General features: G+C 42.9%; 4 protein-coding genes and 1 pseudogene across 6 annotated transcripts; 1 reads left to right on the top strand and 4 right to left on the bottom strand.

Annotated features, from left to right (window-relative positions):
* Positions 1-7762: 7762 nt before the first annotated feature.
* Positions 7763-10567, bottom strand: LOC310925147 (P2Y purinoceptor 14-like; the record flags this gene model as incomplete). Its single annotated transcript, XM_083887018.1, has 3 exons — positions 10444-10567; positions 10109-10368; positions 7763-8447 (listed from the first exon to the last, which is right to left on the bottom strand). The coding sequence occupies exons 1-3, from the start codon at positions 10528-10530 to the stop codon at positions 7763-7765; spliced, it is 1032 nt and encodes a 343-aa protein (XP_083743144.1). The 5' UTR covers positions 10531-10567.
* A 5899-nt stretch (positions 10568-16466) lies between these two features.
* Positions 16467-17498, bottom strand: LOC310924485 (P2Y purinoceptor 14; the record flags this gene model as incomplete). Its single annotated transcript, XM_083886229.1, has 1 exon — positions 16467-17498. The coding sequence occupies one exon, from the start codon at positions 17496-17498 to the stop codon at positions 16467-16469; it is 1032 nt and encodes a 343-aa protein (XP_083742355.1).
* Positions 17499-26784: 9286 nt separating this feature from the next.
* shkbp1 (SH3KBP1 binding protein 1) lies at positions 26785-33393 on the top strand. The gene is made up of 17 exons (XM_083886515.1): positions 26785-26923; positions 27793-27846; positions 27966-28011; positions 28140-28272; positions 28446-28526; positions 28621-28791; positions 28993-29083; positions 29443-29633; positions 29723-29838; positions 30045-30132; positions 30254-30370; positions 30566-30736; positions 30827-30982; positions 31101-31197; positions 31456-31640; positions 31731-31833; positions 31946-33393. The coding sequence occupies exons 1-17, from the start codon at positions 26868-26870 to the stop codon at positions 32694-32696; spliced, it is 2607 nt and encodes an 868-aa protein (XP_083742641.1). The 5' UTR covers positions 26785-26867; the 3' UTR covers positions 32697-33393.
* Positions 33394-34714: 1321 nt separating this feature from the next.
* LOC310925146 (steroid hormone receptor ERR1-like) lies at positions 34715-41236 on the bottom strand (annotated as a pseudogene). The gene is made up of 7 exons: positions 41181-41236; positions 40421-40568; positions 39649-39805; positions 38855-38971; positions 37033-37395; positions 36675-36947; positions 34715-34953 (listed from the first exon to the last, which is right to left on the bottom strand). The product of its transcript is annotated as a steroid hormone receptor ERR1-like (transcript).
* Positions 41237-45881: 4645 nt separating this feature from the next.
* On the bottom strand, positions 45882-67616 carry ltbp4 (latent transforming growth factor beta binding protein 4). Of its 2 annotated transcripts, none has more exons than XM_083886088.1 (35): positions 67487-67616; positions 67133-67209; positions 66774-66941; positions 66075-66177; positions 64026-64085; positions 63732-63854; positions 62158-62334; positions 61897-62034; positions 61309-61683; positions 61005-61181; positions 60750-60881; positions 60528-60653; positions 60311-60424; positions 60079-60198; positions 59642-59755; positions 59302-59421; positions 59069-59188; positions 58378-58497; positions 57350-57469; positions 57129-57254; positions 56883-57008; positions 56099-56221; positions 54770-54901; positions 54539-54664; positions 53086-53223; positions 51551-51817; positions 51389-51460; positions 50577-50705; positions 50062-50202; positions 49819-49971; positions 49605-49727; positions 49332-49515; positions 48735-49051; positions 48499-48651; positions 45882-48323 (listed from the first exon to the last, which is right to left on the bottom strand). In XM_083886088.1, the coding sequence occupies exons 2-35, from the start codon at positions 67193-67195 to the stop codon at positions 48181-48183; spliced, it is 4923 nt and encodes a 1640-aa protein (XP_083742214.1). In that variant the 5' UTR covers positions 67196-67209; positions 67487-67616; the 3' UTR covers positions 45882-48180. The 2 variants fall into 2 exon arrangements, with proteins under 2 accessions (XP_083742214.1, XP_083742215.1); XM_083886089.1 differs by having other exon boundaries at positions 49338-49515.
* Positions 67617-71598: the final 3982 nt, after the last annotated feature.

The following is a 71598-nucleotide window of genomic DNA, read 5'->3' as shown; positions in this document are numbered from 1 at the left end:
TTCATTAAAATTATTAGTCCAACTAAAATCAAGCAAGTCTTAGTTGGACAAACATGCATAACGAGATTCATAGTCTGATTACTCCTGCACCTATACACTTAGTCAGACTGGAATTGGACTTGGACTCTGCACATGCACAAAAATTTGATGATACTCAGACTTGGCAAGTTGTCCGATTGCCTGTTTTAGTCAGACTATGACCGTAGCTCGATTAGACTGTGCATGTAAACGTACTGACTGTCTCCTGTCTCTTGTTCCCTTTCAGGTCGCGGCTTCACCTATTCATCATCTACATTTTATGCCCCGAAATCAACACTTTTGTGACAACTCACTTCTCATCTTTACTTCCCCCTACTGTTCATGTGAGTATTGCATCTGACGACGTCCACTGAAGGCTCTGGAGGAAGTGTGCTTTGTTCACAGCTCTGCGACAAGGACCTACACACACACGCACACACACATGCTGTCGTCACACTGAACACAGTGTGATGTCGTGATGTTTGTGCAGCTTCAGGTAAATGAACCTGTCCGTCACCATAGTAACCACCAAGTTAATATAGTCACATAACAGACTGATAAGAGAACAATTGATGTGGATGTGGAATTTATAATATATATTATTGTGTGTGTGTGCGCGTGTGTGTGAGAGGGAGAGTTGAAATTCCTTACAGACATGTCAGCACAACTTCTGCTTCCTGGCAATGTTCTTACAACATAGGCATGTTGACTGCTCTGTGTGTGTGTGTGTGTGTGTGTGTGTGTGTGTGTGTGTGTGTGTGTGTGTGTGTGTGTGTGTGTGTGTGTGTGTGTGTGTGTGTGTGTGTGTGTGTCAAGATCTTATTTCAAGGTCTCATTACTTGTGATCTTTGTGTGTGTTTTTCACGTCTTTATTCATGTCTAATGTTTCAGTCTGCAGATCACACACACACCCCCCCCCCCCCACACACACACACACACATAGATTTGTGCAGCTATCCTTTTAAGGCGCTGACTTCCATTCCTTTGAACAGCCAAAAGAAAGCGTTATCCAATTTTAACTTGTACCATAAGTAGTTTGAATTATTTCTAAAGCACAATAAATTAAATCATCTTATCAGAATCAGAATCAGAATCAGAATCAGAATACTTTATTAATCCCCGGGGGGAAATTGTTATTGTATTTATTGTAGTTATTGTATTGTAATTGTAATTGTAATTGTAATTATAATTGTATTGTATTGTAATTATTGATAACTTGTAAGATAAATTCTATGCCTGTAAAAAGTCAGATTTTTGTCGGACTAAGACAGTAATTCTGTTTTCTTAATGTCATGTAAACACGTTAATCCCACTAAAACTGTCTCAGTCGGACTAACATACCTAGACAATGTGATTCATGGTCGCATGGTACGCTTGGTCGGACTGGAATCGGACTTTGCGTTCCGCATGTGCTCTGAAATTTGGGAAGTACAAAGAGATGACGTGGTTTAAAAAGAACAAACAACATGATGGCGTCAGTGAAATCGAAAGCTATGGCAACGAGCCGCGTTTGGACTTTTCACGACGCACAGAACCTGCAGAACACCGTTTGTTTTGTCTGTGACGTAAAGGACGAGGTACAATACAATTTGCGTATAGTGCAAAAAGGTTACAGTTATACAGTACCACCAACATTTGGATAAGACTCTTACAAAATTAGAGGTAACAATATAAACAACATTAAGGTGCAATGGCCACAAAAGGCTATTTTTGCAGAACAGGTACAACTGCTACAGTTGGCAAAATTTTCTGGTACATACATAGGCTGCGTACAATTACAGCTGTACTAATATTTGACAAAAAGGGACGCAAAGTGTCGCAAAGTGCCAGAAATAGGCGAAGCTATGGTTTTATTGGCTTTTTAATAATACATTCATTATTTATGGGTTAATGTGGCCGTGGGCCGGTCCAAATTGCCTGAAGGGCCTGATCTGGCCTCCGGGGCCTTAAGTCGAATAGCCTTGGACTACAGCCTTAGTTTGATTAAACTGTGCAGTAAACATACCGACTGACTTGGTTACCCTGGTTACCACAGAGACTGTAATGACAGGGCCGGAGCGTCACCCTAACACACAGGTGAGCTCCAAAGTGATTGACTCAGAAGGTTAGACTGGTTAAAAAAAAAAAAAAAAAAATCCCCTCGTGGCTTATAATCACGTCAGAGCAGATTACAGTGTGTGTGCGTGTGTGTGTGTGTGTGTAATGGTGTGAAGATCACAGAGCTGTGTCATAATTCCACACTAACAAGGCGCTGACGCGCGATGGTTCGACTTAGGTGGGCATCAGAAACAGCGTCAGCGAGTCATTCTGTCCATGAGGCGTGTATGTGACGTCAAAAACTCTACAGAAAAAGCTGTACGGTCATTTTTACCATCGACGTGGACATGAGCATAGAAGACAATCACATTTCACATAAGTCACATATAGTCACGCTTACTCTTCTCTGTATTGGTATGTTCTATTTCTGTGGGTCTGTCAAATTACCCTTGATTGATTGGCCCCTCCCAACAGGTGGGGGGGGGATTGTTGTGATTGCCAGCACCTGTGTTAAGTGGGAGTGGCCTACATTATAAATGTGTGCCAGTGTCACAATGTTTCTGGTCCTGAATAATAATAATAATAATAATCCATCTTCTACTGCTTTATCCTTTACATGAGGAGTTCAGGGGTCACTGGTTCCCAACTAGAGTTAAAAGCCATCGTCTGAGCAGCTCTGACATGTGACCTGAACGCCGAAGCGTCATCACTGTGTGTCAGACGTTCTACATTCTTCGTTTTGTTTTGTTATTTAGACATCAGAAACCTCAAAAGCATATTTTTACGATAGTACTCGGCAGTGTTTACAACGATAATATTCAGTCCATCCATCTTCCACCACTTTATCTTGCCCATGAGGGTCGCGGGGGGGGGGGGGGGGGGGGGGGCACTGTGCCAAACTCAGTCTACATTGCTGCAAAGGCAAGAGTGCAAACCACCACATCCCTATCACCTTAAAGGGACAATGTGTAGTATTTATGGGTTTATATAACCCAAAATCCACTTTTTTAAACATATTATGTGCTCCTGCATTGTCTCGTCGCTGTATAATATTCTTTGTTTCATTTTCGTAGTGTTTCAAAAAGTCATGTAAAATAACATGGTCGCGGGCCGCGGTTGCATAGCCACTGTTAGCAGCGAGACGCCATGTTTCTACCGGAGCCTGTAAGGACAAACGCGAGAGAACAAATCAAGCGTCTCTTTACTTGTAGCTTTAAGTCCCGCCTCCACTCTCTCCGCTTCGTCTGCTACGGCCGCGGTAGCTCCGCCCTCTCCCTCGCCTCACGAACCTCATCTGCTGACACGGAGAAAGACGACGAGGACGACATTTGACCAGCTGAGGACACCGTAGCGCTCAGGGAAGGGAGGGGGTGAGCAGAGGAGCAGTTCTTTGTTGTAAATTTCAGCCTCTCCTCTCGATGGCACTATAAACTACTTACTTCACCTTTAAGTAAAAGTTACTTAGTTACTTTGCGTGGGGTGTGAGGGTAGTAGAAACAAGGGGTCAGAAATCCAAAACTATTTTGGAGCTCACGCACCGGGCGCGACACAGGATATTACGTCACTTTTGTTGCGTGTGCCCTCTATGTTCACGCGTCAGTGCTGATGCTAATCACATCGTCATTCGTCTGGTTCTGGTGTATATTTTCCCCCTGTAGATCTTCATTGTGCTGAGTTTTTATTTTTACTCAGTTACGGATAGGATTTATAAAGTAACTAAGAACAATACTTGAGTCAATACGTACTACAATAAAATACAAAATCCTGATTTTAAATTGTACTTAAAAAATACAAAATACACACAAAAAAGTATTCAATACAGTAACTTACAGTAAGTGTATTTCATTATTTTCCACCTCTGAGCACATGTGTGTGTGTGTGTGTTTCTCTCTGTGGTCACAAAGGTCACAAAGGTCAGACGACTGCAGACAAACACACTCAACAGTTTTCTCCGTCTGAGCCGTTTAATATTTTCTCAGGCTTCACAGTCGAAACCTCTCTCTGTCTCCACTACGCCGCCGTGAAGGAAGAGAGAACTTCCTGTCGTTATGGACTCAAACTGTTAAAGGACTAGTTCACACGTTTATTCAGCGGCTGGTTAGCTTAGCATGGCATACAGCCTGTGTGTGTGTGTGTGTGTGAGAGAGAGATGTGTTTGGAGGGTTGTAGTTTTGTTCCCACGACACCAAATGACCTCCACCTCTCTCTCTCTCTCTCTCTCTCTCTCTTCCTCTCTCTCTCACTCTATAAATGGCTCGTCTGGTGGCATTTAGTGACCAGTCTGACTTAATATGGACAGAAAAAAAGAGAGAGGATGGGAAAAGAAGGGGAGAGAGGGAACAATTTGGGTATTTCTGGAAACACAGTTTGTTTGTTTTCCTGACCGTGCAGACGCGGGAGTTGCGCGCCAACGCAGCAGGAGGTGCCGTCTAACCGTCGACTTGACGACCACTCGAAACCGCTTTAGCCGAGCTGCAGATTAAAGAAACCTCACCTTCTTTATTATAGAACATGACTAAAGCACAGCAGGAGTCTGTGGGTTACATGACATGGAAGTTATTGAAATTATTTGGCTATAGAAATGTTTACTTTACTGAAAAATGTGTCAGGCTCCTACAGTACAACCACTAGAGGGCAGTGTCACATCTTTGTAGGGATAGGACCAGTGTTGGTGTCCACATACTTTTGTTCCTCATCTATGGTGATATTTAAAGGGACAATATGTAGTATTTATGGGTTTATATGACCCAAAATCCACTTTTTTATACATATTATGTGCTCCTGCATTGTCTAGTCGCTGTATAATATTCTTTGTTTCATTTTCGTAGTGTTTCAAAAAGTCATTTAAAATAACACGGTCGCGGGCCGCGGTTGCATAGCCACTGTTAGCAGAGAGACGCCATGTTTCTACCGGAGCCTGTAAGGACAAACGCGAGAGAACAAATCAAGCGTCTCTTTACTTGTAGCGGAAGTCCCGCCTCCACTCTCTCCGCTTCGTCTGCTACGGCCGTGGTAGCTCCGCCCTCTCCCTCGCCTCACGAACCTCATCTGCTGACACGGAGAAAGACGACGAGGACGACATTTGACCGGCTGAGTGACACCGTAGCGCTCAGGGAAGGGAGGGGGTGAGCAGAGGAGCAGTTCTTTGTTGTAAATTTCAGCCTCTCCTCTAGATGTCACTATAAACTACTTACTTCACCTTTAAAGGGATAGTTCCATTTTCTTTATAGCGTGGTCGTATGACAATGGGAGCTTTGTGTCACTGAGGATCTTAAACGCCGACGTCAAACAAAAATGACACGTTTGAACAAACTGGCGGATGCAGCAGTGGATCAACAACTGTGAGGACTGAGGACGAGATAAAGTGGAAAGACATTTTCCTAAGACGGCGACCTATACACTTCAAAAAACATGGGCATACAGATAAAAATCATATCACCAAATTAAATGTCAGGAAGGAACATTCGTACATTATTAGCCTGTGATGTCAGAGATGGGAGGGAGGAATGATATCTGACTCAGGCAAACGTAAGAAACGCAAGTGACTCACAACATAACCTTTCATTTGTGTGTAATGTGCGTGTGCGTGTGCATGTGCATGTGCGTGTGCGTGTGCGTGTGCATGTGCGTGTTTGAGTCCATACGTGGGAAATGAGCTAATATCAGTCTACAGGGTCTAATTTTAGAGTTGCGTCTTTTATTGCAACACCAAGAGCACGGTGAGTGGACACGCGCACACACACACACACACACACACACACACACACACACACACACACCCACACACCCCACACACACGCACACAGAGTGCAGATGTTTCCTATTAAATAGGTCTAGGGAGAGTTGATCTGGGTCTCACTCAGACCGCTGGGCCAAAACAGTGCCACGAGAAAACACACAAGGAGCCACGAGATCCAACAGATTAACAATTTATATAAAATATATATATATATGCTATTGACTGTGTCACTAGTTCCAGGTCTTCTTAAATACAGCACAAGATAAATATAGTTAATTAATGGTCCAGTGAAATAAAGATCATAAAGCAGGGCATGCTTTAGGGTGTGTGTGTGTGTGTGTGTGTGTGTGTGTGTGTGTGTGTGTGTGTGTGTGTGTGTGTGTGTGTGTGTGTGTGTGTGTGTGTGTCCACCCTGTCATCCAAATATCCTTCGTTGTGGTCCAGGTTGCCACATTATCAGAAAAATAAATACAATACAATATATAATAAAAGTAAAGTAGAGTAACAACGTATTTGTACTCCATCACTTCCTTCCTCTGGTGAATATTTTACAAATTGTGGCTCCATGAACTGTTTTGATTATGTTTAGATTTTATTTAATTCCAGTTCACCATCTTTATTTATTAACATCATTTAAATATAATGTAAAACACTTGCTTTAGAGGACATTTATATTTCACCCCCCAGTTACCCTTTCTAAACAGTAGATGTCAGTAGTGACTCACTACTAGTGACTCACTGGTGTCTGGTGCTATACTCAGGGTCTGACAGCGGCAAAAAAAAGTCTTTATGTTTTGTTACAGGTGCCATATAAGTTAATATTAGGTTCATCCACACTGTTGGTACCAGGTTCTTCGTGCTTCACGATGTTAAATGAGAGAGAAAAATGTTCATTTTAAATGTTAAAACATACAGAGATACAAGAATTTGCAATATAGAGTGTCTTATATCCTTTTTTTTCCCCAGCACAACCTACAGGCAATCTGATGAAATTATTTCCATTTTCACCTATGATATAAACACACCTGAGCAAAAAGTAGCAAACAAATATAGAACATATAGATATAGAATTAATCTTAACTTTGACAAAATAACACATAAGACAACAGAAAGGACATTGTGTGAAGCCTGAAGATGTGACCTATTAAACACACATACCCCAGGATGTCCATATAAGGAGTTGTGTATTATTCACACAAGCAATTTACCAAGGGTGCACCTGTGGCACAGAGCTGTGCCGCCCCCGCGTGAGCACTAAGGGTCAATAAATAAACTAATACATCCATAATATATATTTTAAACAGTGCAAATTGTCGTTGTTCTGTTAATGAATTGTCCTCAGCTGTGTTGTTAGTGAAACGGGAAGCTCACAGACATAATGAGAAAAAGTGACAAATGACAATGACAAAGGGAACCTGGTGTCCAGCTCTTTTTGATGCAGAGGCGTTAAATGCTGACTGTGTCAACCACAATTCAAAAAAACAAAAAGAAAACAGAACTTTTCCCTTAATTAATACAATAATAAATAATCAGACTTTCCTTTTGATAGGTTTAATGTTTAAAGGTGCATTATGTAAAAAATCTAAAGCAACTGGCCATAAAATCCTCCTAATATGTCACAGAGACTCAGGAATAATGTTCATATAACAAACTGAACTCACCAACAACAACAGTACAGACAAAATATTTGCATAAAAAAAATATTTTGCAGACTGCAAATCATGTTTATGTTTTGAAATCATGTTTTGGCACGTGGCGCCACCTACCGCCTTCTACCGATCATTGCAGTCAGTAGAGCATCAGCTGCCGAGCCGCTGCCGTTTTTTGGCCACATTCTTACATATGGCACCTTTGAACCTCTAAATTGGTTAACTGTAGAGCACAAGTATATGACTGCAGCATGGGCGCAGGGGCCCGAGACAAATTTCCCACTGGTGGGACACTTAAAGTTCACCTTGAATCTTGAAATCACCGGTCAAAAATGTTGGTCTCCGTTCTGACGGCCATACACCCTCCACTGCTCCTCCTCTCCACTCGTCCCAGCTGCGTCGCGTCCTGCGTGGTCCTGAACGAAGCCGCGCTCGCCCTCAGCTGCTTCCTGAAGGCCTTGCAGAACATGAAGTAGATGAGCGGGTCAAAGCAGATGTTGAGAACAGACACCATGATGGTCAGCTCCTTCAGGTAGAAGAACAACTGGCTGCACATGAACTGCCCGCTCAGGAAGGCGTACGGGAGACGGACCAGGTGGTAAGGGATGAAGCAGACGCAGAACACGCTGACCAGTACCAGCATGTTCCTGCGTGACTTGGTGAGTTTCTTGGAGCTGGAGGACGCCGGCTGTCGCTGCTGTGCCAGTGACAGCATGCGGGAGGTGCTGTAGTAGAAGAAGACGAGGGAGAGGAGGACCACCAGGAAGATGGTGGCGGAGACGCTGTGGATGATTTTGTAGAAAAGGCTGAGCTGTATGCTCTGCAGGACATCGCAGCTCAACACGACGGGCACGGACGGGACAGGTTCCTGGGTGAGCAACGACAACAGGCTGTAGGCACTCATCGTGGCAAGGAGGACAACCCAGGTCACTGTGGAGGTTATGCGAGCAGCTCGTACGGTCCGCAGGACAAGGGTCCCCCGAGGATTGACGATCTTTAGATATCTGGGGGACGAGAGGAAAATGTCAACAAAGTGCAGGAGATGCCAGATACTGTACACGGCCAACATCTAAGCGAATGTGCCCGCCCTCAGTGGTCTAACTCAGTGGTTCTCAACCTTTTTGAGTCGCGACCCCCAATTTAACATGCGTGTCAAATTTTTTTGATATATTTTTTTGCAGGGGTGGAAACCATTCTACACTGTACTAATTCATTTTAAGCTCAAAAACATGGCTGTACTGTCGAATATTGACCATCAAAGCAGCGCTAATAAAAATGAGGGGCAAGGAAAAACTCTCCGCTGGCACGGATGTGTCTCCAGACGGCTCAGGTTTTTGAACCTGCGCTCGTTAGGTGTCCACCAGAGTGAAGGATTTTGAGATGCCGTCTTCATTTGTGTAGCGCTTGTGTTGTGCCCCTCACCCCCGTCCTTAACATAAGGGGGGTAGGGTAGGGTTAAGTGCGCATGCCGGGAAAGCAGTCTGTAAAGTGGGGTCAGGTGGTGAAAAGCCGGTGTATCCAGTGTACTTTTTCGGCCAAACCGCTCGTCGTCATTCTTACGTCTGATCGGAAGCTACATTAATTTTGATTTAAAAAAATTAGGGCTGTCAAAAGTAACGCGTTAACGCAGGATGATTAATTTGTGGAATTAACGCATTAATTTTTTTTAACGCATTAACGCACTTTCTCACTTTCATCGCGCTACGGGTAGACGTGCAGTTTATGAACAGGCAAGATGGCGGGCAACTGCTTGGGGCCCCGAGCCGATAGGGGGGGCTCCCGACACTCGGAGCCTGAATGCATCAGTGAGCAGCTGCATCCCCGTCTCCCTTAAACAACAATGGTTGATTTGAAATGACATCACAGTAGGAAACCTCCCTAAAGAGGCCCCACGTCTCCTCATGTTAACCTGTGTGAAGCTGAAGGAAAATGAAGAGGAGTTATCAGGAAGTTAGAAGAGGAAGAAAAAAGAGAGGATAAAGAAAAAAGAAAGAAAGACACACAGTTGTAAGTGGCGCTGCCGGCGCAGATAATGATATAATCATAACATTAACAGTCACTGTCTAACTAACGATGACACAGACAGCAGCTAACGTTAGCGTCAGAATGCTAGCTGATGCTAACGCTAACTAGTAGAAGCAGTGCTTCAAAGTGCTGATGAGGAATTTCCTGCTGTGGGTTTAGTAAGAAAACTATTTAACTTCTATACTTTATATTTTGTTTATAATGTGAGTTATTTACAGTGCAATGTATAGTTTTTTTAAAAGTTATTTACAGCATTTTATTTTTTCTATTTATTTATTTATATTGATTTATAATGTGGGTTTTTTACAATGTAATGTTTATTTTTTACTAAGTTTGTATAAGTTTTTACAAGTTATTTACCGTATTTTATTGTTCTTTACATTTATATTTTCACATACTTTATTTGTCTCTCCGTTCCTACAACAATATAAAGAGAAAATTTGATAAATCATTTTAATCGTGATTAATCCACAGCTACCCTGTGATTAATCTGATTAAAAAATGTTTATCTTTTGACAGCCCTAAAAAAAATATATATATATGTATATATTTCCAAAATGATTTGGAGACCCCCAGAAATCATCTCACGACCCCAATTGGGGTCGGGACCCCAAGGTTGAGAATGGCTGGTCTAACTGACCTGTTAGCTGCGATGTAGCCCATGAACAGGATGCTCGCATACATGTTGAGGTAAAACACGGGAGAACCAAAGTTGCAGTAGATCCGGTAGACGCGGACAGAGTTGCCGGCGTGGTTCAAGATACGTAGGGGAAGACAGAGGCCGATCAGGAAGTCGGCAGCTGCCAGGTTCTTCAGGTACACGGTCACACTGCTGCTTTTCTGCTGCCGGGCTCCGCAGAAGTAAAAGTTCAGTGTGATGCCGTTCAGGAGCAAACCCACCTGCACAGAAAAACAAGGAAAGTAGAGTCAACTGTGCTGAGACGGAGAGGACAGTTGAGGGTCTGCGAGACTCACCAGAAACAGCAGACTGTAGAAGACGATGGAGAGGATGTGGGCCACGTTATGGACCTCGTTGCAGTGTGTGGAGTTGCTGACGTTCATCTTGAACCTGAGGACTTGGCCGAGGGGACTAGATAAGTCCAACCCCTCCGTCGTCCCTTATTTCTCTGGTAGCAGATGTTTGAAGGCGCAGGGGTATTGGTTAGTGCTCAAAATGGAAGTGACACAAAACTCTCAGCCACAGCGTTTCAACTAAAATAAACACGGGTCAGCCACAGACGTGAGGCCAGCTGGACAGAGTCATGATCAACCACACGCTCAGAAACTTTAGATAGACATCAATCTGACAACAGATATGCAGTTAAAAGTCAAAGGCAGATGCTGTTTCCTTCAGAGATAAATGGACAGAGCATACACCCTTGTTAGATGTAAAAAAAAAAAAAAAAAAACACAAAACAATAACCCATTACTAATTAATAACTCCTGCAGCAGACCCCGTGTCACTAATCATACATCAAAATGTGCTGTTCAACTTTTCTCACGTTTTTGAGTATGCGTGGTGAATAAACTGTTTAAAAATAAACTTATAATAAAGCCCCAGTGTACATCATACTTTAATATAGAAGATGTGCTTGAAGGACAGAGGACTTTCATGAATCACACGTGAATTTCCTGGTTTAATGGCAAGAATTATGATTATATATACACCTACACACCTTTTATTGCCTGTCCACACTCCAGTCCAGTAGGTGGCAGTAATGATAGATTGATTGCCACCTGCTAATTTCACCCCCAACAGAAAAATAATAAGAAAACCTACACCAAGAAGCAAGTGAACAAACATTTCTACAATCAATACTTCAGGACTTTGTAGTTCATTTTTTTGTTCCATTTTCTTTAAACTGTTTCTAGAACTGGATCATGCAGCAAAACGTCTTATTTATAGTTCACTGTCCTCTGTAAGGGGAGATTCCCTTTCAAAAACAAGGTCACAAATCAGCCACAGTTGTGCCAGATAAAGCATTTTTTTTTTTCAGTGCTGACGTTGTTGTGGAACCATGTATCAACACACCCCATCTCTGTGGTGAAGATGCAGACTGCAGATGGCTGACTGTGCAAGTTCCAACAAGACACATTTATCAGATGTTTACAATCTTCATCGATAGTCTGAGTTACAAACAGGAAAATGAAGGTCTTCTCCTCTTCTGGAGCAAAAATAATGAACGTCAGCCTGTGGTTCCTGTAGACAAGTGTGCAGCTTTTTTGATATCTGAATCACAGATTGTTGTGTTTTGTCAGTTTGCCTCCTTTGTTTTATTTATAGGACGGTGCTTCCTGTTTGCGTCAGCCTCTGATCCTCTGCAAACCCACTTGCAGTTTATGAATTGTAGTTTGCAGAAAGTCCATGAAGTGTGTGTGTCAGCGCGCAGAGCTTCATGGAGCTACTTTATTTTGTCAGTCCTCAGGAGGACCAGCCTCTGAAGGCCTCACTGAGACAGATGAAGCCCATGATTCCTGCAGCTTCTTCTCATCTTTAGGTTGCAGATATAGACACTGACATCTTCGGCCTCGAGTCTCTTTGAGCGTCTGATTTCGGTTCTTCGGCTGGTTTTTCCTCAGATGGTCAGTATATGATTTCCGTAAAGAGCCTTGTTGAGCTTCTTCTTTTCATGTTTTATTTTCATTACTTTCAATCATCACATCGTATTACTTCGCAGGGCTGACAAAGACAGACAGAGATCTGAGATACGCAGAGCTCCTTCATTTCATTTATTTCTTCTTTTTTTTTTAAATGTCATTCATTTGTCTTAATGCATCAGACCTCTTTACTGTGTAGACATTTAAATACATAGTTATTCTCTCACACATGTTTTAGTTTTGCTTTTGGTTCTGTTCTGTGTAATTATTTGAGACGATTGAGTATCCTCTTGAGTAATGTCATTCTAACTTGGTGTTTTACAACCTCTGTAATGTTGCATTACTGTCTCCTCTTCTTCTTTCTCTTTCTTTTAAAGGGGACTGTAGCTATGTTCCCCTTTATCCAACCTTTATCCTATGTTCATAGGACCTTTAAAAAAACAAAACAAGGTCCTTTGTTTCCCGGGTCCTTTTGGGGGAAAGCGGGGAACATAAAACATAAAAAGGGTCCTATTTTCCCCACTTTCCCCCAAAAGGACCCAGGGAACATAGGACCTTTTTTTTTTTTTTTTTTTTTTTTAAAAGGTCCTATGTTCCCCTGTCACATACAAAGTGGGGAACATAGGACTTTTTTTTGGAGAAAAACAGGGAACATAGGACCCATTTTAAAAAAAAATAAAAAAAGTTAGATATCAGTGTTCCCCGTTTAAAGCTAGAGGAGGTGACTGTGTCGGGCTCTGGGTTTCTCAACACAAAGCCTGAGGTGTCCTCTAGTTTCCAACTTTGGATCAACAATCAAATAATGTACAAAAGAAAGTTAGTTAGCTCTTCTTATAAATATTAATTCAATTAACAACTTGTGACCGTAAATTATTTTTCCTGTACATGATTTTAAAACTAAAATATTTAAAGGCACTTTTAATGGAGACTGGAAAATCTACCGCTACTGCTGATGCTTTAACAGTATTGTTTTAACAAACAATACTACTATGTCAGTTTTAAAACATGTAATAATATGATAGAAACATATTTTCATCATCCATCAATTAAATAAGACTAGTTAATACAACTCAATCGGTTTTAAATGACTTATAAATGAAAATATATACCACAAATCAGTATCTTTCAGAAATGAATTAGAATCAGATCTTTTCCCTGAATAATTTAGCCTCGTATTTGCAAATATCGACCGTGACACTCACCTTTCTGCATGTCTGTCAGTCTGAATCTATGACGGGAAAAACATTTTGTTTGACTTCCTCCTGCTGAGCGATGACAACCCAGGGGGTGACGTGGTTATGAGAGCTGTGAAGTGGTTACGCAAGTCAAAACCACATCAAGGTTTTCACATGAAAAACATCCCCGGTACTGTGTGTGTGAGCCTTTTGTCCTCTCTATAGCCAAAGTGAGACATATCTTTCTCTTTAATGCGAAAACCACAGCAGTGCATATACCCAGAAGGTCACTGAAGGTCCGTCTTTCTTCTTAGAATGCTTCCAAAAATGAATTTGCATGAGCCATGTTAAAAACTGTAACACAGCCTCGACACTGAATGAATGAACTTCACATCTACCATTCAGACATCAGAAAGTCAGAGTCAAGTGCATTTAATCAATAACAGTAGTTGTGTTAGTTTAAAACAGTTTTAAACTCCATTTAAAAATATAATATAAAACTTAAAACAAGAAACAACTTAAAACAATAGTATTATTACTTGAAAAATGGGGGAGTTCTATGTGGATGTCAGGGTCTGAAAAGGGAAGCCAGCGGGCTCAGTTTTAGGAACAGTATTCCTGTTAAAACCTGGTGGAGGAAGTTTGATTGACAGGAACTGAACAGTGATGGTTGTCATAATACATGTTTTTACTCTGTTCTTATGAGCACATGAGTGCTTTGTCCCCCCAGTGGTCAGGGCACTGCAACTGCAACATAGTTCAATGATAGGTTTGGAAAAACAGATGGATGGTTTTTCTGGGCCATAGAAAACCTTGTATCTTATACCTGACAGAAGTAGCTGGCAGTAAGTGCTGGCCTGGTTTGTAATGCGGTACCGTTTGGTTTTATATTTGCTGGTGGTGTTGTACCAGGATGAGATGTTGAGTGTGAAATTCATTTAGGAGGTCAATAAACCAGGGTTACCACATCCATGCTAATATTGAAAGTCCTGAGTTTCCTTCCTTCATTCTTTTTTTGCCGTGACATCATCTACACCAGAGTTTCCTTCTGCAAGATCAAAGAACATTCTAGAGTCCCTCTATATATGAATCAATGGATCTGGAAGCTTTTCGTGGATCCCCTGTCGTGTCCATATCCTCACGAGAATAACTCATATATATATATATATATATACATGACCCATATTTAAAGTTCATCTTATAACTTGTCAGTAGATTTGTGTGTCCACTGCCATCCAGTGGCAACAATGTGCAAGTGCAGATGAACAGGGGTGTACTTGCACACTGTGGCCACCACTGGGCAGTGTAGGATATCCAATAAATGAGCACATTCTGTATCTATCTGACTTACGTTTGTCCATCCATCCATAAAAACACTTATCTGCTATTGGGTCGCTTTAGCTTTAGCATGGTCCAACTCCGGGGGTAACCTCAGGTCCTCTCCACCTAGACCTTGGTCTGCCCCTAGGTCTCCTCCCGGTTTGACATGCTAGGAACATCTCCTTATGGAGGGAGGAGCCTCGGTGGCATCTTTACCAGGCACTTGAACCACCTCAACTGGCTCCTTTTCCACACAAAGGAACAACAGCTCTACTCTGAGTCCCGGATGAGTGAGTTTCTCACCCTATCTCTAAGGGAGAGTCCAGTCAGCCATCTGAGAAAACCCATTTCAGCTGCTTCTACTCGCAATCTTGTTCTTACGGTCATGACCCATCGCCCACGACCATAGGTCAGGGTAGGAATGAAGATCAACCGGTAGATGCCTTTTGGCTGAGCCCCATTTTAGTCACAATGGTGCGGCAGAGCGAACACAATTTCGCTCCCCCTGCTCACTCTGATTTAGAGGTGCTGGATTCTGAACACATCATCTGCAAAAAAGCAACAATGCAACCCTCTGACCACAGAATTACAACCCCTTCTCACCAAGGCTGTGCCTCCAGATCCATGAATGTCACAAATAGGATTGGTGACAAGGCACCGACGTGATGGAGCCCAACAGCTACCGGAAACAAGTCCGATTTACTGATGACTATCCTGACACAGTTCTTGCTCTGGGTGTACAGGGACTGGATGATCCTAAGAGGTGACCCCCTCACCCCATTCTCCCACAACAACCTCCCACAGAACATCCCTGGCGATCTGGCCATAGGCCTTCCCCAAATCCACTTAACATATGTGAACCCAAAAATTGTACTCCCAGGCCCTGTCAGGAGGCCTGCCAGAGTAAAGCGCTGATCCGGCCAGGACGGAATCCACATTAATCCTCTTCAATCTGAGGTGGAATCTGAGGTTGAATTAGGTTTATTTAAAATAAAAAACAAACTTTTTTTTTTTCTTTACGTGAACTCTACTACTGTCCTACATCTTAATGTCATGATGTCATAATGTGTGGCTCTGTTAAGGTTAGGGTTAGGGTGGATTGTTTGAAAGAAAAAACGTGTTCATATTCACGTGAGGTCTCTAGTCCAGATGGATATCAAGGTCGATTGTTCTGCAAAATCTTGCCCGAGATTAAAAAAAAAAATAAATAAAAATGAACCACAATCAAATTGTTGAGTGCGTCATTTCAGCCTGAAAAGCAGTGGAGACAAAAGCCAATCATGTGACCTCTCAGAGCCACAAAACCAAACCAGCTGGCTGCAGAAAATGGCCACCACAGCAGCATGAGGCAGGAGAAGAAGTGGACACCACAGGTTTGATGCCCAGTCATCACAGTCCACTTTCACTTCCATATTAGCAAAGGACAAACTGTGGCACCAGCCTCCTTTTTGACAAATAAAACATTTCAATAAATAAATCTGAAATTTTGTGTAATTTGTGCCGCACCCCCTTGCACATTAACCTTATTTACGACATTATTGTTGTATAAATGTCCACACTTTTTGTGAAAGATACAGATATGACACTTCATGGTGTTCTTTTGTGTTTTTGGTGACTATGAGTCAGATAAACGATGAAATTAACTTCCTGGTGAAACGTTCAGTGCTGACTTCTCCTCTCCACAGTCAGAAAACATTGTCAGCCCAAAGTCTGGACATCTGCACGTCATAAACGGATGAAGACACAAGCAATGACTGCGGTTAAAAACAACCTTGAATTTCCTTGTCTCTTCTCTCCTCAATATTGCTGATAACCTCGGTGGTGGTCAAGGACTTCCTCCTCTCTTGTTTCTTGTTTCCTTTTCCTCTCTCTTCCTTCTCCACACTTCTGCTTGTCTCCTCTCTCCTAAATGTTGCTCAGACTATGGCCAGTGGTCAGAGATGGCCTCCCCTCTCCCCCCGGCAGTTTCTTCAGCAGCGATTCCCTGAACGTACGACACATCAGGACGTAGATTAAGGGGTCGAGGCAGACGTTGAGTGCGGACAGGAAGAGCGTCCCCTCCTTCAGCTGAAACAGCAGGAAGCGGGCGTACCATGTGAAGCCCGATTCCGGCATTTGGCTCAGGGTGTACGGCACCCGGCAAACATGGTACGGCACAAAGCAGACAAAGAACACCGCCAGGATGCTGAAGATGCTGTGGTTGGATTTGCGGCACACGTCGCTGTTGTTGCGCCTCACGCGGCGGTACGACCGGTAAACCCTGTGGGCGATGGAGGTGTAGCAGAAGGCTAGGACCGCCAGCGTCACCCAGAACAGGGACACATTGAAGAGCGTGGACATCCGGTGCCACTGCACACCCAGTGGCGTCTTGAGCTTCATGCAGTGGCGGGAGTTCTCCTCATTGGCCGTTTGGCTGGTCAGCACAACGTTGGGCAGGACGCAGAGGACGAGGAGGCTCCAGGTGAGGAGCGCCAGCACCCGAGCAAACACAACGCTCTGCAGGAGTTGCATCGCGGGCACGCCGCCCAACCTGCAGGAGGACGAGGAGCGCGACGAGGTGTGGCGGAAAATCTTGAGATATCGCTCAAGGCTGATGAGGCCGATGAAGACGATGCCCACATACATGGAGGAGTAGAAGAGCACGGCAGTGTAGCGACAGATGACCACGTGGAGGTGCCAGCCGCCCAGACCCAGCTGAGTGGCCAGCTTGAAGGGGAAGGTGGTGAGCATGAGGAGGTCGGCCACCACCATGTTCTTCAGGTAGACCACCAGACCAGAGTCACTGGGCACCCGGAAGAAGATCCAGGCGGAAACGCCGTTCAGGCACAGGCCCACGACGCAGATCACAAAGTAGAGCGGAGGCAGCACCTGATGGGTGAAGACGCTGCCGAAGTCTGATCGGTTGCTGGTCAGACGGGTGGAGTTGACGAAATCCATCCCTGGAAATACAGAACAGAAGTTCAAAAGTTTGGGGTCACTTTCGAAATGTCCTTATTTTTTAAGGAAACACACTTTTTTTTTTCAATGAATATAACATTGAATGAATCATAAATACACTTTATACATTGTTAATGTGGTAAACGACTATTCTAGCTGCAAACGTCTGGGTTTTAATGAAATATGTACATAGGTATATAGAGGCCCATTTCCAGCAACCATCGCTCCAGTGTTCAAATGGTGCTATTGAATGATTAGAAAACCCTTGAAAGCCCTTGTGCAGTTATGTTAGCACAGCTCAAAACAGTTTTGCTGGTTCTTTGACGCAAGCAAAGTTTGAAGGGCAAAATTATTATTTTGAATAAAAATAATTATTTCTAATATTGTCAACGTCTAGACTAACATTCTTGTTTTTTGTTTTGTTATAAATGCCTTTTGTTGATGTTAGTCCACCACCTCTCCCTGCAGGAGCCTAGCGGGTAAATCACACTGCTGACAATCTGCTTTTAGTTCAGCTAAACAGTTAAAGGGACACTGCGTAGTATTAATGGGTTTATATTGCCCAAAATCCACTTTTGTATACATATTATGTGCTCCTGTATTGTCTAGTCGCTGTATAATATTCTTTGTTTCATTTTCGCGGGCCGCTGTTGCATTGCCACGACGCCATGTTTCTACGGGAGCCTGTATAGACAAACCCGAGAGAACAAAACGAGCGCCGAGACGAGGCTGAGAGCGGATACGCGTTTAGAATGGAGGACCACCAGTACCTGACCGTACGCCCGCACCACGGAGAAAGACGACGAGGACGACATTTGACCTGCTGAGGATACAGTAGCGCTCAGGGAAGGGAGGGGGTGAGCAGAGGAGCAGTTTGTTGTTGTAAATTTCAGCCTCTCCTCTAGATGTCACTATAAACTACTTACTTCACCTTTATATACAACCAAATTGGTGCTGAGTTTGTATACTGTATATATGTGGCAGATTTTTACTTAAAGGTGCCATATGTAAGAATGTGGCCAAAAACGGTTACTACATTCAAATTCAAAATACCGAGGTCTTTTAGGTTTCGTTTTCTGACATAACTGGCAACCCGTGGTTGCTCGGCAGCTGAGACTCTACTGACTGCAATGATTGGTAGACGGCAGTAGGTGGCGCCACATGCCAAAACATGATTTCAAAACATAAACATGATTTTCAGTCTGCAAAATATTTTTTTATTGCAAATATTTCACTGTACTGTTGTTGTTGGTGAGTTCAGTTTGTTATATGAACATTATTCCTGAGTCTCTGTGACATATTAGGAGGATTTTATGGCCAGTTTATTTAGATTTATTACATAATGCACCTTTAAGTGTCCACTCACAACGCTCTGCTCATATCCCCCGTCTCTTCCCTGCAGGAGCCTTTTCTGTTCCTGACCTGAGACTTGTGTTTGCAGTGAAGCATGCGCACACAAAAAAGAAGCATCTATTGACCTTTTTGTCCCGCTGTCCAAACACGCATACTTCCCTTCTGCCTGATTTATCCTCGTCCAACACACACTTAGGCTCCATCGTCCATGCTTAGACAAACAGGACATTTACAGTGACGATGGCAATTTTTGTTTTCTTGTCCCGCCCCCACACGGTCAACAGACGACATGGTGCAGCACTCAACTGTCCCCTTTTGAGTCCAATACATGAAAATGATTAATGAGAGCGCAGAGCAGAATTACTGCACATGAAACAGCTGTGAGGTTATAAACAGAAAGATTCTTCAGATCACACAGCTTTGTGTAATTATAAACATTACCAGATAATCGTGAACTCTGGCCTTAACCTGAACCACCAGTTCCTCAAAAGTGAGGTTCTGCCTCAGTAGGAACAGGTGTTGGCCTCCGTGAAGATGAATGCTCCTGATAAGTGGTAACAAATACACACACACACACACACACACACATTCTTGTACTTGCTGCATACTGAGGACTGGGTTGCTGACAAAGTGAGGACCAACATTTCCACTTTATAAATCAACACAATTACAAATATCTACTTCATGAATGACATCTACAAAGAATTTTTAATTTTTGGTCCAAAATTTGACAATAACTTCATAATATACTATGTCGTCCAAAATTTGAAAAAGTCTTTGACAAAAAAAATTTGAGCAAACATTTTACGAAAAATTTGACAAAAACGTCATACTATACTGTCAACGAAAATTTGAAAAAAAAATTAGATCAAACATTTTTGGTCCAAAATTGGACAAAAACGTCATAATATACTGTCGTCCAAAATTAAAAAAAAAAAAAGACCCAAAAATGTTAGTCCAAAATTTGACAAAAACGTCATACTATACTGTCGACCAAGCTTTGAAAAAAAAATTTGACCAAAAATTTTTATTCCAAAATTTGACAAAAACCTCAAACTATACTATGTCGTCCCAAATTTTTTTTTTTTTTTTTTTTTTGACAAATTGAGTATAGCATGTTATAGCAACCTGAGGAAGTGATTTCAATGAAAACAGTGAGGACTGGCCAAAATGTCCTCACTCCATAAAAATGACCTCACTTTGTTGGTTAAAAACCCTCACTGGTCCTCAGTATGCCACAAGTACAAGAACACACACACACACACACACACACACACACACACTCACACACACACACACATATACAGCCAAAAAACTGAACTTGGATAAATCTCGACAGTCTTTAAGTGCATTCACACGAAAAACAAAGTTGTTTTCAGGATCAGAGTATCAGTGTCATGTGACTGTGGTTTCTGGATCATTTGTAAATACCAGTAAACACAACCAGTGACAAGGAATTTCAGGTTATCTGTAAACAGCACGCACAGCTGTAATAACAGGGCTTTTTTAAAAATGAAATCATAGCAGTGTGGATCAGTTTAGGGCTTTAGTTGCACGTCTGTCATGATTTCTTTGTCCTGTGAGCAACAGCATCGCTCGTCTTCTACCACTTTATCCTCCACATGAGGGTCACAGGGGTCGCTGGTACCAATCCCAGCTGACATAGAAAGAGACAAACAACCATTCACTCTCACACTCACACCTCAATGAGAGTGTCAAAGGATACTTATTGAGAGTGATAGATACTTGTTATACTTCAATCAAACCAGAGGCGGACAGAGTACACAGCTTCATTACTTGAGTAAAACTACAGATACTCCTTGCTAAATTTTACTCAAGTACAAGTAAAGGTACTAAAGTCAGGTGTCTATTTCAGTTAAAGTACTGAAGTACTTGTTTTTAAAAGTATTTGAGTATCAAGAGTACATTTTCTAAATATTGCATTACTACTGCCACAGTGCTTACATTTACGTATAGAAACGTCCTACATGCAGTTATGAAACATGTTCATGTTAATACCTTGAGGAATGTTGGTACATTCCCGGGACGTTACCTGCTGCGTCTTCATCCATTGTTTCGTCTCTCTACTAAATTTGAACATGGAGTTGTAGAAGTAGAAGAAGTAACGTGTACTCACGCTAAAGAGAGCAAAGAGTACAATATTTGCCTCTAAAATGTACTTGAGTAAAGTGATGAGTACTCCCCAAAAATTATACTCGAGTAAAGTACAGATCCCTCAAAATTGTACTTAAGTACTGTACTCCAGTAAACCCGTTCTTTGGGAAAGAAGCAAATGGTTCCAGGTAGAACCTCAGCTCTTGTAGAAGAACACTTTTGGAACCCTTATTTCTAAGAGTGTAGTTGACTGGTTTTTAATATTGTGTATTATTCCACGTTAAAGCTCTTTGTTACCATGTTTTGAGAAAGTGCAATCTAAATAAATAAATACATAAATAATTTATTATTAAATTATCTGATTGTTCATTTCTCAGTAATGTTGTGCTCTGGTTTCACTTCTCTTTTTTTTTCCACTTCTTTTAATTCACCGTGACAGTTGAAAAATGAGCCACTTGACACATTATTCAAAGATGAGCTAAATTGACCTAAAGAGGAGACTTTACTCACCACACAAACAAGAAGATGTTCAGTCTGTTTCCATGCGGCCGTCGTCTGCACCTCTGATAGGATGTGAATGGAGTCAAGGGACAGTTTAAAAGGCTGAAGGATTCACTTCCTCTCTCACTGTCCCTCCTCTTTCAAACCCACCACCTCTCGCCCTCTCTCTCTCTCACACACACACACACACACACACACACACACACACACACACTCTCTCTCTCTCCTGCTTTGCATGATCATGCTGTGATGACATGTTATTGTCCATCATGTCCACAGTGTCCCTCCGTGTGATCGTGTCAGTTTGTAGGAAACACAGTTGTGAGAAAATTTTTAACAAGTGACTGAGGGAGAGACAGGAAGACGAGATGCGTGAAAGTAGAGCCTCGGCGAGGAGGCGTTTTTTATTTTTTTTATTATGATGAAGACCATGTGATGGAGACAAGCTGTGGAGACGTGTCCTACAGTAATATCTGTCCTGGGAATACCACAGAATCTCTCAGGAAGAGAGGGAACATTATGCCACCATGAGCTGACTGGAAAAGTGAGAGGAACTGATGGATGGATGCATGTCCACCTGTCTGTCCACCTGTCCAGATAACAGGATGTATTTCAGACTCCTGGTCTCACTTTGTTATTTTTTCGGCTTTACATTTTTAGCATCACGGCCCCTCCCTCCCTCCTTCCCCTCCTCTCCCTCTCTCACACTTTTTCTTCCTCTCTAAATCTATTTCAGGAGAGTTCAGGTCGTTTGAGAATCTGTGAACTTAAGTCTACGTTATCTTCACAATATTAAATGTTCTGCACTTTTACTCACTGCTGGATGCTTTCCAACAGGAAGTATGAGTCACTTTGTAAAAAAAAAACCACACCAGAGTCAGAGAAAATCAGCACTTTTTCACTCCGTTGCTGGTCCTCTACTGCCTCGTTTGATCAGTTTGAGATGAATCGGGAAATAATTGAAAGTTAGGTTTAGGCATCGACTTGTTATAGTTACAGTTTTTCTCGATTGTTTACACACATTTTCTGAAAGCTTGCCTCATGCTCTCACAACTCTACACACAAAATCCAAAAACACACACACACAATGGGCCAAACCCCTCAATTCTCCTGCAAAATGAAACTTAACATTCAAAACAATGTTATTTTGTTTTCAAATGACACACAAACCATCATATCAATAGACATTTATAAGAACCAGTTGAACACTGATGTGATCAATGTAAAACACTATGATGAATGGAAAACACTTCTTCTCCATTGATCATAATGAATTAGGCCTTTTTTTTGTTTAGTGTTACACTTACTACAGACACTACATACATAAGTGTGTAAAATATTTTAGAATATTGTTTTTATAGGGGTTGGTGTAGTAGTTGGTGTAGTAAATTGACCGTAGGTGTGAGAGTGTGAGTGAATGATTGTGTGTCTCTATGTGGCCCTGTGATGGACTGGTGAACTGTCCAGGGTGTGACCTCACCCATCGCCCTATGTCACCCCGCGAGCCTCCAGTGGAAGATGAAGCGGTAGATAATGGATGTATTGTTTTTATACTTTGTGTTTTGTGTTTGTTTTGTGATTTGCATTTTTTGTTTTGTGTTTGTGATTTCCGTTTGTGATTTCTGTTTTGCGTTTTTTGTTTTGCGTTTTTTGTTTTGCGTTTGTGATTTGTATTCGTGTTTTGTGATTTGTGTAAAATATTTTAGAATATTGTTTTTATAGGCCCTGTGATGGACCATGGAGGATGGAGTGGTAGAAAATGGATGGATTGTTTTTATACTCAAAACACACAAATACACAGTAACAAATATATTTTATTCCTATGTATTTCCCACAAAAACAATGTACACTGTACATCCCAACCAACACAAAGTTGCACAGTGGTCTATATACAAAACAGAACCCTTTTATGCTCACGCTCTGATTGCAAATTGCACAACTGTGTGACAGGTGTTTTCCCATGTGATGAGTCAGTTTGCATAGTAGGGAAATTAACTTTAGAATTTTGAATGACAGTGTGTTCTTTGTGAAAACAAGACATTTTCTTCATGAAAATTGTGCCAAATGCAGAGAACAGTGTGTAGTGTTTTGAAAAAAGTGTGTTTTACAACTGCAATTTGAGTGTAAAGCAGGAATTGTGCTTGTAGTTTAGCAGAGTTGGTTCAGGGGGGGTTGGTGCATGAGTTAGCTGTTGTGGTCATTGTGTCTCAAGTACCAGAATTTGTGTGTAAACAATTGAGAAAAACTGTAATGGCACCATATGTTAGAATGTGGCCAAAAACGGTTACTACATTCAAATTCAAAATGCCGAGGTCTTTTAGGCTTCGTTTTCTGACGTAACTGGCAACGCGTGGTTGCTCGGCAGCTGAGACTCTCCTGACTGCAATGATTGGTAGACGGCGGTAGGTGGCGCCACATGCCAAAACATGATTTCAAAACATAAACATGATTTGCAGTCTGCAAAATATGTTTTTTAAATGCAAATATTTTGTCTGTACTGTTGTTGTTGGTGAGTTCAGTTTGTTATATGAACATTATTCCTGAGTCTCTGTGACATATTAGGAGGATTTTACGGCCAGTTGCTTTAGATTTATTACATAATGCACCTTTAAGGTTTAGGTCAGGGGGTTGGAATCTTTAGGGTGAAAATAGACATTTTTGTCCTCCTCCCAAATAAATGTAATCTGTTTTAATCTGAACCTATTTGACCCACAAAATGATAAGATAATGCCATGCATAAAGGTTTTTATAACCTTGATATACTATATATATATATACTATATATATATATATATATAAGAATGAATGAAATTTAAAGGTGAAATAAGTAGTTTATAGTGCCATCTAGAGGAGACGCTGAAATTTACAACAAAGAACTGCTCCTCTGCTCACCCCCTCCCTTCCCTGAGCGCTACGGTGTCCTCAGCCGGTCAAATGTCGTCCTCGTCGTCTTTCTCCGTGTCAGCAGATGAGGTTCGTGAGGCGAGGGAGAGAGCGAGCTACCGCGGCCGTAGCAGACGAAGCGGAGAGAGAGGAGGCGGGACTTCCGCTACAAGTAAAGAGACGCTTGATTTGTTCTCTCGCGTTTGTCCTTACAGGCTCCGGTAGAAACATGGCGTCTCGCTGCTAACAGTGGCTATGCAACCGCGGTCCGCGGTCATGTTATTTTACATGACTTTTTGAAACACTACGAAAATGAAACAAAAACTATTATACAGCGACTAGACAATGCAGGAGCACATAATATGTATAAAAAAGTGGATTTTGGGTTAAATAAACCCATAAATACTACACAGTGTCCCTTTAAGAACTACAAAAAGAAAGCTGTTGACATTTTATTGCAGTATATATTGAATTGTATGTAGTTCATGCTTGAAGAAAACCTGCCTGGCATAAATAGGTATGTGAATCCAAAGATGGACAGTAATTTGCATACTTGTTCATGTACACAAGGCTTTTTTTAATATTGTATTTGACATAGACATTGTATGTGATGCACTACATATTAAAACACTATAGGAGCCACTGCAAGGGGCCTGTAGAGCCACATGTGGCCTGTAGAGCCACAGGTTGCAGAGCCCTGGTTTAGGCTGTCCAAATGAGTGTGTGTGTGTGTGTGTGTGTGTGTGTGTGTGTGTGTGGAAGAGAATGGCAGGAAGAGGAAGATTTCTGACACGAGAGGAGGAAGTGGAGCATCTCTGTTCTTCTGTGCTGAAACAACATCTGCACAGCAGCTGAACGCAGCCCTGCTGAGCCCTGCCGAGCCGTGCCGCCCTCGCTGCTGCTGCTGCCGTTTGTCATGTTTTCTTTATCATTTCCGCTTAAAGATGACGCCGTAAAACCATTTACATAAAAACCAGAGAGCATGGGATTTGTGAATGAAGGTTACGGATGATTTTTAAAGGTTTGCATAGGGACAAATAACAGTAATTTCCTTCTTATTAGTGTGCACTGTGTAAAATCACTTTCATAAAGATGCTCAAATGTAACACAGACCATAGTGTGTGGTTGGTATTAACATTTTCTTTTGACTGATGAACTGTCATGTTGAAAATAAAAGAAGAAAAACTCAACATAATGACTAACTAATAACTAAAATAATGAGGAAAATATCTAATAACATACAAGAAATGATCTGAAAGTATCTCTACACATTATTTTGAGATTCAAAGTCATTATTTTGAGTTGGTAAGTTGCCACTTTCAAAAAGTTTTGACTGAGGAAATGTCTGTGTGGTTCAGAGTGACAGGAAAGTGCAAAACCATAGATATTTCGTGCGCCCAAAATCAAAGAGCACCTTGTAAAGTCCGTCATGAATTGGTGCTAAACAAATAAGTCCCTGACTTTAGGAGTTATTACCAGAGCTTATTTGTTTAGTCAAATTTCAGACTCTCCATTCTTCTCTATTATTTATTGTCGAACTGTAACTGCTGATCTATTTACATAATCCAACCATCCTGTGTGAGGGAAAGAATAGCATCCACTGTGGACGGCTTCAATAGCTTGCGTGTTGCATTCAACATGCTGTCACATGAATAATAATAATAATACGTGGCTCTAAAGAGAAACACGAAGTCAATCATTTATCTTTTTTTTTTTTATTATTATTTTATTTTTATAAATTGTGTTGACTCATTACACATCTAGTTATTAAATGTTAACACAAACACTATGTCTGTTGAGTAAGTTTGTTGTTGCACTTTATATTTTATGTTTTATAAAGTGAATCTTTTGTTCAGTGGCTAATGTGTTAATCCTCTTGTGGCCCATGCAGTTGTAGCCTTGTTTTTACTCAGAATGAGCCTTCCTGTCTTGTGGTGACAACGCCCTCTTTTTTACTCAGTTTATATATGTTTTGTTCAGTTATTTACAGTATTTTATTGTTCTATATATGTATATTGTTTTATAATGTGGGTTCTTTACAGTGTAATGTATTTTTTTTACTAAGTTTATATAGTTGTTTTTTTTAGTTTATCGTTCCACATACTTTTTAATAACAAGGTTTTTCCATGTTATTTCATTCACTTCGAGAGAAAAAATTGAACTCATACATTTTTCGTTGGTGTCAGATTATTTATAACATAATGGTGATGAACACTGGTTGGAAGGGCCCCCTGTGAATTTTTGTTTAGGGCCCCTACAGACTCTAGAATCGCCTCTGTATACCAGGGGGAAAAGTTCAAGCGCAGTCTGTAACTCCGGTCCGTGGCTTGTGTTTGTACTCGTTCTTGTCTCCCAGGTCCAGCAAATCCAGTGCGGGCTTTACTTCCGCTTTACTACTGCTCGACAGGAAGTTAGCTTGATACCAGGACGGAAACTGGAGTTTATGGTTAAAAGTGTCAACAATGGACTGAAATTAAAAGTGTCGTCTTTGGTTTGAAGCCGGACACTCGCGACACGATGTCTAACACCGCGAGGAGCGGGGACATCATACACCTAAACGTCGGCGGGAAGAGGTGAGAACCTGCGCGAGAGAGGTCGGTTTGTTCGTGGAGTGTCGGCTAAACCCGGAGCTAGCCACCAGGAGCACGGCTAACCGGGGCGTCCGTTGTCGGACACGTCCAAATCTCACCATGTCACGTCACCGGTGTTTTTTGTTGAAGTTTAACTAATAAACTGTACACAAACAGAAACAGTGTTAAACACGTGGGTGTTTTCCATAAAAAAAAAAAAGTCGAACAAACTCCATATACGCTACTTTTAAAACAAACCGCGCTTCACGTCACTGCTCAGTCACTCAATCACTTAAAGTGTGCATCTGAAAGTAATTCGAGCAAATATATTTATATTAAAACAAACAACCTAACCTTACATGTCATTTTTTAACGATTAGACAAACACGCGATTTCCTTGTATTGGTATTGACTCGTGTCCGATAATGGAACTGACCTGACTGCTTCAGATTAGCGCAGATACGCATCCTTTAAAACAACCACATTGAGGCTTTTTGTCGACACCTTTGTTTTATATGCAGTTACTGTGTTCGTACGATGATCTCGGTTGAAAATATCATATTATTCATGTAATTTACCTTAGTTAAACATTGTTGAGCCCCTACTGTAACACATAATCTCAGATAACTCAGTGCTGGAGTGGGAGATATTGATTCAATTATCATGCAATCATTGCTCATAACAAAGGTGGTACTCAAAGTGCCAGCACTCTCTGCGGACTATGGGGCAGTACTTCTTAAAACCACTTAAAATCTCTATTTAGAAGTTACAACAAGAGACACCAGGGGCTCTATATTACAGCATAGTAACAGTGGGTGACAGTAAAAGTCCATAAGGAGAACGTTTATTCAAGTTTGTTTAATTGTTTTCAGGTTCAGTACCTCCCGGCAGACTCTGACATGGGTTCCTGACTCGTTCTTCTCCAGGTTGGTCCTTTTTTAACAAAACATACATAGTTGCACACTATACACACACAATATTCAACATAATAGAGTATTGTAAAAGGGCTGACAGCTGCACGTGTGTGTTTTGTTTATGTGTTCAGTCTTCTGAGTGGCCGCATCTCGACTCTAAAGGATGAAACTGGAGCTGTAAGTACAGTAGCTCTGTGTTTGTGCGTGTGTGTGTGTATTTAGTCACACATTGATCAGATCTCAGTGTTGTTTTCATCATTCCACTGTTGTGCACTCTTCCCCTTGTCCCTCCTCTCACACCGCAGATCTTCATCGACAGGGATCCCTCTCTGTTTGCGCCCATCCTCAACTTCCTGCGGACCAAAGAGCTGTATCCCCGCTCCATCAACGTGCACATGCTCATGCATGAGGCGGAGTTCTATGGCATCACACCTCTGGGTAAGATAAAGAGGCTCTACCTTCTCATTACTACATCTTCATGTGACAGTTGTTGTAGCCAGGAAAGTCTTTAAGCCACTTAACAGATGTTTTTCCAGCTTTCTTGACTATAAAAACTTACTCTGGCTCTTCACTGTGTCTCACTTCTGTTCTCTGTTGTTATTTGTTTACAGTGCGTAAACTCCAGTTGTGTGACGAGCTCGATCGATCCTCCTGTGGAAACGTGCTGTTCAACGGCTACCTGCCTCCTCCAAGTATGCCCCCCCCCCCCATCGTCACTGTGCTTCATCCTGATAGAGTGTCAGCATCAGACTAAAACAGTCTAATAGCCTTCTGCATTATTCCCAGTTTACCCAGCAAAGCGCAGAAACCGTCACAGCGTGGCTGGTTCACAGTTAATGGGAGGCCGAGCCGCGCCCGTAGAGAGAGTGCCAGTCAGACGCAGCAACACCATGCCGCCAAACCTGGGGAATTCTGGGATACTGGGCAGGATGGCCACAGAGGAGAGGCTGCCTACAGGTGGGCACCCACTTTTCTTTCTTTTTTTGTTTTTGAGCCTGACAAACACCTGTCATGCCTTTAACTGTGTTCACAGTCATACACACAATTAAATAAAAACCTGAACTGTCCCTTTAACGTCCCTCTTGTCCTGGATGTCGTTCCTGTGTGTGTGTGTGTGTGTGTGTGTGTGTGTGTGTGTGTGTGTGTGTGTGTGTACAGGTCAGGCTTCAGATTCTGGCATGGTTCGTATCATCTGTGGTCATCATAACTGGATCGCCTTGGCGTATGCACAGTTTGTTGTCTGCTACAGGTAAACAATTTTACAACAAAATTATTGACCTGACCTCGAGCTTCGGTGATAGGCAAATAGTGCTGTCAGACACTCCTGAAGCTTTTCTGCTGGTCTTGTTATGATAGAAAACACATTCACATGTTCACATTTAAGGAGCTGAATCCACATAAACACTCAAACTGATGCACTCATTTATCAAAAAAAATGTATTTAGTAATTGATTAATTGTTGCAGCCCTGGATCCGTTTTGGTTTGTGGAACTGTGTGCATACATGTTTACATGCAAATATGGGAAACCTTACATTCAAATCTATTCAAGCTCCACTGGAACACTGGAAAGTGAAAAGTATTTTCTCCTCCTCTCTTCTCTCCGTCAGGGTGAAGGAGTCCACCGGGTGGCAGCAGGTCTTCACCTCTCCTCGTCTGGACTGGGTGATCGACAGAGTCGCGCTCAACGCTAAGGTGATGGGCGGCTCTCTGGGAGACAATGACAAGATGGTGGCTGTGGCCTCAGTGACGGAGATCATCCTGTGGTCCATCTGTCAGGACGGCAATGGAAATGAAATTGGTGAGTATATATATGACTGTAGCAGGTTGACATGTTTTGGTTTTTTTACGCCCTGTGTCGTAATTTGACTCTGCGTCTCTGTCCCGCAGGCGTCTTCAGCCTCAATGTGCCGGTGGAGGCGCTCTTCTTCGTTGGTAACCAGCTGATTGCCACCAGCCACTCTGGGAAGGTTGGCGTCTGGAACGCTGTCACCAAACACTGGCAGGTGGGCGGAGACAACACACAGAAACATTCAAATGATATTTGACGGAACATACGTATGTTTTGACTCAACATATATAAAGTAGAGTAAGAATATGTAGAAAGGAAGAGAAGGATCCAGGAGCTCCTCTCAGCAGAATTAAAATTAGTATTGATGTGGATCAGGAGGACCTGAGTCTGTTGTATGACACTCTTTCGTCTCTGTGCCAGAACCAGGACGTGGTTCCGATCAGCAGCTACGACACTGCAGGCTCCTTCCTCATTCTGGGCTGCAACAACGGATCCATCTACTACATCGGTGAGAGACCCTGCAGAGTGTGTGTCGTACAATCATTCTCTGTCTCAAGATTCTCTGTTCATTAAAAGATGCAATGGTTGAAGTGTGTTATTATAAATGCCTTTTTTTTTTTATTATTCAGATGTTCAGAAGTTTCCTCTAAGAATGAAAGACAACGACCTGCTGGTGACAGAGTTGTACAGAGACCCAACAGAAGATGCCATCACTGCACTCAGCGTCTATCTCACGCCCAAAACCAGTACGCCAACAAAACACCACTGCCTGTTACACAGACAGTGTTTTTTGGGGTGGAGCTTAGACTATCAGGCTATAAAAAGGGGAGGGATTCTCGTAGTGGTGTTAAGCAGTAGAATGAACTGATAAATGAGAAAGTGAATTTGTGGATTTACCGGGTGTTCGTGTCTTTCTTTGTCTATTGATGCCGTGAAATCAGGTGACAGTGGGAACTGGATTGAGATTGCGTACGGGACGAGCTCGGGGACAGTTCGAGTCATCGTTCAGCATCCGGAGACGGTCGGCTCGGGGCCTCAGCTCTTCCAGACCTTCTCTGTCCACCGCAGCCCTGTCACCAAGATCATGCTGTCGGAGAAACACCTCATTTCAGGTACGGCCCTGAGAGCTGCCAGTGTTTGACCACCCAAATCACTTTGTCTGTTTCCTGTCTGTGGGATTTTTCACATTTCTGTTGTTGCAGTTTGCGCAGACAACAACCACGTACGGACGTGGACAGTCACACGGTTCAGAGGGATGATCTCCACCCAGCCTGGATCCACACCGCTCACTTCATTCAAGATCCTCAGCCTGGATGATATCGATGGACATGGAGGCTGCAGCGCCGGCACAGAGATAGGTAATACACACTAAGGTCAACCAGCTAAAAGCTTCCTTGTTAGTCACGATGATATCATCATTCGTTTGTGTGTGTTACAGAGTTTAGGTGGTAACTGTGTGTGTGTGTCTCTTGTCAGGTCCATACGGAGAGCGAGACGACCAGCAGGTTTTCATCCAGAGAGTCGTACCAGACACAGATAAACTGTACGTCAGGCTGTCGTCCAATGGAAAGAGGTGAGGGACACATGCATCTAATGTTTTGAAGAAAAGAGGAGTTTGTTTCCTATCTTATTCTTATTCTTTAACACACTTTATAGTTGTGTCCTTTATATTTTCATGAAACAAAAGCAACTTTAAATAATCAAAATAATCGATAATCACACTGAAAGAGTCGGATATATAGAGTTCAAACTATGTTAAGACATTTTATTATGTGTGGTGAGAGATAATCAAAGGTCGAGGTGAAATGTGAGTTCTTTCTTGGTTCTGCAGGGTGTGTGAGGTGCGCTCAGTGGACGGCACCTCCATCACGTCCTTCATGGTCCACGAGTGCGAAGGCTCGAGTCGCATCGGCTCTCGGCCGAGACGCTACCTGTTCAGCGGCCACAGCAATGGCAGCATCCAGATGTGGGACCTGACCACTGCCATGGAGATCGCCGGCAAGGTCGACATCAAAGGTCAGATGTTTCTCCCTTGTCATCAGCTGATGTTTGTTTGTCTGTTCAGCAGTCAGTCAGTGACACAGGCTCTCATTGGTTGTTTTACAGCACTAGGTGGACCAACAGAAGAGGAGCTGCTGGAGCTGCTGGACCAGTGTGACCTGGCTCTGACCAGAACACCTGACAGCACGCCGAGAACCTCCACCTGCAGGTACAAACACACACAGACATGTATATATATACAGGTGTCTACACAGGTTATTAAAGTTGACAGAAACATGATTTCCAGTCTTGTGGTTGACTTGTCCCTTCCCGTCCTCCAGTCTTCACTCTCAGCTCAGTGACGGCTTTAGACCCGAGCACCTTCGCGCTGTTGGAGGTCCACGAGGAGGAGGAGCTTTGGGTTCGGCGGCTTCGCTGTGTGGCAGCCTCCCGCGACAGGCTTCAGCCCCTGTACCGATGGCTAAACCGGTCAGAGACCACGGATTTTCACCGCTAACTGGACCGCAGACCCTCGCCAGTGCCGGCTCCACCTACGCCCACAGCTCCAATGCCAGCCCCCGCCTCCAGAGACACCCAGACCGGGACAGAGAGTGGGGGTCGGTGCGCAGGGGCAGCTTCGTGGAGCGATGCCAGGAGCTCGCTAAGGGCTCCGAGGCAGCTGGCAGCTCCGGGTTCGGCGCGTTGGCAGGGTCAGAGGGCGCCAGGCGGAGCTTAGCTGTATGTAGCGAGTTGGAAGCCAGATTCGGCCTCAGGACACCGACCACCTTCTCTGTGTCGCCAGGTGCTCGCTATTCCCCAGGATCCTCCACGTCGCTGTCACCATCTCCTTTATCTTCGTCACCCCATCGCAAAGCTGCGCCTTCCTCCCCAACAAGCCCCGCCCCCGCTGCAGTAAGCCCAACCCGATCTCAGACCCCCGTCTCTCCTCGCCGTGTCATCGCGTCATCGCCCTCTGACTCTCCAGCGTCGCCAGAGAGTGAAGCGAGTCCAGAAAGCCCCAGCGAAGCCGCCCCCGTCGCTGCCGGCCCGCCAACCAGCCCCAAACCACACATGAACGAGACCAGCTTCTGACTGACCGTTCAGAGCAGACCCTGAGAAACTCTTCAAAAACTCTTATCAGCAAGTTCTGTTGCTGTGGTTACCTCGCACTCATCGACAGGTTGGAAAGTTTCCAAGAAGAAGCTGCACCGATCGATGTTTTCACGTCATCAATCAGTGGAAGGAGTCAGTGTGACGGTAAAGGGCTAACCCGCAGATCTGCACCTGGCAGATATCTACAACACACTGACATTAAAGTCATTGAATGAAATGCACGGACAACTGTGGGTTTGTGTCCGTATGATGGGTTTACATTGTGTTCTCATGTGAGAAACCCGAGTTAATCCAACTTGCGACTCGTCGCTTTGAGATAATGGGAAGATTATTAGTTGCATTTGTGGATTAACTGGGTTCGTCGTCTCATGGTCTGAAAGTTTTGCTTCACTCGGTGTGAGCGCATCGCCGGTGTGTTGGAGGCGGAGCTTGAACACTGAACTGAAACTCAACACTGAGATTTTGGGTTATGTCGATAAAAAGTCAGTTGACTGTTGTTTATCTTCAAGTCTTTCTAACGTTTTCTAGCTGCTCCTGACTTATCTATATAAAAAATTGTATATAAAAAGTTTTGGGTTTTTTTTTATTTGTGAAACAATGTTTGTTTCACTAAACCTTTGTAACGTTCACTTTTTTTAAAAACTTCCAACCGGAACCAAACCGGTGCTAAACCTGAACTAAACCTGAACTAAACCTGAACTAAACCTGAACTAAACCTGAACTAAACCTGAACTAAACCTGAACTAAACCTGAACTAAACCTGAACTAAACCTGAACGCCTCACTGCCACAGTTATACTGATGGAATTCTGGGAAAAAAGTGATCAGATGTGATGTTTTCGAACAAAATAAATCAGTGAAGCAGGAAAAAACTAGGCCAGACAAACAAATATTTGATATAAACGTCAAATATGTTTTAATTATCAAAGTAAATGCATATAATCTCAAATCACAAAGTTGAGCTTTCTTGGTTTTTCATGAAAGTCAGAACTGTATGATTTGTTTCCCGTATTTGTGATATGATATTTTCACAAATGTTATTCAATTTAAATTAGATGAATGAATGAATGAGGGGGAAAACAAGCCTGGACTTTGAGTTGCTGTGACGTCGTCTGCTGCATCATTACCCGTTAATCTGAGGATAATGTTTGGTTATTTTATAATTTAAAAAGGAAATAGTTTAACAAAATCTTTGTTTGATTCATTCATTCATTCATTAAACACACTGCTGTAGATCTGCAACGATTGTTTTTCTAATCGATTTATCTGTTGATTATTTTCTCAAAGTAACTGTTGATGATGACGATGTTCTTAAATGTCTTATTTTCTCCACCAACCAAAATCATTCAGTTTTAATGATTTCTTTTGTTATATGAAAGAAAGTAGAGCTAGTTTTAATTGGTTGAATAATTTAGTCATTGATTACTAACAGATGAATCATTGATTGAATGTATTGATCCATTTGTCAAGGAAGAGAGTAACTAAATTCACTTAATTGAAGGTTCCCACATTTCAGGAGAGAGAATTCAGACGTTTCTGTAGAGTTGAAATATTTAATTTTAATAATGTGTATTAATATTTTGTCTGATCAGGTCTGTTTCCTATGAATCTGTTTAAGTTTGTAGAAAAGATGAGATCACGTCTTGAGAAGGTGGGAACTACATCTTATGTTTTTGTTTTTTTTTAACTATTATTTCTCTACCTTCAAACTAAAAGTCTCCACTTCCTCCCTGAGTTTTTGTTGCTACGGTAACTAGCTCACATTCATAGGGAACGCTCTACAGAATAATGTACCCTGAAAAAATAGAATGCAAATGTTTTTTTCTTTTACAAAAATATAAATAACATCTTCTAACAACTTTATAAAATAACAACGTGTACTGTACAGGTTATGGTGCTTATAAGACGAGCGCTACAGGTGTGTGATGGATTTAAACAGTTTCATGTTTGTTTCTGCAGCGACAGAAGCCGTCTCTTCCTCTCCCCGCGAGGAATCCCTCAGACTTTGGCGTCGAGCATCTCCAGGAACAGTTTGTGGAGAGGGATGTGACGCTGGCGGTGCAGCCGCAGAAACACCTGCACAGCTCGGTCGGCGGCCTGTCGCAGCAGAGGCAGAGTCATCAGCAGACGACCCGCCCGGTGGTGCTCTCTGCGGGACGACTCGTACTCCTGCAGGGCGTCGTGGAGTCCGTCCTGAAACCTCTGCACCGAGTCCGGACAGTCGACCAGGTCGGAGTCTGAGGACAGAAGAAGATGAAGAAGACACAGAGCAGGTGTGTTTCCATCAGTCAGGAACTTATTACACTCGGAGGTGAAGGTGTAAAAACGGGTGTATGGATAGAGGGTTGATGAGTGAAACTGTTATAGTGAATAAAAGAAGGATTTTGAGGGAAGACAAAAACTCAATATTACACAAGGAAATATTACTCCAAAAGTAAATTGACACCACCATATATTATCTCTTTACACCTGGCATTAAAATGCATTTTGTGTGATCAGATAGAGATCTGATATCACTTGGTATTAGCATTAACATCTCCGGTGTTCACATCAACATCCCATTTCTATTCAATCACAAAAAAATGCATTTTAATTCCCAGGTATGAAAGGGGCCTCAGTTCCAAAGTTGGCACTTATTATCCTTCTTTGGCGCCACCTGCTGTTTATCTCGGTGAACTAATGCGGCCTTCATGCTGCTGTCGGAATAAGTCCCTCAGGTTGCGATTTCCAGTGGGAAATTGGCAGATAATTTTGACACATGAGTTTCTGAGTGGAGATAACCTTTGACATTTCAAAAATACAAAAATCATCTTTCCGATAGCACGTGAAGGCAGCACAGCCCCCCTCCACCCCACCTCCCAGTATTCCTTTACAGTAGTTGATAGAATCTGGTTGGAAATTGTGATACATGTTAATGTAAATTTGACTATTCCATCATCACACACACTACTTCACCCCCGCAACTAACTACTAGTGAGTTCCAGTTGTACTTGGAGGTTGTAATTTTCCACTTATATGTAGAAAGCTTCATTAACCACAGAATCACTGATCACATTCAGTGCTTTTACTTTGAAAATGACTGTTGTGTTTCACAGAGCAGACCAGGGTCAGATCAAGGTCAAACACACACACACACAGAGAGAGAGCATCTTCCTTTGTGTGAGATATTGATCCAGACCTGAGTCTATCAGTCTGATTTATTGATCCAAAGCTCAGACAGTGGGAGGCTGAGCAGACCTAGCGGTGTCTAGTAACTACAGTCCAATGTTATTGATCAGTGGCTATTCATACGCCGTTAGCAGCGCTGTTAGCATTCCCCAGTGACTCGACAACAGCACTTTGCGCTCCCACTTATTATGGAGCAAATCAATACAGTGAAGCTTCAGCCCTCAAACACTGAACTGATCAATATTAATACTAACTCATCTGAGATCTTTGGGTTTAGGAACCAAACAGCTCCTCTTTCATGATTTAAAAACATGTTTTGGACCAAAATGTAACAAAGTACAAATACTAAAATTCACGTATGTGTACTTAACTTTGTTATTCATATTTCTATCAACTTTTACCCCTATCTTCGTTACCCTTTACCGCCAAATAAAATCAGAACAACATCTTTATACCCATTTCCAACATGGGGTTCAGTGCCTTGCTCAAGGGCACATATAGACTAACAGAGCCAAGTATTGAACCCACAACCTGTCAGTTGAAAGACAGCTCGCCCTACCACTGAGCTACCATGGCTCAATCCTAACTCCTCGCTTTTTTAATACTTTTACTTCTGAAACTTAAGTGCATTTTATATCAGAAAATGACTTTCGATACTTAAGTACAGTAAGTGTCATATACTTTAAGACTTTTACTTAAGTAATATTATAAAAAAAGTGACTTCAACTTCTACCAAAGTAATTTTCTGTTAAGATACTTTAGATACTCAGAGAAACATGTGTGTATGTACCAGCGTTGGCCAGCGCCATGGCCTTCATCATCACCGCCTCCTCAGGACTCAGCTCCATCGCCTGGTATTTCATCGTCAGGTGACGCAGCACCTCGTACAGATCGCTCAGCCCCGCCGCTCGACACCGCCCTGCGTCCAGACGTAGGTTACCGGCGAACGCCAGCTCCTCCCCCTCCGACCCCTGAGATCGCCAGGCCACGCCCACCAGCAGCGCCTCCATCCAGCCGCTCTGCAGCAGCGACATCTGATCGACCAGTGAGAGCGCGGAGAAGCCTGGGAGGGGCGGGGCAGATCGGGTGTCACTCAGGTGTGTGTCACTCAGGTGTGTGTCACTTCAGGTGTGTGTCAAGTTGCTTACCTGGGATCTGTTTGGTCCAGCCAATCAGAAGCAGCAGCTCCCGGTTCAGGAGGTCACCCAGGGTCAGCAGCGTGCTCAGGCTGCTGTCATCGGTCGAGTCGTCCTGATTGGCGGTGAGGGGGGCGGGCTCTGTCTGCAGCAAATGGGAGATGACCTTGTTTCCTGTAACACGGGGGGGGGGGGGGGGGGGGGCGATAATTTAATAAAAGTAGCGTGGGGGGTAAGGGGGCGTGGCCTTTTAGTGACATGGAAACGAATGAGTCGACTCACTGCAGCTCACTGAGTGACTCAAGCACCTGAGTCCTGTCTCCACACGCCGCTTGTACTTCTGACGTCCTCCTCGCACGCGGTCCATACGAACACCTGGATTAGAGACACAGCAGATTGTCCTTCATCATGTTTGACCTGCCACTAAGTCTTAGAGTGTGACTCTGACTCCTGGTCCTGTCTCTTACTGGACGCGTCTCTCACTGATGTGACATGTCTCTGACTTGACTCCTGGCACGTCTCTGACATATGTGATGTGTCTTTGACTCCTGTCTCTGACTTGTTGACATGTCTTCTTTGTGATATATGTCTCTGAGTCCTGGTTCTGTCTCTTACTGGTGTGATGTGTCTCTCGCATGTCTCCGACACATGTTGCGTGTCTCTGACTCTTGTATCTGACTGGACATGTCTCTAACTTGAATCGTGGGACATGTCTCTGATAGCTGTGATGTGTCTTTGACTCCTGTCTCTTACTTGTGTCCTTGTCTGTGATTCGTTGACATGGGTCTTCTTTGTGATATATGTCTTTGACTCCTGATTCTGTCTCTTACTGGTGTGACGTGTCTCTCACATGTCTCTGACTCATGGTGCGTGTCTCTGACTCTTGTATCTGACTGGACATGTCTCTGACTTGACTCGTAGGACATGTATCTGACACTAAGTGATATGTCTTTGATTGGTTTGATGTGTCTTTGACTCCTGTCTCTAACTTGTGTGCTTGTCTCTGATTTGTTGACATGTCTTCTTTGTGATATATGTCTCTGACTCCTGGTTCTGTCTCTTAGTGGTGTGATGTGACTCTGACATGTCTCTAACTTGTGTGCTTGTCTCTGATTTGTTGACATGACTTCTTTGTGATATATGTCTCTGACTCTGTCTCTTAGTGGTGTGATGTGACTCTGACATGTCTCTGACTCCTGGTTCTGTCTCTTAGTGGTGTGATGTGACTCTGACATGTCTCTGACTCGTGGTGCATGTCTCTGACTCCTGGTTCTGTCTCTAAGTGGTGTGATGTGACTCTGACATGTCTCTAACTTGTGTGCTTGTCTCTGATTTGTTGACATGACTTCTTTGTGATATATGTCTCTGACTCTGTCTCTTAGTGGTGTGATGTGACTCTGACATGTCTCTGACTCGTGGTGCATTTCTCTGACTCCTGGTGCATGTCTCTGACTCGTGGTGCATGTCTCTGACTCCTGGTTCTGTCTCTAAGTGGTGTGATGTGACTCTGACATGTCTCTAACTTGTGTGCTTGTCTCTGATTTGTTGACATGTCTTCTTTGTGATATATGTCTCTGACTCTGTCTCTTAGTGGTGTGATGTGACTCTGACATGTCTCTGACTCGTGGTGCATTTCTCTGACTCCTGGTGCATGTCTCTGACTCGTGGTGCATGTCTCTGACTCCTGGTTCTGTCTCTTAGTGGTGTGATGTGACTCTGACACGTCTCTGACTCGTGGTGCATGTCTCTGACTCTTGTATCTGACTCTGACATGTCCCTGACTTGTTTGACGCGTGTCCTGTCTCTGTCTGGAGTCTCTGACTTGGACACGTACCCTCCCTCATCATGCCGGCCTGCAGACACTTCTGGAAGCGACACGCCTGACAGGCTTTCCTCCTGCGCTTGGTGATCTCACACTGGTTCATCACAGGACAGCTGTACTCGATGTTGCCTAGGCAACCAGCAACAAAAAAAAAGTGCGCTGAATCACCAGAAATCAATGTACAGTTTGAATTCATTAATTAATAACTACAATACTATTCCCACAGAAATCAATACAAGCTCTGTCCAGGAGCTGGACGTCCCACACACACACACACCCTCTCACCCTCTCACCCCCTCACAATCACAGTACAAGTGTCATCGGGCCTTAAAACTGCAGAGTCGCCTCATTAACAGGATATTGACGAGCAGCAGCTGGAGGCTGATCACACACAGCAGACACCACATCTTAAAATATGCCAAAGAATGGAAAAGACTGTTGGTAAAAGCCCATAAGAAGCAAAGGTTTGGGGTTGAAGTCTGTGTATTTAATGTTCTTTTCAGTATGTGAATTGAAATACCTCATAAAAAACAATGGGACGTGTTCCTAGTGTAAATAAGTTGATATGAAAGATGTGTTTACTGCCGTAATCTGAATTTATGAAGCTTATTTTAAATTATAAAAGTAGTTGAAATAGAACGTTTTAGACTTAGAAATGTAAATATAAATTTCATACGTGTGAAAAACACACACTGATCAGATCAAAACCAATCTGAACCAGCTGATGATTTCACACACTGATCAATAACAGTGACTAATGCAGTATTGATCACTTCATTAATTAACACACACACACACACACACACCTTGTACCGTCCTCTTGAAGAACGCCTTACACGCCTCGCAGGACGCCACGCCGTAGTGATAACCAGAGGCGTAGTCTCCACACACCAGGCAGAGCCTCTTGGGCCCCGCGATGCCCCCTGGTGGCATCAGGTAGTCGCCCCTCAGGATGGAGTTGACCTGCACACAGACACATGCATCATGTGACTCTTTGCTCTTGGTTTGTTTCAGCGCCTCAGGTCAGACAAATATACTTTGGTGTTCTTACTTTTATAGTTACGTGATGATTTTTGTACTCACCTGTACTGGTACTTGTAACTATGCTACTTTATTTTTACTGTGACACTTTAATGATTCATAAGTACTTTTACCCTGATACTTTTCTAATGTAATAACATATGAGTTCAGGAGAGTCCAGTTATGTTTTCAATGTGTTTTTAATCCTCACAAAACAGCATTTTTGAGAACACTAAGACGTTATTTTTTGAAAAAAGGGTCCTTTATGATATTATTTCTTGCAATGAAGAACATTACTCTGCTATTTTTAACTTACTCTATTTTCTACTTTTACAGCACTAATACCTTTTATACTTCTCAGTGTTTGTACGTGAATTTTGAGGCTTATTTCACTCCTGATGAAGTATTTTAACTCCATTGTAGTCTTCAGATGACACAACACCTCATTGTGACATTTCTGATGACGTGTTAAATTCGTGTCAAATATAATTTACAAATAATCATAATAAAACCTTTTTTCTTCTCCTCCAACCTGTAAAGCGAGCAGCTCATTTTCACCTGCGCTGAAAAGGAGTCGGCTTGTGAGCGCACGGCGTCGCCTCCGCAGCTGGAACTAGATCCTGTCGGGGAGTCCGGAGACTGAGCCTCGTCAGCAGGAGAGGAGGAGGAGGAAGAGGAAGAGGAAGAGGAAGAGGAGTCCAGGAGGCTGAGGAGGAAGAGGAGAGAGATGTTTGGTCATCGACCAGGAAACTAAACTGGTAATTCATTCTTTTTTTTTATATACTGTATATATCAAAATGAATCAGTGTGATGAGAAACAAACTATGAAAGACAGAGGTCAAAGGTCATGAGCGCTAGAGATCGTAAATATAGACGATATCTTTCTTCTCCTCGTTCTAATAAGCTTGTTAACTACAGGCTCGTGTACAGGACGTCCTGAACTCTGACCTTACAGAAAAGTTTAAAAATGAACATGATAAACATTTCAAATGCAGTATATCCATATACAAAGGTAACATGTAGACTGACAGCTACCAAAAACAAAGCATCAATAACAACACTACTATTTACAGGGAGGTAATATTTGTTTCTGACACTTTGTGATGGACAAAAAAAGTCACTTTAAAGTTTCTGCTGCAACAAATACATGATGAAATGAATTTCTCTTATTAGAAGAGTATTAATGTGTTGTTTCTGTGTGACTGACTGATCGATCGCCTTCGTATTAACAACATTAATAAGCATGAATGAGTGTGAGTGTCTCTGTGATGACAGCTTCTTAAATGTGGAAATCAGACGCAGACAGAGAGAGTCTTACCACTGCTGCCGAGCGAGGACGTCTTCAGCGAGGCGTTCAAAGTCCTTCAGCTCCATCGGTGCTGCGTTCACAGACTCTGCTGTCACTCTGTGTGAAAACAGACTTCTGATGAAAACTTCCTGCTGCACAGAGACAGAGACAGAGACGGAGACGGATGTGAGGCTCTGAGGGACCACTGCTGTCATTTATCTGACCCTCGTGTCGTCACAGAGGGGGGGGGGGGGGCGTGGCCTGCAGGATCAGCCAATCATCTCACAGTGTTGTCAATGTGAGCACAGGACTTCCTTCTATCGTCTCTATTGATTTGGACAGTGACAGATGTAGGTCGCAGTCATGATGATGATGATGATGACCTCATGATGACCTGCAATTTATTCCTTCAACATACATGTACCATGTATTTAAAATGCGTGTGTGTGTGTGTGTGTGTGTGTGTGTGTGTGTGTGATTGGTTGTTACACCTTTCTGTTTGACAAAGTGCTGCTTCAGCATAAAGAGACAGAGTCCTAATCTCAGATCAGTCTCACCTACATCTGCTGTTTCATAAGAGCTGCATAACTACGTATGTCTTAAAGGGATAGTTTGTTTGTTTTGAAGTGTGCTTGACACATAGCAGTCAGTGTCACTGTGAGCGCCCCCTGCCTGAAACACAGAGACTCTCTCTCAGACAACACAAAAGATGACGTTGATATTTTAAGAATATGTTTACTACTTTAACTCCAGCTGTCAGACAGCCTTTCCCAACAGGGAAAAATCTCTTCCACACCGAAAATACACAGAGAAAACCAACATTTTTACATCCCAGCACATACGAGTTGTTGAGCCACTGCTGCCTCCATGACTAAATTCAAATGTGTTATTTGAAAGTGTCACATAAACTTATCAGTGGACCAGTAACTGATGTTTACTCCATGAGCTAAAAATGTGTATTTTGTTAGAGAGGGAGTGGTTTCTGTTGGAAAAGACTTGTTTTTTAATTGTGCTTTATTAATCCCCTAATTGTTTTTCCTAAATTTAACCCAACCTCTATTAGGAACCATCCTAGAAGAAGTACCACGGTCCCTTGACCTTGTGGGGATTCAAACCGTCAAGTTCCCTTTCCACTTGTCCAAGTGACAGACTGTGAAGTCTGACGTGTTGTTGTGGGACAGACTGTGGTAACGTAGTGTGTGTGTGTGTGTGTGTGTGTGTGTGTGTGTGTGTGTGTGTGTGTGTGTGTGTGTGTGTGTGTGTGTGTGTGTGTGTGTGTGTGTGTGTGTGTGTGTGTGTGTGTGTGTGTGTGTGTGTGTGTGTGTGTGTGTGTGTGTGTGTGTGTGTGTGTGTGTGTGTGTGTGTGTGTGTGTGTGTGTGGATCTACAGGAGGATCCACCCCATTGTGTTTGTCACTGGCTGATACACACCTGCAAACTATTGTCTCGTTAACGCTCGTTAAGAGCTGATAAAAACACACAGGAACTCATATAGAAGAACTCATAGAAAGTATGATGGAAGTTGTTTTGTTTTAAACCTGAATGAACAGTATTTGAAGCATTATTTTATTATTTTTGTACCTTTTGTTACAGACACTGTGAAGCAACTGTCTCCCAGGACCTGGAGGTTGGTCAAGGCGTTGAAGGTACAGTCATTATTATTATTCTACTGTGAGAACTTGAGTTGGGTTTTTTATCACTGTATCTTTAACTAAAGATGTTTACTAACTCAAAAGTTTGGTGTCACTTGGAAATGTCCTTATTTTAGAAGGAAAAGCACTTTTTTATCAATGAATATAACATTAAATTAATCAGGAAATACACACACGTGGTAAACGACTATTCTAGCTGCAAACGTCTGGTTTTTAATGGAATATGTACATAGGTGTATAGAGGCCTATTTCCACTGTTCTAATGGTACATTGTGTTTGCTAATGGTGTTAGAAGGCTATTGGATGATTAGAAAACCCCTGTGCAATGATGTTAGCACAGCTGAAAACAGTTTCGCTAGTTCTTTGGCGAAAGGGAAAAATAAATAAAAATCATTATTTCTAATTTAGTCAATGTCTTGGCTATATTTTCTATTCATTTTGCAACTCTTTTGATGAATAAAAGTGTGACTTTTAATGAAGGAAACACAAAAAAATTGTATAGCTGACCCCAAACTTTTGAACGGTAGTGTAATAATATGAGAGGTTTATCATGACTCATGATATAGCCTGTTTTGATCGTGAAGTGTTATTTATTGTGGCGTCTCTGTAGATAACCTAAAGGATTGTGAAACTAGCAAGCAAGGGGCCCCCAAACAACATCTTGCATAGGGCCCTCAAAAAGCTATAAACAGCCCTGTGTCCAACCTTTTCCTGCTTTATTATCCTCGGTTACAGACCCTTATTTAAACCTCATATAAACCCGTGGGTTAGGGTTAGGGTTAGTGCAGAGCTTTACCTCACATTACTTTACTTATGACTCTTCATTAAAGCTGCGAAATTAATGTTGAGCACAGTGAGATAATCTGAGATAAACTCCGGTAAGACTGGATTCATCAGCTGACCCACTTACCTCCATCAGATCTGGGTCACTGTCCCTCTGACTCACCGCTGTGAGCAGAGACTGCTGGGTAATATGGTGCCACCTCTTCCTCTGAGTTAATAATATGCCACACGTATTATATCATAGCCAGATTCATCGATTTGTGCGCTGTATTCTGTGATTTGTGTTTTTCTCTGATCTTTTCCACCTCTGTAGTTTAATAATGTCTCCTAGTGACACAGAGTGATCGGTCAGTTTAAAGTGTGTGTGTGTGTGTGTGTGCAGAGAATGTTGAGTTTCTCTTCTTCACACATTTATAATAGGAAAAAGTGGCTGAGAACATGTGAAAAATGACATCTATGGAGTAAACACTGGAAATAATTGATCTCCACTCTCCTGTTTGGAAAAATACAGCTTGATGATGAACTCAAAATGCTAACTTCTACTCTACCTATACAATTTTTTTTCTGTTTTCCACTAAAAGTCACACTTTTATTGACAACATTAAAAATAATGATTTTTATTAAAATAATAATTTCGTCAAAGAACCAGCAAAACAGTTTTGCACAAGGGTTTTCAAGGGTTTTCTAATAATCCAATAGTCTTCAAGAGTCTTCTTCTTCGACGGTGACACTGTGGGAGAGCGAGTCGTCTTTCAACTTGAAGGTTGTGGGTTCGATTCCTGGCTCCTCTAGTCTACAAGTGGATGTGTCCTTGGGCAAGACGATTAACCCCACGTTGCTCCTGACGGCTGTGCCGCCAGCGTATGAAAGATGAGTGATATAAAAAACGTTTGAGTGAATGGTAACTGTAGTGTAAAGCAGACCTGGTCATCAAGACTAGAAAAGTGCTATATACATACAAAATCATTTACCATTCTAACGCAATTAGCAAACACATTTTATCATTAGATACTATTAGAATACTGGAAATGGGCCTCTATACACCTACATATTCCATTAAAAACCAGACGTTTGCAGCTAGAATAGTCGTTTACCACATTAACAATATATAGAGTGTGTTTCTGATTAATTTAATGTTATATTCATTGGAAAAAAGTGCTTTTCCTTCAAAAATAAGGACACCAGACTTTTGAATGGTAGTGTTAATACCAAAAACTCCACATGTCCTCGTGGAGATAATTGTGTGGTTATGTCTCAAATCTACTCTATAAATAAATCAAGTTATGTTGAGCAGAGGATCATGAGAACATATGACATGGGATTACAGGTTAGTGAGATGTGGCTCTTTAATGAACAGAGCTCAGTATTCTGTGGAAGTGAAAGCTGATATTCCGCTGCCTCACAATTTCAGCCTTGGTACTGAGTGGACCTTAGTAATCCCATTAATGCTGCCTCCATGTGTGTGTGTGTGTGTGTGTGTGTGTGTGTGCAGATTGGCCTATTGTATTAACGTGGCTTACACGGGTGGATCTACATTGACAGTGCAGGCATTAAGGTTGTGGCTCCAGGTGGAGGTGACGAGTGTGTCGGCTTCACCTGAGCTGACACCACACACACGAGGCACAGAGCTGACGTCAGACTGCATTTATGTACCGGTCTTATTGAGCTTGTTTACGTCTGTGTTTTGTTTATGTTGTCTCTTTGTTATCTTTATTATTGTTAGGCGTTTTGTCATTTGTATTTATTTATTATTTATTCATTCATACGTGTATTTATTAGGGATGCACAATATTATCGGCACAGTATCGACGTTAAAATACATGATCTGATATCGGCAAACATGCCATGACCTCTCGATGCAGACTAAAACAGTAGGATAAATAAGCTGCTGCCTCTTTAACTTCGATGTTGCTCCCTCTACAAGTATTATTTTGGATGTCTATTTTTTTGCACAATGGCGAAAATGTATTTCTACATCTGCTGCGACATCAGTGTGAAAAATAGGGAACGCAAGGAAATCGTATATATGTATCAGTTATCGGCACTCTGCACCGATATATCGGCAAAAAGTCCCACATCGTGCATCTCTAGTATTTATTGTCATTTTGCGACCCTTTGTTTCTCTTGGTTTAAAATTAGATACACGTTTATTTCTTATTTTTATCTCATTTGTTGGCCTTTGTTGTTCTGTTTTTTGTTTGATTGACATTTGTATCTTTCAAAAACCACACGACACGGTTTCACTTAAAGTATGTGCAAATATATTTTTCATTTTTCTGTAATACAAACAACAACGTGAATCAATGATGGCGAAAACAAGCATTTAAAAAACTGTGTGTGTGTGTGTGTGTGCGCGTGGCAGATACAGTGCATGTTACACAGAGGAGACTGAGTCCGCTCGTAACTTAAAGACAGAAAGTTAATACAAACACAACAAACGTCATTTAAATCAGATTAATTGTGTTACTACAGTATTTACATGATGAGCCTGAACACAACTTCCAGCTAATTTGTGGGTGGAGTTGTAAAACAGAAAAAAATAACACTTCAATTTACCAGTCACAAGAATCAGTAACTCACTGACTTTCACTAACTAACTGCTGTGTAGATCAGCTCTCTGTTGTCGGATATTTTTGGTGGAAAAACCTAAAACTGGTGGAATGTGTCTTTAATTAAAGCTGCATTATTTAAAAGAGGAAAAAAAAGAATCCATATACTGTAAATCAATTGATAAAATCAGACAATATTTCCTTTACGTCTCAAGAACAACATCATTAGAAACACATTGGTTTAACATGGATATATAAAAGGTATAAAATATTGTTTTGGTGTCGATACGATGATCAATAATCAATAATCATACACAGTTTACACACCTGAGCTCCTCAGTGACAAATCTATAAAGGTAATTAGAGCTGCGACAACTCATCAATTAACTGATCAGCTGACTGACTATATACTGTTAAAGTTCAGAGATTCATTTCCAGCTTTTGTTTGTGAAGATTTGCTGTCTCTTCTTTTTTTTATTTTATTTTTATCTCAGTGTTTCTCGACTGACACGTCTTTAACCTGTCACATGACACGCACACAGAGTGTGACACATATTCAACGTTAGCCGATGAAAATAAAGCCAGTGTCATCATCGCTTTAGAGCAACAGAAACTCCCGCGACAAAGCAATCGTTAAAGCGACGCATGACGTGTGTGTGTGTGTGTGTGTGAGTGCTTTTAAAAGATCTGTAACAGTAACAAACATTTTCATTTAACCGAACTTTATATCAATGAATCAAGAAAAATAATCAGATTCACCGGCGACGAAAACAATCTACAGATATATCACCCTGACATCGATGGTTCCACATCGTCAGAATCAGGGTCACACAGACCTGGTCTGGATTGTACTACGAGGCTAATTAGTGTGTGTTAGCCTGGGTCAGTCACTGGACAGGGCTGGACTGGTTGATAGCGAGCGACGCACTGATCCACTTTATCTCATTTGTTTTTCTTTCTTCCTGCTGTTTAGAGATGGAAATGTCTCAAGAATAAAGTGTGATTACATTAAAGCTCGGGTCAGCGAGTGTAGAAAAAGTGTCCCAACGTGAGTGAATGTGTAGCCATGGCAGAGACGCTCGCTAATTAGCATTACTGGAGTAAAGTAGAAATATACAGACACAGAAGCAGTGCCCTATGGAGAAACCCCAAGTTTTATGATCATCTTTATACATCGCACTCCCTGTGTTTAAAGCTCCACCCCCAGAAAATACTGGTAATGGTAGTGTACTGACATCTCCGCCCATTTACAAATTTTAGATTTAGCATAAAACCTTAAAGAGAGTCTTTAAATGTGTGTCGGTGAGCGACAAGTGATTAATCCCACGCTCCCCGCAGTGTTGCCAACTCCTCAGTAAGGAAAGTAGCTATTGGCTGTCCTAAATGTCGCTAAATTACGTCATCAGCAAATTTGCATATTCTGCCTTGCGTATGTAATTGTAATGGACGCTTTAGGGAAGAGGAATAGACCAAAAGTGAGTTAAAAAAAACATTCTAAATATGTTTAGAACTACAAATTAACTGGCAACAGTGAAACAAAAGAGACTGGTGGAGTTTATTATTATTATTATTATTATTATTATTATCATTATCATTATCATTATTATTAAGTTAGTTAGTATTTTTTAGTGCAGTAATTTATTTTACATACATGGATCAGCACCACCAATAACACCAGAAAAAGCTTGTCGCTAGTTGCTTTTTTGAAAAGGCTAAATATTCACTGAAGGCTCTAAGGGCTATAACTATCATAAAAAGAGTAAAAAAAAAAAAAAACCTCACTGACCCGAGCTTTAATCCTAATCTCTTTTCACATTCAGAGAAAGTGACCCAGTGTTCAGGCTCAGTCCAGTCTAGCCCCGGCCGGTTTAGTGCAACTTTGTTTTTCAGCCCAGTACATTTCATTCTTACGTCTAGTTAATAAAATCGGCTCAAAGACTAAAGCCAGTAAAAATCTGTCGTTTTGTAGTCCAGAGAAAGTTTGGACTAGTTTGAACTGGTCTGATTGGATTCAGTCTGGTCCGGTCCGGTTCCGGTCCGGTCGTGTCTATGCAGCCACACAGTGGTTTGGTCTGCGGGACATGACGTATCCTCTCCTGCAGACGCAGCGGAACGAGCCCTCGGTGTTCACACAGCGAGCGTTGACACACGGGTACTCCAATCTGACGCCGTCCTCACACTCGTTTACATCTGCAAACACAGTTCGGATAATTATGTTAAGACCTCGTACAAGCACACGTCAAAAGACCTGAGGGAAGTAGAGACCGAAGGAGAGAGGACACAAAGACCCAAGACTGAGGAACAGAAGAGACACAGGACACACGAGGACATATGAGAATGAGTGACAGCAGCAGTGTCTTCATACCTATACAGGTCATTGTTGTCATGTCCAGTTCATAACCTTGGTAACAGTCACAGGTGTAACCCTCCGCCACGCGGATACACCTGCCGTTCTCACAGCCGTGCAGTATCCCACAATCCTCTGCTGTACTCAGGCCGGCGTACGACTCGTAACGTCCTGGAGGACAAAAAAAACAAAAACACCTCATTAGTTTGTGTCATCAAAACGGGTACAAAATGCCCCTGTCCTAGAAAACTCACGCTCGTACACCCTCCTCGGAGCTCCTCTTCCTCCTCCTCCTCCTCCTCCTCCTCCAACTCCGATCCTGTCACTAAAAGGAGGAAAAGGTGGTATGGGCCTCCACTCCTCGCCCTCCTCGTCCTCCTCCTGCTCCTCGTATCGAGCCCCAGGCAGCGGCGCCAGGCTGAGAGGAGGACCGTTGGGCCGCGACGGAGGAAGAGGTCGGGCGCCGAACGCCACCTCAGCTTGAGGGTCAGGTGGGAGGCGGAAGGATGGCGGCCTGGGTGGGGAAGAGTCAGGGGAGCCGTAGTCTACGGTTTCCCGGTAGAAACCAGTGCTGAGAAACGGACACACACACACATACACACAGACAGATGTTAGCATGCATCATTAGCATTAGAGTAAATAGAACTCCCTTTGAATGGAAGTATGTGAGTGGACACCAGTGTGATTGACAGCTAATATTGTCCAATAGGAGCCTGGTTGCAGGTGATTTCTGTGAATTTTTTGACATGTCAAGTTATGAATCTCAAGGCTTCAAAAAGGGAGTTTGTTTTGCAACCAGAATTCTACATCCACGTATTATTTTTTTAAAATCGGCGTCATCATCATCTCACTCATACTCGGGCCTGGAATAGTCTCCGTCTGGCAGACCGAAGGACGCAGGAGTCCTCCCTCTGAAGCTCGGCGATCTGCCGTCTCCTGCCGGAGAGTAATCGTCATATTCGGGGCGGGTGAAGTCTCTTCCCGGGGTGACGGGAAGGAAGGAGTCCAGAGGGAAGGGAGGGAAACGAGAAGTGTCTAAAAAAAAACAGAGGACAGACTTCTTTTAAAAAGAAACGACAATGGAGGCTGAAACAAAAATAACACACAAGGATCGTCGTTTGTACCGCTCGCTCCTCCTCCTCCTCCTCGTCCAGCTCCTGGTCTCACTCCGACGTCTGAACCGGTCGAATCCGGGTAACTGGAAAAGAGAGGAGGAGGGTAGGCGCTGCAAAGGAAGGCGTAGTCTTCTACAGAGAGAGAGAAGAAGTTGTTAATGTAAACAAAGAGACAAACCGTGTTTCTACTATCCCACTGCGATGAGGATTGGCTCCTGCTCACCTGAGTCGGTGGCGGGACAGAGGGCGCACTCCATCCCCCAGCCCTCGCCGTACAGACAGCAGCAGTCGGTGAAGGTGACCTGAGCTCCGATCAGCGGACTCTGACACATGAGGTCGGCGGAAACATGCTGCCAGCACATGGACAGGTTTTCATCTGCAGGACAGACAACACGAGACGTCAGCGTCAGAGGAGGAGGAGACGGGGAGAAGGTAGCGAGGAGGAGGAGGAGGAGCCGGGTCTTACCGACGCTGAGGTTGGATGAATTAACGCAGTTCCGCTGCGTGTCGTCGAGCACCAGAGGATGTGGACAGCTGCAGTAATACGACCCCACCGTGTTCACGCAGACTCCGCCCACACAACTCTCCTCCTCGCACTCATCGTGATCTGACACGGAGAAAAAAAACGTGTTTGAGAAGGCTTTTAAATCACACTAGTGCACTAGCTGGAATAATGCAGAATGCTGTGTGTGTTATTGTGCGAGTTGTGCTTATCTCGCCTGTGTTCATGTGTTTATATTATCATGTGTTTCTGCATGAGTAATATAGTGTGTGTGTTATCATCATACGTGTCTGCGTACAGTTGAATGTAGCGTGTTATTGTGTGTGTGAGATACAGACATATAGGGTACCGTTTCGTGTTTGTGTGATCGGGTTATCACGCGTGTGTCACACTGACCTCACACTCCAGCAGGGTGCTGCTCTGTGGTTGCGTGTTATAGTGTATGACTGTGTTATTGTGTGTGTGTGCGTGTGTCATACCGACACACTCCAGCAGGGTGCTGTTGTAAACGTATCCACTGGAGCAGTAGCAGTTGTATCCCGGGATGTTGTTGACGCACACTCCGTTCTTGCACACCTCAGGGTGGAAACGCTTACACTCGTCCACGTCTGTCAAACACAGGAAACATCACGTGTGTGTGTAATATGTATGAACGATACATGTACACTACCGTTCAAATATCACTTAGAAATGTCCTTATTTTTTAAGGAAAAGCTCTTTTTTTCAATGAATATAACGTTAAATGAATCAGAAATACATTCCATACATTGTTAATGTGGTAAACGACTATTCTAGCTGTATAGAGGCCCATTTCCAGTGTTCTAATGGTCCATTGTGTTTGCTAATTGTGTTAGAAGGCTATTGGATGATTAGAAAACCCTTGAAAACCCTTGTGCAATGATGTTAGCACAGCTGAAAACACTTTTGCTGGTTCTTTGACGAAAGCAAAATTAGTATTTTGAATCAAAATCGTTATTTCTAATCTTGTCAATGTCTTGAATATATTTTCTATTCATTTTGTTAAAATAAAATGTGAGTTTTAAGGGAAAACACACAAAAAAATGGTATTAGTGACCCCAAACTTTTGAACGGTAGTGTGCAATATATTCATTAAATTTTTATTTTTTAAGGAAAAGCTCTTTTTTTCAATGAATATAACGTTAAATGAATCAGAAATACATTCTATACATTGTTAATGTGGTAAACGACTATTCTAGCTGTATAGAGGCCCATTTCCAGTGTTCTAATGGTACATTGTGTTTGCTAATCGCGTTAGAAGGCTATTGTGTACCTTTGTAGCTGAAGGCTCCTGGTCCTGTGGTTACGTATCCTCTTCCGCTTGGACACAGCGACAGGAACTCGGCTGCGGAAACACACACAGAAGTCTAGCGTCCTTTAACAGTGTTCACACTATCTGAACTTTGATGCTCTGTGTCCATGCCAGGTGTCTCACCTGTGTGTGTGTGGGGACAGGTGTGATACTGGCAGCCCAGCCCCCAGCCCTCGCCCACTGTGCAGCAGCACTCCTGCTGCGTGGTGTTCGTGGTCAGCAGACTGCACGTTCCTTGCTCGGCCAGGTTGTAGTAGCACTCCCTGAGCTCGCCGGGATGGGCAGCGGGGAGCGGGGGCGGTATGGGATCGAACCCTACCACTCCCACATGGGAGGAGGACGAGGAGGAGGATGAGGAGGAAGTGGAGTGGTAGCTAGGGACTACCTCAGCTGAAGGAGGAAGAAGAACTTCACTGGTTGAGTTTAATAAGATCTACTGTGTTTGCCTGAGTGAGTGTGTGTATGTTTGGTAGTGTTTATCAACACTTTAGGACCATTTCTGGCATAAACACTGACCTTGTTAGGACCAGTAGTCCACATGGGACCAAAACCTGGTTCTAATGTGGCAGAACTATGCCTTGAAATGTGGTTAGGTAAAGGTTTGGGATAAGGGTTTATTGACGCTGTCCAAATCAGAGCTGCAACTAACAATTATTTTCGTAATCGATTAATCCGTTGATTATTTTCTCGATTAATCAATTAATCATTTGGTCCATAAAACCTGGAAATGACGATGTTCTCGAATGTCTTGTTTTGTCCAAAAACCAAAATGATTCAGTTTTAATGATTTCTTAGTTATGTGGAGCAAAGACACAACAAACATATTCACTTTGAAGAAGCTGAAGCAATCAGAAATCTGGTTTTAATCATGAACAAAGCTTCAAACCGATTAATCGATTATCAAAATAGTTATTAATCAATTAATTGTTTCAGCTCTAGTCCAAATGAATGAAAGTCAATGCAGTGTTCGAACAAGAGTAATTGTGTAACCGTAACCTGTGTGTGTGTTCTTGTACTTGCGGCATACTGAGGACCAGTGAGGGTTTTTAACCAACAAAGTGAGGTCATTTTTACGGAGTGAGGACATTTTGGCCGGTCCTCACTTTGAAATCACTTCCTTAGGTTGCTATAACATGCTATACTCAATTTGTCAAAAAAAAAATCTGATTTTGGACGACAGTATATAGTATGACGTTTTTGTCAAATTTTGGACCAAAAATTTTGGCTAATTTTTTTTTTTTAAATTTTGGGTAAATTTTTTCTTTCAAATTCTGGGTCAACATTTTTTTTTCACATTTTGGGTCAACGTTTTTTTTTCTTCACATTTTTGGAAAACATTTTTTTTCAAATTTTGGGTCAAAAGTATTTTTTTCAAATTTTGGACGACAGTATAATATGACGTTTTTGTCAAATTTTGGACCAAAAATTTTGGGTCAAAATGACAAAATTTATTTTGTCAAATTTTGGACGACATAGTATAGTAGTTGTTGTAAAATTTTGGACCAAAATTTATTTGTTAATGATTTTTTCAAATTTTGGACGACAAAGTATAGTATGACGTTTTTTTGTCAAATTTGGACCAAAAGTTACAAGTGTGTTAGTGTGTGTGTGTGTGTGTGTGTGTGTGTGTGTGTGTGTGTGTGTGTGTGTGTGTATACCTGGTTGAGCCACTCTTACACACTGCCTGGTCAAGGGCTCAAACTCTCCGCGGTCACATTCACACATGAAGGATCCCTCCACGTTCTCACATCGCGCTGAGCCGCACACACCCTGAAGAGTCACGCACTCGTCCTCGTCTGAGAGACACGTGGACGCAGAAGGAAAAATAAAACATGGCTGTCAGAGGACGGGATGTTGTCAGAACAGTTTGTCTCATATGTCCTTGTCACCTCCTTTAGGAGTTCTTCAGATTTGGGTAACACAAATCTAGATCAGGGAACACATATTCACCAGTAACTAGGTGCTTATTAACATATATAAGTCGCATACTAGCCCTTTATTAGTAATCATTGTGCAAGTATTAACACCTTATTTTACCTCTATTACGGCAAGATTTTAATATGCTTAAAGCAGAACTAGACCGGAAGTTCCTATTATTGCTGTTTTTTTGGTGTGTATCTGCGTCATTACCTTGTTTATGAAGCCCTGACGGTTCGAAACAAACAGTTCAGCCACTGCTGAGAACGTTGTGTTTTATTGTAATCTCGGGGCTCAACGAGATCACTGAAAATCCCGTAATAGTTACGTAAGCAGCGGTTCTCCTGAACAACCGATCATCCTGCTCCGGGCACTAGTCCGGGCACATCCGGTTACGTACATTGAACCGCAGAAGAAGAATAACGTCCGTTGTGGAGGTGTTTCACGAGCAACAGTGTCTTCTGACTCTGGGTCTGACTCCGGTTTAAAGTCATAAAAGGGACTGTGGCGGGGAGTCGTGAAGAAGCTATTTTTAAACACTGTTAAAACAATGTTTTGATAATGAGGAGCAGTGCATCCGCCGTTCCAGAGGGGGGCGCTGCGCTTCTGAGAACGGATGTGCTGGATAGTACTGGCCAATCACAAGACTCTTGTCTTCTGGGGGTGAAAGTTCACTCTGAAATCTCTCTGCAAAGAAACACTGTCAGAAAAGAGGATTTCTATGGGCTAGTTTACAGCAACTAGAAGGTTTTTGACCATAAAAACAAGTTAATATATGTAAGTAGACCTCCATAACTAACATTTATGTGCAACAGGACCACTCTATGTCACCTTTAATATTTACTAATAAAGGGCTAATATGCTACTTGTATGCATGTTAGAAAGCACCTACTTAATGGTGAATATGTGTTCCTTAATCTAAAGTGTTTCCCAGGTTTGTATCTTTACTCTGTTACCACCAGAGGGCACTGGAGACACAGCACAAGTTTCATTTTGCTCAGCCACAAAGAGTCGCAGCTCAACCACAGACAGAAGAGTTTACACACAGTAGTCGACCAAAAGACCAGTGTGTGATGTAAAGTTATGAGTGTGATTGTAAATATATAGAGATATTCATTCAAATATTAAAAATAAGACGCTGCTGAACCAACAGGTCACAACAGTCAAAAGACAGTGAGTGCAAACGTTACTTACCGACGCAGTGCTTTCCATCAGCGGTGGAAGTGAAGCCCTGGTCGCACACGCACAAGTATGTTCCTATCTGGTTCTGACAGGTGGAGTGAGCGCCACACGCTGTCTGATTGACACATTCATTAATGTCTGTGAACAGAGAGAGACGAGATAACATTTGTTTTAAAATCACAAAAGGACTCAAAAGTACAGTTCACAGTAACACGACTGTTGTCTTCACACAGAGAGACTCACCGACACAGTCGCCCGTCTGTGTCACCTGATAGCCCGGCTCACAGGGAGTGAGGCAGCGGTACGAACCGATGGTGTTTTCGCAGCGCTGTGAGCCGCAGACTGAGACGCCGGACAGGACGCACTCATCAACATCTGAAAGAGAGAGAAGTAAAAAAAAAACTAGAAAAGCACCCGGAGAGCGCAGACCTCTGCCAAGGCAGCTCAGCCCCCCCACAAAATAGCGATTAAAAATAGAGATAGCATCTATGGATCACGTCCAAAATTTAATCACTCGTTCCTGGTCCCATTGCAGGCATTTCCTGAAAAAATAGCTCTACTTGGCAAGTTGGTAACATTTGTCCCTATTTTTGTACGTCTTCTGAAAGCCTAAAGCGGAACTAGACCGGAAGTTCCTATTATCGCTGTTTTTTTTGGTGTGTATCTGCGTCATTACCTTGTTTATGAAGCCCTGACGGTTCTAAACAAACAGTTCAGCCACTGCTGAGAACGTTGTGTTTTATTGTAATCTCGGGGCTCAACGAGATCACTGAAAATCCCGTAATAGTTACGTAAACAGCGGTTCTCCTGAACAACCGATCGTCCTGCTCCGGGCACTAGTCCGGGCACATCCGGTTGCGTACATTGAACCGCAGAAGAAGAATAACGTCCGTTGTGGAGGTGTTTCACGAGCAACAGTGTCTTCTGACTCTGGGTCTGACTCCGGTTTAAAGTCATAAAAGGGACTGCGGCGGGGAGTCGTGAAGAAGCTATTTTTAAACACTGTTAAAACAATGTTTTGATAATGAGGAGCAGTGCATCCACCGTTCCAGAGGGGGGCGCTGCGCTTCTGAGAACGGATGTGCTGGATAGTACTGGCCAATCACAAGACTCTGTCTCCTGGGGGTGAAAGTTCGGCTGAAAAACACTGTCAGAAAAGAGGATTTCTATCGGCTAGTTTACAGAAACTAGGAGGTTTTTGACCATAAAAACAAGTTAATATATGTAAGTAGACCTCCATAACTAACATTTATGTGCAACAGGACCACTCTATGTCACCTTTAAAGACAAAATATCGGTAAAAAGATGCAGTGAATGCTGAAAAAACGGGGGGGGACAGTGTAATTATCAACAATGGTGGAACTTTTTGATGATAAAAACTCGATAACATCAACAGCAACACTGCAGCATTTGCCTCTTAAAAATATTGCAGCCGTGTTTGTTTTTGTCTTCAATCTTCGCTGCCCTATGGTGAAGTTACGTCGTGGTCATATCTCATTTCATGGAGGCAGCATCAACGAGTGCTCATTGTGACTGGAGGTGACCGCTGAATCATAAATTGTGTGTGCGTACCAAGGCAGGCGGTCTTCTCAGGGTTGGCGCTGAAGCCGGTTTGACACTCGCACTTGAAGGATCCTTCAGTGTTCACGCAGCGTCCGTCCGAACAAACGCCCGACTTTGCACACTCGTCCAAATCTACATTTAGAGCGAGAGAGAGAGAGAGAGAGAGAGTCCTAATATGTTACCCAGACTCACACATCGCTATGAGAACGGGCCAAAGATGACATCAGCATTACATCAGCTCCACAAGCAGAAACAGACGTGAAACAGGGAACTCAGTGTGTTCCTGACTGAGACGCAGTCACGTCTGAGCGTCGCACTGAATATTTATACGGCTCAGGTTGAAACAGAAATGTATTAGCATCAAATAAAACACCACAACCATGAAACAATTACCCATACATGTACAGGACACAATTATTAATATGATGGCACCATGTGTCTCTATTGTAGTCAAATAAGAAATATGAGACTCAAAAGCGATTTCCCTACCAATGTGACTCACCAGCACCACTAGTTCATGATTGCTGGCAGTGGTGTTTACCACAAAGAAATAAGGAGAGTGTGAATAGTGATACGTGAACAGTTGACAGTGGAATTAAGGCGCACAACAGTGAAAATTGAGTTAGAAATCAAGATTTTGATATATGGCTGCCTTGTAATTTATCAATTATCACAGAATCACAATATTGTGATACTATTATCATGTATCGTGTGTCATATCGTGAGTTATTCTTTGATTTCAGCCACTAAATGATAAACAATATTTTTTTAATTCTGGTGAAGCTGAACTCACCGACGCAGGACGTCCCATTGTCGCTCAGCTTGAATCCTTGAGAACACACACACGTGTAGGATCCAGGCGAGTTCACACACTCGCCTCCGGAGAAACAGAAATCGCCCTCCAGACACTCGTTAATGTCTGAAAACACACACACACACACACACACACACACACACACAGAGGAGTGGAGATATGCTATCAAGGTATCAGGAAAACTGGTTTCATGACAGACATTCTCAGGCAGTGATCCACGCTCACCTTTGCACTGTCTGCTCAGACCGCTGGTTCGATACCCAGGAAGACACTCGCACCTAAACGACCCGATGGTGTTCACACACACTTGCTCTGAGCCGCACGCCCCCGAGCTCGCGCACTCGTCAACATCTGCAGGACAGAGGAAGGACCGTTAGAGGAAGGACCGTTGCTTTTTTGTTGTAAGGCAGGCGTAGGTGTGTATTGTGTGTGTTCATGTGTGTTACCTTGACAGGAGCCATCTTTCATGGCGTATCCAGGCTGACAGGACACACAGCGATAAGATCCCACCGTGTTCACACACTGTTGTCCAGGACACTGAGACGCCTGCACACACTCATCAACATCTGCAGGACAGAGGAAGGACCATTGCTTGTGTTGTAAGGCAGGTATGGATGTGTAGTGTGTGTGTGTGTGTGTGCATGTGAGCGTGTGTGTGTGTGTGTGTGTGTTCTTGTACTTGTGGCATACTGAGGACCAGTGAGGGTTTTTAACCAACAAAGTGAGGTCATTTTTACGGAGTGAGGACATTTTGGCCGGTCCTCACTTTGTATTCATTGAAATCACTTTCTTAGGTTGCTATAACATGCTATACTCAATTTGTCAAAAAAAAACAAAAAAAAACATTTTGGATGACATCAATTTTTTTGTCATTTTTTTTTTTTCAAATTTTTTTTGTCAAAAAAGATTTTCTAAAAAATGTCTAATTTTTTTTTCAATTTTTTTCACATTTTTGACAAAAAAATTTGGCCCAATTTTTTACAAAAAAATTTGGGTAAGATTTTTTTTAAAATTTTGGTCGGCATTGTATAGTTTGACGTTTTTGTAAAGTTTTGGACCAAAAAATAAAAAAAAATAAAGAATTGAAAAAGTTTGCTAACATGCTATACTCAATTTTTCAACAAATTTTTTTTTAATTTGGATGACATAGTTTAGTATGACTTTTTTTTGCAAATTTTGGACGACATAATGCATTAAATATTATTATATAGTACAGTATGACGTTTATGTCAAATTTTGGACCAAAAAAAAAAAGTTTTCCAGCCCTTCTTGCTCTGGGGCGCTACCTACAGACATTTTATGGTACTGCAACCAGTAGTTCTTTGTCATTCATGAAGTAAATATTTGTAATTGTGTTGATTTATGAAGTGGAAAATGCTGGTCCTCAATTTGTCAGCAACCCGGTCCTCAGTATGCAGCAAGTACAAGAATGTGTGTGTGTGTGTGTGTGTGTGACAGAGAGAGAGTTTGTTACCTTGACAGGAGCCATCTTTCATGGCGTGTCCAGGCTGACAGGACACACAGTGATAAGATCCCAGTGTGTTCACACACTGCTGTCCAGGACACTGAGACACCTGCACACACTCGTCAACATCTGACATACACACACACACACACACACACACACACATCAATTGTACATCTAGGGATAGTTCAGGTTTGTTTGTAAATCCATTGACTGTTGAGGAAACCAGAACTTTCCCAGACTTTGTGTAAAAAGCAAATCTCACTATTAGCAATTAAATGTGTTTTTTTTTTTGCTTATCACAGTGAACTAACTAGATTCTAACTAGATTAGCGATAAGCATTTGCGCCACATTTATAAGGAAACAGGCTTATGTGTTAGTACTTCATGAAACCACACATAAAAAAAAGCTTAACTATCGCTTCAAGCTGCATTAACTCTGTGTTTGTGTGTATTTGTTACCTCTTTGGGAACTTTTCTGGCATAAACACTGACTGAGGCAGAACCTTATCTCTGAAGAAGGTTTAGAGATCTAAGATTTAAATTGTGGTAAGGTTAAGGTTTAAGGCTTACTATAGTGATCACGCCTCAATCAGGCTGTCCAAATTAAATGGAAATGACTGCAGTGTCCCAAGAAGAATAGCTGTGCAAACGTGTGTGTGTTGTGTGTGTGTGTGTGTGTGTGTGTGTGTATGTATACCTGTACACGCTCCATTCACAAAGTGGTATCCCTGTCGACAGTCCACACAGCTGTAGGATCCTTCCGTGTTCACACACTGCTTACCAGGACACGAGTCTCTGTTCTCACACTCGTTCACGTCTGCAGAGAAGAATGAGGGACGCCGTTGCTTACTTACTCATACATTAACAGTTAATCTGTGTGTGTGTGTGTGTGTGTGTGTGTGTGTGTGTGTGTGTGTGTGTGTTACATACCTGCGCACTGTCTGTTTTTCAGTGTGTATCCTGGTCGACAGGACATACAGCGGTATGATCCCATTGAGTTGACACACATCTGACCAGGACACTGAGATGGCTCGGCACACTCGTCTACGTCTGAACACACACACACACACACACACACACAGTGTGTCGGTCAAAACAGATGGTCCCTGTGGAAAATCATATTTCTCCCTATTTCCAGTCACGAGGCTAAGCAACGCTAAGTGAAGCAGCAGCTGTCTGTAGCTCAGTATTTCAGTCACAGATGTGATTTAACCATTGATCTGTAGATCTGTGCTAATTGAGCAACAGAGAGAATTACTTCCTTCTTTACCTGTACAGGTGTTGTTCTGGAGCTTGTAACCATGGCGACACACACAGTGGTAGCTTCCAGGTGTGTTTTCACAGCGACCGTTGGCGCAGGGAGCCTGACGACACTCGTCGACGTCTACAGGAAAGTGAGTTTCAGAGTCAGTGTGTGAACAAAGTCAGCTTTTATCTCTGATTGTGCGATAATTTATCTGTGCGGTGTTTGTTTAAACGTACCACAGGTGTGTTTTACTGAATATGAAGCTATTTGTGTGATGTTACTTGCTCGAGTAAACACCACCACCAGCTACTACTCACCTGAGGCTCAGGCTAGAGCTAAACAACAGCCGGCATCAACCGACAAACCAAGAACAGTTGGACCACCAGGATGAGTGCAGAGACGCAACACATTTTGTGTTTGTCCTGTCTCAAATTCGGCCCTGATGTGTGTTTGTGTGTTACCTGTGCAGAGCCTGTTGATGATTGTGTATCCAGGTCTACAGGTGGTGCACCGGTATGAGCCCTGACTGTTGATACACTCCTGACCTGGACACTGCAAGGGGTCTTTACATTCGTCCACATCTGCAACACACACACACACACACACACACCCGTCTTAAATCAATACTTGGCCTTAACTATTCATGTTTCTTTATCTGCACCAGACTTTAGTGCTACAACTATATTTTTTTACCAGTGCAGGTGTTGCCGGTGAGCCTGTAACCAAGGCGACAGACACACCTGTAGCTACCCGGTGTGTTTTCACAAAGGCCGTTCCTGCAGGGGTTCAGCTCACACTCGTTCACATCTGCGGGGGGAGAACAGAGCAAGGTTCACACAGACAGTCATGCACACACACACACACACACACACACATAGGGATACAAACGCAAAAAAGCAGTGGGCGTCACCTTGACAACTCGTGTGCTGGTTGCTGCTCCTGTATCCTGACGGACACACACACCTGTAGCTTCCAATAGTGTTCACACACTCTCCCACTGAACACAAACCTGGAGACTGCGCACACTCGTTCACATCTACACAAACACACACACACACACGGTATAAAATATATATTTCAAACAACATCACAGACTAATGGATCCATACATAGCGCAGTGTGTGTGTTGTACCTTGGCAGTATGTGTTCTGGGCACTGGGCTGGAATCCTTGATCACACACACAGGTGTGTTTCCCACCTGGCTGATCAACACAACGGCCGCGTCCACACACACTTGGTCTGCTGCTACACACATTTTGCACTGCTGCAGTCACACACACACACACAAACACACACACACACAGAGACACACATAGATAACACTTTTCAATTAAAACCTTTGGAACCCCAGACTTGTGTTAGTGTATCTGGTTCTGCTGGTACTCACTCTGGACCCTCGTGGGTCTGGTCGTTGGACTCAGCACTGGTTTGTGAGACTGAGGGCGAACCTCTTCTCTCGGTCTCGATCCTTGCTCAGGGTTCTGTGGCTGGACCGCAGCAGGGAGAGAGTCCCCTCTAACTGAAGGCTTGACTGGCCGCGACGCAGAGGGCAGGCGGCCACCTGCTGGTTTTAGGAGGCAACTGTGACTGGATGCTTTGAGTCATTTATGCAGAAATTAAAAAAGTATTTTCCTTGAGACGTTCATGAGATATGTACATAAGTACGTAGGCATGGATAAAGTGTTTGTTACCTTGACTACTTGTGGACGGGGGCAGTGGTCTCGGTTGTGTTGTGGAGGACGAGGCAGACTCAGCTCGGCTCAGCTGGGTCCCAGTTCTGCCTGGAGTCTGGGCTCTGTCCTGAGTGTTCGTGCTGCCAGACGCTCTGGGTCTGGTGGAGGGCGAGCTGGTGGCTGGATGGGTCTGAGGGGGAGACAGACGACCGGGTTGAGGCTGGGGTTGACCCGGTCTGAGCTGGGCCCCGCTGGTACCAGCTGATCCAGAGCCGGAGGCAACGGCTGTGTTACCGACTGCGGCTGCTGTTGCTCCGGAATAAGAGGGTTTGTGCTGAGGCCTGGAGGCTCCAGCCCTTACAACACTGGCTCCAGAATCAGGACCTGAATGAACTTTACCCAAGACAAAAAGCTATGGTGAGTCGATGAAAACTCAGCTCCTGTTACAAACTTGTCACTTTGACTCTGTAGACACATGACATTGCCACTGACAGGTGAGCAAATCAAACACACCCTTATTCATCCCAACTTTATTATTACTACATGTATAACAACATTCATACTGTATATTATACAGTTTATTTCAGAGTGATTTGCTGTAGCTACCCTGGTGGTCGTGGTTGCTCACGTTCACCAGTTGGGCTCCTCGTCCCCCAAGCTGTTCATTGATCCTTTGGGTGAACTGCACTGTTGAGGGTGAGTAGTAATAACCAGGACCGGCCGGACAGATCTCCTTAAATGCCGCTATAGGACGAGACGGAGCCAGACAGTAAGCGAGCGAGGACACAAAAAATTGTTTTGCATTAGCTATCTACTCATGCTTCCTCCACTCCTTCATCTGAGCTGCTGACTAACAGGGTGACCAACCTGAACCAAAGTATGGACACCTCTGGCAGTCGGGTCCCCAGGCTTTGCCAACTCGGCTGCAGCAGCAGATCTGTTTGGTGATGTTCCTCAGGATGGGTAAGGAGCAGGAGGATGGACCCAGACCGGAGCCCAGAACCCGATGACACTGACCCTTCACCTCTGATATAACACTGTGGGCTGGTGGAGGACACACAGAGGGAGGCCGTTACTAAGAGACTTCCTGGACTTTGTCGGGGAGTCCGAACGGACTTTGAGCCAAGGCGTCACATGCAGTGTCAGCACATGCTGTTCTCAGGACCATTCAGGGTGAAACTGATATGATATTCCAACACAACGGCCTTGACAGATACTCAAGCAAGCGCAGATGTCGCAGTGTCCAAATGTCCAGGAAATAACTGCAGGAAAATGATGCAAGAAGAACATGAAAACAGTGACGCTTGTTGATGAGGCAAAAACCTTCTTTAGTGTGGGTGAAGGTGGTGTATGCGGCTTTTTGCGTTTACACCAGAGCCATTAATGACGGCAGATATACACATATACAACAACAAGACATTAGATTTAGAGAGACAGACTGCGTGACAAGACCATCGCTGGAAAGACAAACACAACAAACGCAGCCAAACAGCCACAGCAATGTTTGATGAAGATGTCCTGGATGGAGAGACGGACCAATGAGGGTCAATTAAGTCTCCCAGAAAAAGTGCCTTGATTGTCATACAGTGTGGTCACTGTGGGTTCATAACTCGTTGTCTCTTGCTAAAGAGCATCTTCAATCATAGAAGATACTGACATCTGACATCTGAGGGCCACAGTGACATGTGGACAGAATATGGTGCTGCCCAATAGAGTTGGATTTGTACATAAATGTCTTGTCCAGGAAGAAAAACACAACTGAACATCAGAGGAAACAGACACAGATAAACAAAGCCATCCACTGGCAACAAAGACGACAGAGATGGACCAAACAAACCAGCGTTAGGGCTTTGATTAATTACAGCGTTGTCATTGGTCACCAGGCAAACCAGCATCCAGGCTGCAGAAGATTCTCCTCCTCGTCATTGAATGCCGGACAGAATAAGCAGATCAGCAGTCAGACTTCACACAAACCATCTGAGTGGTAAAGTCCACTGAAGCTCAATGGAACTTAAAGTTATGTTCACTTTAACCAGGACAAGGAGTTTTGCTTACTTTAACGAGAAAAAGGTTCTAGACACTTTTACTAGAACAGAGATCTGTTTACTTTAACTCGTAAAGAGGTTCTAGACACTTTTACTAGAAAAAAAGAGTTCCGTTTACTTTAACTAAGACAAAGAATGCACAGTGCTCTCTTAAAAATGACAAGTGCGCTGACGTTCAAACAAAGATGTCTGTTCACCACGTGACGTTTTAGAAGAATTATAATTCTGCTGACTCTGCGTTTTCTCAGTACGCTCAGCAAAGGCTGAATGACCAAGTTCCAGAAACAAATCTAAACTCAGATGGAATCAGGAAGCCATGATCTGGACTCTGCGTTATTCTTCCGTGTATGTGCGTGCGTGCGTGTGTGTGTGTGCACGTGAGAGTGCGTTACTTACAGATGCAGATTCCGTGTGAGGCGTCGAGGATGAACCCCACCCTACACACACAGCTATAGCTCCCCCTGGTGTTCACACAGATCCCGTTCTCACACAGCCCCGGCTGGAGGCACTCATTCATGTCTACACGCACACACGTACGCACACACAGGTAACACAAAATCCATACCACACACACACACACGGACAACAGCAGAGTGTATAAGAAACTGTAGGCTCACACGTTCTTCCACCTGCAATTCTGTAAACGAAAATGTGTGTGTGTGTGTGTGTGTGTGTGTACTACACACTCACCGACACACTGTGTCCCATTGCCGCGTTCGAAACCAGGAGGACAGCTGCTGTTGCCTTTACCTGATGACAGTCAAGAGTTGTTTATTACTTATTATTGTTGTTGTTTAGGTCAGAGTGAGCTTAAATCATTGTTGAAGGTCCAGCGTTTAGAGTTGACCGATGGCAAACTGTCCATGCTGGAGTCGTTAGAAGTAAACGCAGAGATCCATCAAGTCCATTATTCATTCAGTTAAGATTGTTCAAATGTAAGTTGATTATAGTATACTGCAAATCATGCATAAAGCCCATAAGAACACACTGACTCCTAATATACATAACAGATTTGAAAAAAAGAGTCCTAAATTCAGAACTCAACAACTCAACAACTAGAATGGGGTCCACCTTGATTCAGATGTGGGGAATTGTATCAGCCTTATTTTATTTTGTTTTGTTTTACAATCGTACTCTTTCTTTTTACAGGTTTATAGGTTTTGTTGAGTGCTGTGTGAAAAAAAGGTGCAGTTCATATAACAATTATCTTCTTACTGCTCACTTTCATTCTTGTTTTGGATATCATGTCGTCTGTTTGTGAATAAATACATAAATGTGCCTTAGGAAACTGAGCAAACTGGAAACTGCTGAGATTTGGTTTAGAATGTAGTTGATAAAATATCAAGACGTGATTTATGTCAACTGTTGCTTGATGTGGAAGTTATTTAAGCTTCAGCTGCTGTTTAATTGTGTAAAAGAACAAAATACACATTTTAATCCTGACACTCATATAATGTTGGCTGTAGCTTGTGTTAATAACACAAAGCTTTATTGCTCCTGCTCCAGTCTTCCCCTGGTTCTTGCAGGTGTGTGGACAGAGTTCATTATCATTAATGGGAGCATCTGGTCAGTCTCCCTGTTGTCCTTAAAAACTGGCCGTCACACTCTTCACTTCCTCTCTGAACTTGTGATTGAGTTGCTCGGTGTTGGAGCTGTGTCGTGTTCCAACGCTGCTAACATGACACCGATATGATGTTAATCATCGATGAGTGTCTGACAAAACATCCTTGTATGACGGCTCTGTTTGAGCCATGTGGTGTTTGAGATAAACACATAAACAGAATTGTTTAGCACCTGTGTTGCTATATTTGAATAACATGTTTTTGATGCTTGAAAAGTGGAATATTTTCTCGACGTGTGCTGCATGCAACACAAGCACAAGTTCAACAAATTAAGTCTCAGCTCAGTATGTCTTTATATTTTTGAGCTAAACCAACTTCTTTTATGAATAGAAATTGTACACAATTTTCAAAAATGATGTCATTAATGTATTATTAGCTGCTGTGTTTTCATTGCCTTTGAATGAGCGCTTTATATTACAGCAGGGGTGTGTCCTCCTCCACAGAGTCTACCATGTCTCTATGTAAAAGGTATTCAGTCGGTGAATAGATGCCTCTAAATCCTACACTGTGGACCTTTAACATAAGGTTGAAGCCTGAAGTTCACACTGCACGTGCTGTCTTGTCAGGAAAACACATGTGGTTGCAAAAATACAAGGGAATGACGAATGAAACCAGGATTAATCTTCATCATCCAGTGCTGGTCCCTGATTGGCTGGGGTGGCTCGAGTCTCTTGAGAATCACAGAGTGTATATATATATATATATACTGTATGTGTGCGTGTGTGCGATTATTGCGTCATTCTTTCTGATTTGACTGATGTGAGGGCGGACGCCAGCATGTGAGGTCACACAACTTCCGTGTGTCTCAAATATGTGTGTGTGTGTGTGTGTGTGGATACAGCAGCTCTGTGGGACTGTAGGCCTCCACATTCCTTAAGTGTTAGTCAGTCTCACTACACAAACATGAAGGCATCATTACTGGTGTGTGTGTGTGTGTGTGTGTGTGTGTGTGTGTGATAATGTCAGATAGTTACATAAGAGGCAGCTTTAAGTGGACTCAAAATATTTCAGTCATAAAGTTTCACATTTCCACAGAAAGGAAAAAGGAAAAACTCAATTTAAAGTTATGTGTGTGTGTGTGTGTGTGCGTGTGTGCGTGCATGCGTGCGGGTATAACCTGTAGTATCAGGACATTGGACACAGTCAGTAATCCCCCAGCCCTTCCCGATGCCTCTACAGCACATTTCCTTGCTCCTCAGTCCAGGCAGAGGAGCGCTGCACTGCAAACACACACACACACACACACACACACACACACACACACACACACACACACACACACACAAAGGTCAGGATCTTTATGGAAACAGTTTTAAAAAAATGCTTGGTGGTGGTGGTTCTGTCTGCCGATACTGACACGTTTTATTGCGTTTATTGTAAGACTCTCTTTCAGACGTTCTCATTTTAGGTTTCTTTGCAGCGTAGACAGGAAATGCTGTAATAGTCCTGCGTTAAAATGAATGGATGTACAGTGTAGCTGCTCAGGAGAAAAGCCAATAGGAGGTGCCCTCTCTCTCTCTCTCTCTGAACTGCACTGTGACACTGCCCCAGTCACAGTGAATGAGAAGCATTTCAGCTGAAGCCTTAACCGCATTAGTATGAGTGAGTGCTGCATTGTTCTGGTTTGTTGTTCTGCTAATCAATGACCGATGTCGACTTTTCTCTGTGCCTCTTTCAAACTCTTCCACTGTGGCCCCGGTTGTTTTATGGTGAGGTAACGTTGACCTGATTCCTGGAGGACAACCTTGATATTCATATTTCCACCAAGGCCTGCAGGGCTTGTTGATAACTGTGTCTGCTCCTTGCTTTCTCTTACCTGTCCATCTCTGACCTCTCTGAAGCAGTACTTGAATTCAGAGTGCTCGGTGTATGTGCCGTCCCCCCTCACTGTCTGTGCCTGAACTCCCAAACCGGCTGGAGCCGGAGCACCGGCCGATCCGGAGGAGGACGAGAGTGTCCGCAGGGCAGGACTGTGTGCAGACACCTGGGTGTGGACGTGAAGATACAAACAAATATGGATCGACGGAAACATTTGGTTTTCATCTGGGAGCAAATACCAAAACCCCATTGAATTTTTTTTTTTTCTAGTGCTTCAACTCATTGACAAAACCTCAAATGTGTCACATGACACAAATCAAACACTCAGTCAGTCAGACAGAGCGTTGATGTTCTCACCTTCAGCACCTGGTGGATCTTCACACTGGCTTCAGGAGGGTGATGCACTCTGACCTTCACCATCGACTGACCAGGAGCTACACACACACACACACACACACACTTTAAAGGCGCTACATCTAATGGTTCAATCACACCAAAGCTAAATCAACTTCCCGCTATGCTTCTGTGGATTACCTTAATTAGCGTCATTCAGAGCTAGTGATGTAAAATTTGGTTGCGTTAAATGTACGTATCCTCATCATGTGAACCATGAGAGCCAGAGACACAGTAACATGACACCGGCAGGCGCACAAATAAATGCCCTGATCTTGATTGAGCAACACAATGTGGTAAAGTTACTTGGACACTCACCTCCAGGCCTACCAGAATCCTGACTCTGTCCCAGCGGCAGCAGAAACTCTGTCTGAGTCACCTCCGGATTGGCCGCGGAGGCGGCGAGGAGCACAGGCCTGAAGATCTCATTGGTCGTGGCTGGCGCCGCAGGGTTAGCAGCCGACGTGGGCGCGACCGGGATCTGGCAGAACTTTCCGGTGAAGTTTGGCGGGCAGAGACAACGGTCTTTCTGCAGACAGACGCCTCCATTCTTACAGAGCAGCGGACAGAGAACTGCAGGAGACACAAGGTTGATACACATATGCTGACGATGCTTTGGCCATACTTGCATGAAAAACGCTATGAAGTCCAGTCCTTTAACTGAAATGCAAAGTGTGAGGAAACAGAATCTCCCCAACGTGTCCATCATGTTTACACTGGGTTCTGTGTGAGACTCAGTGATGAGTAGATGTGAAACAAAGCTGTTGGAGCTGAAGGAGGTGAAAGTGGCCCGAAAGTGGCGCCAACAGAACCAGCCAGCCGCTTCCTACTTCCTGTTTGAGCTCGTTCAACAGGATGTTGTGTATTGTTACCCAGAGTCCAGTTAATGAGCCTGTCGTCCCAACTCCAAGCCTGAGTTTCAGGAAGGAAACCTGCGGCTTTAACACTGCAGAAACACTGCATATACACACATACTGCGCATATCATTTACTGAGTGATGGTTTAACACGACATCTGCTTATATGTCCGTACCAGAGTGTGTGCGTGTTTGTGTATAAACACAGTATTTCACTCGCAGATTTTATGATCAATCCTGCATGAGGTCATAAACATGGACAACAGTGATGAGAAGCTCTGAGGCCTGAGCTGTTGTTGTGATTTTAACGTCGGAAAAAAATCTCATTCCTTAGATTCCTTTTCTAAAGGGACCGTGAACTGTGTGTCATTTGCGGGACTAATAAGGGAATCTTAATTTCAGCTTTGTTGCAAATGTAGAATGTCAAAAATGTGTTGCTGCCTTCAAATGGTGTTGTGTTTACCGTGTTTACAAGATGGGTCCAACATTGTGTGTAAAAAGTATCCGAGTTCATGGGTTGTTGCAGTTGTGTTGACAGGATCATTCAGTGAATTAATGTACAGTTTGATTAGAGTAAAACCTCAAATGTTTAAAGGTCACATAGAGTGTTCCTGTTGCACATAAATGTTAGTTATGGAGGTCTACTTACATATATTAACTTGTTTTTATGGTCAAAAACCTCCTAGTTGCTGTAAACCAGCCGATAGAAATCCTCTTTTCTGACAGTGTTTTTCTGCTGCGAGATTTCAGAGTGAACTTTCACCCCCAGAAGACAGAGTCTTGTGATTGGCCAGTACTAACTATCCAGCACATCCGTTCTCAGAAGAGCAGCGCCCCCCTCTGGAACGGCGGATGCACTGCTCCTCATTATCAAAACATTGTTTAACAGTGTTTAAAAATAGCTTCTTCACGACTCCCCGCCGCAGTCCCTTTTATGACTTTAAACCGGAGTCAGACCCAGAGTCAGAAGACACTGTCGCTCGTGAAACACCTCCACAACGGACGTTATTCTTCTTCTGCGGTTCAATGTACGCAACAGGATGTGCCCGGACTAGTGCCCGGAGCAGGACGATCGGTTGTTCAGGAGAACCGCTGCTTACGTAACTATTACGGGATTTTCAGTGATCTCGTTGAGCCCCGAGATTACAATAAAACACAACGTTCTCAGCAATGGCTGAACTGTTTGTTTCGAACCGTCAGGGCTTCATAAACAAGGTAATGACGCAGATACACACCAAAAAAACAGCGATAATAGGAACTTCCGGTATAGTTCCGCTTTAAGCCAAAAATTAGACCTTTCAGTCAGAGGTGTATTTAGATACTGCTTCAGTACTTTTACTGCAATACATTCACTGTGTGAAAACGCAGTAGTGATTTATACATCTGATAAGCATAATTTAGAGTTTTAATGGAACCTTTTCTCTGAGCAGCTTTCTCATCAGTGCCATTGTTTATATGAATCTACTTGTGCTTCAGCAAAAGTGTTTGCATGTGTCCACACCCTCTCAAGTGTGTGTGATCTCTGTATGTGAAATATTTTGTTTACGTAGGTTTTGTATAACACGCACAGATGTTCCACATGTGTGTGTTGTGATGTAAACATTGTGACCTAATTACTATCGTTGACACCACTCTGCAGATGGACTCCAGAGACGAACAGACCGCAAAACAGGGAGATTAAACGGATAAAAGAAGAAATGAAAAGAAATAATTCTGACACGCTTCTGTGACTTAATCATTGTGTGTCTCAGACAGTCAGTGTGTGCTGTGCTTTATAGTCTATGTTTCTCTAACATGGAACATAATAGAACATAAGTGACACCTGACATCAAGTTTTATATTAAGTGGATGGTGGGCTCAGTTTCCCATAGACTTCAATTCAACATCCATTATTGGATATATTTTTATTTCCTGGTTGACTTCAGGAGGAAACTACATCCATGTTTTAATATACAGGTCGATGTTTGTTACTCATCAGCATGGTGCTTCATTGTGTTCTGTTATTGCTTCTTTTTATTTAACCCATATTAAACCAGGTAAAAGACCCATTGAGATCCATTTACAAGGTTTTTAAATCTGCTTTACCGCAAGCAGCAACTGATATATCTCACTCCACGACTGGAACTTGTGTTTCATTGGTAGAGCAATGTTTTTTTTTTGTCATTTCTTTCAGTTATGTAACATGTTTTTCCTAACATTAGTAACATGTTTTTGGTAATATTTAATCAATTCAACTTTTCTCTCCGTATAAACACACCCCCCTACTGTTGCCCCTCTGGTCAAAGCTCCACCCCCAAATCAGCAAGTGGTTATCTTTAATACTGTAAATCTGGGCTGCTTTGAAAACCCTTTTTTCCATGACTCACTAATACTGTGGTCACAGTCTGTCACTGACAGACAAGTGTAGAAGCAAATGATCCCATGTGGTCTAAATGAAATGATTGGTCTTGGCCATTACAGTATTGACGGGCTTTTCTGCAATTTAGAACATTCTGAGAAACTAGAACAAAATGATGGGGGGGGGGGGGGCCAGCTGTTTGGATCAGGGGGTTGACTTTTTGACCTCATGATGTCATCACCTCCTCCCTTGTCCTCGGCCTGTGTGTTATGTTAATGATGAATGAAATCCACATGTCAGCGGTGCTCCTCCTCTTTCATCCATCGTTCTTTGTCTTAACTTTTGCAAACATATATGACGACTGAAATGTCCACAAAAACAGCTTTGATGTGTTTTTTGCTGCACTAATAATGCGGTTGTGATGAGTCAGGCCCGATAAAGCATTAAAGAAGAAGTCATGTCATGTTATTATGAACCTGAACCTGAGCTCTGAGCTGTTCAAATTCATCTACTTCTACCCAAAATGGCCCAAAAAAAGAAAGTGAGACAATAAATGTAATACAAATATGTCAATAAGGGGCGTGGCCTTTCAGAGATGGAGAGATTGCCTCTAGTCATCTGGTGCGAGAAGCTACGGACTGTGAGAGACACCATCTCGCAACAGATACTATTTATTAACCACTCAGAGACTCTGTTTGTTTCATGTCCACCATGACAAACCGACAACAGGCTGCTGCAAATTGTTTCAATGCACTTATTAATAAGATCCATACGCAGAGTGGTCGTCCTAAACGCCTGCAACTGCCACAGAGTTAAAAGCCACAGAGACTTCAGGGAGAGAGGAGACAGAGGTTTGACTTGTGAGTGAAATCACAGGTGACACTGATGTCATTTCAGAAGCTTTTAGTATTTGACATTTACGGACTCATTATATTCTGCTCTCTTTTACAGTTTGGTCATTTTTTCTTTTAAAGGCCATTTTTTTAATCCACATATTCTGTTGGTTGGATGTGATGCAATGAAGTGATTCCAGGTGAGACTGAAGCCATGTGTAAACTTCCTCTGAAACCAGGAAGCAGATCCATGGAGTCAGATTTCAAAATAATAAAAAAATAAAAAATGTTTTGTACAGTCTTGAGGACACTTCAGATCTCAGAATAACTGAACCAGCTCTGACCTGGAATCGGTTCAGTCTGCACAACTATGCACTGGCTCCAGCTCAGACTCTGAACCCTG

The sequence above is a fragment of the Microchirus variegatus genome (assembly GCF_963457635.1).
Source record: "Microchirus variegatus genome assembly, chromosome: 3".
NCBI lineage: Eukaryota > Metazoa > Chordata > Actinopteri > Pleuronectiformes > Soleidae > Microchirus > Microchirus variegatus.
The sequence above is the reverse complement of the archived record's forward strand: the minus strand, read 5'-3'. Positions and strand labels throughout refer to the sequence as shown.

Coding starts and splice junctions, on each gene's coding strand:
- shkbp1 (XM_083886515.1), top strand. CDS start 26,868: ATGTCTAACACCGCGAGGAGCGGGGACATCATACACCTAAACGTCGGC. Junction 29,084..29,442: donor CAGTTTGTTGTCTGCTACAG/GTAAACAATTTT, acceptor TCTCTCCGTCAG/GGTGAAGGAGTCCACCGGGT. Junction 30,371..30,565: donor CTATCTCACGCCCAAAACCA/GTACGCCAACAA, acceptor CCGTGAAATCAG/GTGACAGTGGGAACTGGATT.
- ltbp4 (XM_083886088.1), bottom strand. CDS start 67,195: ATGGTGAAGGTCAGAGTGCATCACCCTCCTGAAGCCAGTGTGAAGATC. Junction 63,855..64,025: donor CAATGGGACACAGTGTGTCG/GTGAGTGTGTAG, acceptor GTGTGCGTGTAG/ACATGAATGAGTGCCTCCAG. Junction 48,324..48,498: donor GACAACAATGACCTGTATAG/GTATGAAGACAC, acceptor CTGTGTTTGCAG/ATGTAAACGAGTGTGAGGAC.